Source organism: Lycium barbarum, chromosome 5 (assembly GCF_019175385.1).
Source record: "Lycium barbarum isolate Lr01 chromosome 5, ASM1917538v2, whole genome shotgun sequence".
Taxonomy (NCBI): domain Eukaryota; kingdom Viridiplantae; phylum Streptophyta; class Magnoliopsida; order Solanales; family Solanaceae; genus Lycium; species Lycium barbarum.
The window spans coordinates 4,968,025-5,040,113 of record NC_083341.1 but is presented as its reverse complement, the minus strand read 5'-3'; the positions used below and the strand labels follow the sequence as shown (position 1 = coordinate 5,040,113).

Below are 72,089 nucleotides of genomic sequence, written 5' to 3'. Positions count from 1 at the left end.
GGCTTCTCAGGTTCCTTAGGCTTCGCGGGTTGTTTGGGCTTCTCGGGCTCTTTGGGTTTCTCAGGTTGTTTGGGCTTCTCGGGCTCTTTAGGCTTCTCTACCACTTTGGGCTTCTCGGGCTCTTTAGGCTTCTCGACCACTTTTGGTTTCTCGGGCTCTTTAGGCTTCTCGGGCACTTTCGGTTTTTCGGGCTCTTTGGGCTTTTCGGGTTCCTTGGGCTTCGCAGGCTCTTTGATCTCAATGCTCTTGATTACTCCCCCACCTTTGCAACACAATTTGTCACGAATTTTTTCAGGACTGCAGCACAATACAGTGATGGTAACAGTATTGGCCTTCTCATCATACACTTGGTCTCGAATTTCTCTTGTCCAAAATATTAAACATCACAAACCAAAAAACAAAAACAAAATTAAACCAACTCAGTTCTCATCCATACATATCTTGTCCTTATAAAAGTAGTATCCCCGTTATTCATTGATTTTTTATTTTTTTTTAAATTAAAAAGTGAAAATTTGCCATAAATTTAGAGTTGCAAAGAGACTCACGAGGGAATTTGCAGAGAACTTTTTTGACCTTCTTGTAGCAGCTTGAGCATTGAAGATCAACCTTTAGCACCATTGTGGTGGTCTATTTAACGGAAGAGATATATATATATTAATAAATGTTGATCAAATAACATAATCTCACATCTCTTAACTTAATTTCTCATATACTACAATAATTCAGACACTTCTAAAAACTCTGTTGTTCGGACACTTAAAAAATATTGCCGTATTCGAGTCTAATCCTCCAAAAATATGTTGTATTCGTGGAGAATCCGACCCGCGTCGGTCGATATTTTCAAGTACCTAGCAACATAATCTAAAAATGACCTATTTTCATGTCTCTATATATAATGTATGAACTGAGGAAATAGGGAAAATTAAAGAGTAAAGATAACATACTTTTTCAGTCTTGTCACCACCCATAGTTGAGAACTAAGAATCTTGATACTTGAAAGTGATGATGGATCAGAATTCAGAGATAATTGAATTAGTTCTCTTGGTGATAACTAGTCTATGGGCATGGAGAAACTGAGAAGGGAAAAGAAAAAGGTGTAGTTTTATAGTATGAACATGAATGATGGAGAGATTGCTTAGGATAGAGAAAGTGTACAAGCTAAAATTCATGAAATCATCAAGATTGGCAGCCTCTATTGGCGGTGGGGTATGAGGAGGCTATATAAGATTAATTGTTCAATTTTTTTTGTTTTTGTTTTGTATAGTACTTTCTCTGTTTCAATTTATGTGAACTCATTTGACTGGGCACGATATTTAAAAAAGAGTGAAGACTTTTGAAACTTGTGGTTCAAAATAAGTCTTGAATATTTGTGTGGTTGTAAATCATTTCATAAAGTGAATTTGTTTTCAAATTAGAAAAGAGGTCATTCATTTTGACACAGACTAAAAAGGAAATAGGTTCACATAAATTGAAACAGATGGAGTAGTACTTTTGAATTTTTATCATTGATAAATTTTAATTTTCGCCTTTGTAATATCTGGATAAATCAAGGATTAGGCTAGAAGATTAGTAGGTAGACGAGTTCTCCTAATTAGTATTAGTTAGTAATCGCCTAGTTTCTTTCCTTCAATGCGTATTACTATGTGTTGCCTCATTTGTTGTTTATCTTGCTATTTTGTTGTCATATTTTTCTTGATACCATGCTTCACATCCTTCTCTTTTCTTTCAAGTTGAGGGTCTACTGGAAACAACCTCTATATCTAGGGGTGTACAAAGCAAACCGACAAACCGCACCAAATCGATAAACCGAGTCAAACCGAGAAAAAAACCCAACTAGTGGTTTGGTTTGACTTGGTTTGGTGTTGAAAAAAAAATCCGACCATAATTGGTTTGGTTTGATTTTAGCTAAAAAAAGTCAAATCGAACCAAACCGACCCGACATTACGTGTATTCGATCTTTAAAATATTTTATACATAAAAATATTTATTTGTAATGTAATTTGTAAATATTTCTTAAATTTTTTCATAGTTTTTTGTCTTTTATTATATTATTTTAAGCTTGAACTTAGAATTTTGAATGCCAATAAGTTTTATATCTCATGGATGTTAATAACTCAAATAAAGTCCAAATCAAAACCAACTCAACACTAATGCTAACAAAAGAAATTCAATTCTAACATTAGGAATGACATTAATGTTGGATATCTATTATTTAATTTTGCATAATTGGTTTAGAGCGTAAAAATATATAGCTTAATTTTTTCCTTTGTCATGTAATTAATACTTATTAGCCGCACTTATTTTAGCATAACTTAGTATTTAGATTAAAGTCATTTTCTTTATCCTTATTAATTAGCAATACATATTTTAACCAATTTTATTATTTTTTTTGTTGAATATTTTAATACGATGTCGTCACCCATCTCACATTTCGTGTTATCTTCTTAAGAAACATCTTAGTTTTATAATTGTATCTTACTAGGACTAAAGAAATATTTGAAGTAAAAGTCTTATGTTTTGTGTGAAGACTTTTTTGCAAAAAAAAAACCCGAACAACCCGAAAAAACCGAATAACCCGAGAAAACACGAAGTTGAAAAACCCGAATTTTATTGGTTTGGTTTGGTTTATAAATTTAAAAACCCGACGCAATTGGTTTGGTTTGATATTTAAAAAATCCGAACCAACCCAGTCCATGTACACCCCTATCTATCCCACAAAGTTAAGGATAAAGTCTGCATACATTCTACCCTTCCCAGACTCCACTTGTGGGACAACACTGGATATGTTGTTGTTCTAATATCTGGATAAATATATTTGACTTTTAAATAATTAAAATGTCATTTTTAGCCCCTTTATGCTAGAAGTATGTTATAGTTGGACTATTTTTAAAACTTATTATCATCAAATATGAAGTACTTAAGTGGTAAAACAAATAATTATGATAAATTTATGAACGCTCGTAAGAAAGGAAACCAAGAATATACATTTCAATTAACTAAAGGTTGAATGTGATTACTCAAATATCACAAGGACCGAATCAGAATTTACTAATAACTGAAGGATCCAAAGGATTATTAACTTAACGTCATTATTGGGGTCATCTTGTGCGTACTTTGACTATTTCATCTGGTATTTTCTACTTCTACAAGTCCGTATATTGAATAAAAATTGTATATCAAACATAATAAATACTAAAAAATCATCTAACATTTTTTATTTATGTTGAAATTTGAACCTCGATTGGTTGTATTAATTGTTCACAATATACTCTCCATCTGCATGTGATTTGGCATTGATAGTCTCACTTCTCCTTCCCTTTGTCTCTAAGCAAAAAAAAAAAATTTTTTATTAGGAAAAGTAATAGTACTAGTGCTAGTACTAGAAAGGTAGAGACGGGGCAAAATAAAGCTTTAGTTTGGTTAGTGAAATAATGGAATATGCACCCCACATGGTGCTATAACTAACCCTATTTTGTGGTCCTTGAGATTTGCGTAGTATGGTCAGTCCTTCAACTTGAATGCTTCGTATAAAAAAAAAAAAAAAAATCTTATCGTGCTACAGGTTTCTTCTAAAAAAATATAATTATTACATGAAAAAAATGTATAAATTAAAATGACTCATAGACGTTGATGTTGTAGAACAACTATGATAAAAGGACAATCTATCAGATCACTAGGTGAAAACTTAAGGTACCCTAGTTATAGAAGATGCCCTAGTTATTTATTGAAGTATAGAGGTGGAGGTATAGTTTTAGTTATTGATTCAATAAAATTTAATAGCTTTGGTTAAAATTTTATGTGTTAAAAATTTATTGAATATTATAAATAATTTATTCATTCAGAATCATGGAAGCTCCTTTCAGAATTCATAAATTTAAAATTTTGAATTAGCTTTTATTGAAAGATTATGATGGATGGACAGGACCCTTCCATTTTTAATGAGATATTTTCAATTCGAGCTCTAGAAATTGAGTTTTTTAGGTAGAAAGCATTTTTTTTTCTTTAACGATTACTTGCATGATCTGAATTGTCAAAATTTAAAAGCGAGTATCGGATATTGAATGAAAACAAAAGAGAGTAATATGACTAGGTATTCTAGCGGATTAATTTTATTATAGTCATATAGATGATAATTTTGACAATTTTCTTGCGTGATTAACTTGAACTTTCATTTTTCCTCAGTTCTCCGCCATCATGTATAACTTGGACTAAAGTAGGATCAAATTTTATTCCTTTATGTCCTTCCCAAATACCATGAATTAATTAAGTTATTAAAACTATCATATTTATCGCTTTTCCAAAGTACAAATAACAGAATTCAGTACTGTCCATTTAAAGGCTTGAACTCCTTGCACATGGGTAGTCTTGTTCCAAAATAGAAGTTCTCAATTATATTTTTTTTTCATTTGGTGGTATTTGATATCTGCATTGGATCCAGATTAATTTGAAGTCGTATCACATAGATTTAATTAAAAGAAGTGTTGCCTACAAAAAAAAAAAAAAAAAAAAAAAACATACACAGAGCTCGTCCGAGATTAGTAGAATTTGTTAAGTACACATGTAAACGTTAAATAAAGATACGAAAATATTGCATTTAAAGAGTTTAAGCTTTATGCTTCCATAATCACTTATAAGATAACACAAATATATATATTTATAAGAAACATTCATTGATAATCTGATAAAAGTAAGAATTAATTTATTTTTACAAATTAAACTACATCAACTAATTATTCTAGAATGATTATATCAATATGTATAACTTAAGACCTCTTTTCCAAGAGCATTTGTCTCTACTTTAGTAGAAGCTTCGAGCTCAAGTGACAAGTGTATCATTGGAACAATAAATAAAAAGTGGAAGCTCCAGTTTAAAAGAAGAAAATATTTCTTTTTTGAAAAATAAAAAATGAAAAGAAGAAGAAAAGGTTAGCATCATTGAATACAGCACATATGTGTTTTAATATATTCCAATTTTAAATATACTACTCTTTGACTCTTTGTTTTTGTTGTCGGTGCATCTACATAACACACTTCATGTTATTTTATTTTCATTTTTGTTGCAACCCTCGTTGCATCACCCTCATTTTATCTTTTTTTATTCTTAGAAAAATATGGAATTGTGATATACAAGCTTTCAAAACTTACGTTTTAAAATTACGAAATGAATTGACACAACTAAATAAGATTTGTGTATGCACTTTCGTATAGTTCAATAGCCAAAAGTCCTTGAATTTTTTTAGTACTTATCACCTAACTCCTTCGTCTATTTTTACTTGTCATGTATTGATTTGGCATGCCTACTAAAGAGTCAAAAATAGGATGATAATTTTAGCATATCACCCCTAATTATTATTAAGTCATCTAATGGTTGAAATCAATCAAGCATACTTTAAAAGTTGTGCATTCAATAACAATTCATTGAGGTTTCAACCGAATAATTAATAATAAGGGCAAAATAGGAACAAAGTGGTAAATTATCTCTTGATTTTTCAAACCAGACAAGTAAAAATGAACAACTAGATTTAGTATACATGACAAGTAAAAATAAACGGAGGGAGTATTAACTAAACAAAATGAAATTGAAGAGTCTTGAAACTATGAAATCATGGTAACTACTAGTACTCCCTCCATTCACTTTTATTTATCCAGTATTCTAAAAATAGATTTTTTATTTTACTTGTCACTTTTAGCATATCAAGACAAGATAATTTCTTTTTTTCTGTTTTACCCATTGTATTAAATACTCACTTCGAATCATTTTTCAAATCCAATAAAAATATACACCAATTAATATGGGTACATTGGTAAATTATGCACTTCATTTATTATTTCTTAAGAGGTATGCATAGTCAAAAATGGATAAATAAAAGTGAACCGAGGGAGTAGTAGACAAAATGAAATTGTAGAAATGTCTAGAATCTTCTTAATGTAAGCTCTAAATAATAGGAGTATTTAATAGGGAAAAGGACATATATGGCCGCTCGGCCAAAACTAATCCCATCCTCTAGCCCAATTTTTTCCAAACACAAAATGTAGTAATTAAATAAATTTCATCCACTAGCCAAAACTTAAATAAGACAATTTAAAAAAAAAAAAAAAAACACAAAAATGTTTGAGGCGATTTTTATATATAATATGTGTCATTTGTGTACAAAATATGTATCAGTACCTATCTGCAATGTATAGAAACTGTATAAATATAAATCACTAAGGTATGTATCATTTTTGTATATAATATGTATCATTTATGTATATAATGTGTATCAGCACAGCGCCACTGCCCTGTATAGAATAGAAAATTGTATCTTTTTGTATATAATATGTATCATTTTCTTATAAAAAGTGTATATATAATTCCAGCATGTGTATATAAACTGTATCAGTCTTGTATAGAAAGTGTACCATACGTATAAAAAATATATTGTAGAAACTGTATCATTGTGGTATATAATATGTATCACTATTGTATGTGTTAAAAATAAATATCATATCATTATTGTATAATATATGTATAATAAATGTATAATTAACGTATAATTTATGTATAATAAATATATGATTAATTTCAGCATATGTATATAAACTGTATAATTCTTGTATATAAAGTGTATATAATTCTTGTATATAAAGTGTATATATATAATTCCAACATATGTATATATGTTGTAGCAGCCCTTTAGTGGTGACTTTTTGTGGCGATAAGTCGCCACAAAAAGTCTTTTTTTTTTTTTTTTAAGCGCCTGGGCTGTTGGGCCGGCCAGCCTTGGCATTATTTTGGGCCGACCGGACACTTAATGAGATTAAACCCAAATAATGATTAAATATGGAATTAGTTTGGCTCAGTGGACACACGGTGTCTTTTTCCCTATTTACTAACACTGATGGCCCACTGGTCTTTTTCACATAGTCACAAGCCAAACAGCAAACCAAAAGTTTTTGGTACGTTCTCTTTTGTGGATCATTTTTTTGCACGGATTGCCCTTCTTTTGGGGCTGTCTTTAAATTTTGCCCCTCATATTTGTGTTCTTTAAGTTTTGCCCTTCGCTTGGATACCTGAGATTCTGGGTTTGAACCCCGCTCAGGCATAAAATAAAAAAATAATTTCGCAAGGCAGGGCTGGGAGGAGTGTATGCCGGATCCGGCATACAATCCTTAAGGAAAAACTAAAGTTATGCCAGAGGGGGCAGACTTTGCCTTGAGACATATATATATATATATATATATATATATATATATATATATATATATATATATATTTTACTTTTCAAGGTAAACTTTTAATTATGCCTTAAGGAAAAGTTCCGCCTTATGGGGCATACTTTTAGTTATGTCTTAACTAAAAGTGTGCCCCATAAAATATAACTAAAAGTATGCCCCATAAGACGGAACTTTTCCTTAAGGCATAACTAAAAGTTTGCCTTGAGGAAAAGTTCTGCCTTATGAGGCATACTTTTGGTTATGCCTTAATTAAAAGTCTGCCCCATAAAGCATAATTCCTTAAGGAAAAGTTTTGCTCCATAAGGCATAATTAAACTATGCCTTGAGGAAAAGTTATGCCCCCTCCGGCATAACTTTAGTAATTCGTTCACAAGTTTATGCCGGTGGGGGCATACTTTTAATGGGCAAACTTTTATGCCGGACCCGGCATAAACTTGTGAAGGAATTATCAAAGTTATGCCGAACCCAACATACTTATGCCAAGTCTGCCCATAAGGCATAAGTATGTCGGGTCCGGCATAACTTTGGTAATTCCTTCACAAGTGTATGCCGGTGGGGGCATAGCGAAATTTAAACTCTGTCTTGCGATTTTTTAAAAAAAAATTGACTGTGTGTGGGTTCGAACCTAGAACCCATGGGTTTTAGTCGAAGGGCAAAATTTAAAAATTTCAAATATGAGGGGCAAAATTTTAAAACCACCCCAAAAGACGGGCCAGAATTGCCCTTTGTGGATTACAACTCAGGCTCAGAAAGTCCATACCATGACATCAATTTAGTTTCTACTTATATATTTATTTATTTATTTTTCTTTTAATATTTTATCTATTTTTATATATTAAATATCATTGAATTATATCATCTTAAAAACTTAAAAAAATGTTGGAGATACTGCATTTTTAATTAATTATATCTTTAATGCACCTCCTCACATGCACATCAATTCTTTTTCCATGGAATAAATATGTGAAAATGAGTTCTTAATTTTCACTTATGTTAAAACTTCCATTGATGAAAGAACACTACAATGCTCTATTGCATAGTAAAATGAATTCTTGATCTGGTTTTCCATTGATGAATGAGCACTAAGGGCGTTTTTGGTATGGAGGAAAGTATTTTCTTATTTTTTCATATTTGGCTAGTCAAAAAGTTTTAAAAAAAATTTGTCTTAAAAATTAGGAAAATGACTTTCTTAGGAGTAGTAAGAAAAATAAATTTCATTAGTGACACACCGCATTAATTGTCTCATGCCCCAACCACCCTGCACCTACACGGCTGCTCCCATCCTCACCACCACCATCCCTACATTCACACCTATATTGTTTGTCTAAATTATATATAAATACTTTTGAAATAATATCTTTATTTATTTATCAAACATCAAAAACTAAGAAAGAAAGTCATTCTAGCTATTAGCTACTGCCAGAATAGTCCAACACCCATACATCAAGGACCATTTTGATTATTTTCTCCGAAAATAACATTAGAGAGAAAAAAATAATTATTTTTTCGAGTTGTGATGGAGTTGCTGCAATAACAGATCTGTGTCTTGATCCTACCACCAGTTAATTTCAGACTGATGATCTCTTCTTTTTTTCCAAAGAATGATAAACAAGATGAATCCAGCTATAATTTGTTTTTCTTTCATACGAGAGATCTTTGTTTTTTACACAAAAGAAAACTGAAAATAACACACGAGTTCTTTGCAGGATTATTCACTTTTGTTGAATTGTAAATGGCTATGTTTATCCATTTTTCTTGATCGTTAATGCATTAGTGCAATCAGGGCGTGCAGTACTCCCAACAAACAAATAAATTTATGTGTAAACTTCGTTAGAGTTGCAACAAATAGTATATATGAAACCATAACATTAAAAAAATAATGGGTTCAATGCAAGGAAGGCAAGAACCTTAAAGGTTGAACACATAGAGCTTAATTCTTGGATTCGCCTCCGAGAGCAATGAGCACCTCATTATTCAACTTTTTTTTTTTTTTTTCATTTTAGCCATGTAGAGCAATACTTTATGATAGAGCAAAGCCACATAAGATCTAGTTCATAACATCAAGAAGAAGAAAATTGGACTTGATCAATTGTGTGTTAAGAAAAAGGAGCAAATGAGAGATTGCAAAGCAAATGGAGGAAGTCACAGAGCTTTACTACTATATAAACTTCTAAACATTACCTCTATTACCTTTTTTTTAAACCTTTTAACTGCAGAAACCATGAGCCAACATGCTTGACTTCTAATAATTTGCTACTAGTATTCGAATTACTTAAGACACTATCATAAAGACGAGTTTATCGAACCTTCACCTCTGTATCGACTTGTAAAGAACCACTGTCACGTATTTGGACAGGAACCGGTTAGTTGAACCGAGTGCTACCACAGAAGGGGTACTCCTGTCTTTCTGCATGTAGAGATGGTTAAGCACCACGTGCTGAGGTCTTGATAGCGGAGGAGGAATTTCCATGTGAGATGGAGGAACGTTAAGTAAAGTCATTTGTAGATGGGGCGGGACAACCGGCGGCTCCTTCGCGTAGTCCTCGGATCCGAGGTGCAAGTTGTTGTAGCTGGAATCCGGGGATTGAGGAGGTTCGAAACCAGAAATGCTCTCGATGTCTTCTGGAACGTAATCCTGCACATGCATCAGCAAGGACAAACTTTGTCAAGATAATATAGCACATCAAAGCAAAGGACAAAACGTTGAAGAGTATTAGGCCCATCTGGGAAATCTAACTATCGATTCATCAAATGACGAGATTAGTCATAAAGGCAGCTAAGCAAGTAGAGTAAGACTTCCATGATCATTCGAATAAGCTTTGACTAATACTAATCAGAGAAGAATCCGTGGCATCAAACAAAGTCCTACTTTTTCTTTTGATATGGTAAAACCCAGCCCCTCAGAATCCCTCCAATCCAGGAGTGGAATTCTCTCACTTTGCTCCCTTTGACTCAAAGGTTGGGTGAACCAAACGAAAAAGACGGAATAGCCCACTCCCAACCATGAGGCTGTCACCGACGAAGCAAGTGGGAAAAGTCGCTGTCCCAGAAGAAAAGGGTTGGAGCGGATCACGCTTCACTTGCTGCATATTTTTCCGTTACTCCACAAGTGCCATCAGTTATCTAAGGGGTCGTTTGGTTGTTGGTTAGAGTTATGCAGGGTTTAGTTATGTAGTAGTTATTCCATCTTCTCCCCTACATAAAATAATATATAGATTCCCTCATAACTACATGTATTAGTTATGCGGAAATGAAAAACATGAACCAAACATTGTATTAGCAGTGTTATGTTTTATGTAGAAAAGAGAAAAAACCAACCAAACATTTTATAACTTGTGCTAGATTCTATATTTATTTTTTACTTTTTCTCTATTTTTGTAACCAAACAATGTATAAACTTATGCTAGTTTTAATACATGGATAACTCCTTTCTATCCATCAACCAAACTACCCCTAAGTGCTAGAATGCACTTTGTATCCACTTAAGAAACAAAAACAAGTTATGGACATAAAAATCAAAAAGCAAATCAAAGGATGGTGGAAGTGAAAAACAAACTAAAGGACTCGTAAACAGCCAAGACTATTGCTCTTCGCAAAGTGCGATGTTGGGTCTACTTAGGATAAGTAAGAGATTTACAAGCCTATAATTAAACAGCAGCATATTAACATCTGAAAAAAGCTGATCTTTATGTGTTAAGACCTATAAAAAATAAATAACAAACTAAATATATATACCCTGCTTGTGGCTGAAACGATCCAAGATTTGGGGGATGAGAATAAAAAAAAAAAAAAAAAAGAATAGCTTTGTAGTCATTTGCTTGCAGGCAACCAATATGATGAACCATGATGTCAATACTGAACGGAGAAGAAACAGAGAAGAAAAGAAGGATCTGGAGTGGGAAATTCTCAGTAACAACAATGATATGTCCTGGGAAATTAACCCTGAGGTTAGGCTGCATAAGGCACTAAAGAACAAATTTCACCAAAGAAAAATTCATCTCTTCACTCAGAATCTACAGAAATGGGTACCAGCAGTTCAAAGTTTTCCGCATCCAGGAGAAGGTATTCCAGTTTTACACAAAAACATAAAGTATCATTATAAAGACCTCTTGAACAGATTCTATGCAAAAGCACAAAATAAATAAAAGAAAATAAGACTAATAGTTATGGGAGAAAAAATGAATCAAAAGAATAAAAGGAGCTTGTCAAATCATTTAAGATTTATTTTCACATTTCCTCTTATTTTGCTATTTCTTAGACCAACTTTGGGCACACAAGTTTACACCAAATACAGCGACTCGACGAGAGAGAGATTGTCGGAGAACACCTACAGTGTTAGTCATACCATATGTTCATTAAAGACAGGACCTTTCCTTCAAAGGTAAATGAATTAACAACACCCTTTAAGCAACATAACTATGCACGTAAGCTAGTATCTGCCAGCATTAATTATGACCAGTGATATTGTACATGTACCCATCAGGGCTATATATTAGGGATATTTTTACTTCACCATGATTTTAACATATATAGTGGATGGGATTCAAAAACTTGCCAATGATTTTTCTTTCTGGAAACAAAAGAGATATTCAGACATTAACTTCATGATCTCTCACCATATTTTCTATCGCACAAACACGAACAAACCAGAAAATTGAGTGACAGCTAAGGTTGAGCCTAAGATAAATCGAAATTCAGCAGAGATTCGATCGACAGACACATAAAAAGAATTTCCATTCTTTTCTGCAAGCCAAATTCTTAAGACGGCCCAAAGCACAGGCATAAGCGCAACCATGGAGAGCTATGGATCTACGAAGAACAGCCACATAAAATATCAGAAACCTCTTAATTCCAATTATCTAAGGGTGCGTTTGGTATGAAGGCAAATATTTTCCATGAAAGTAAGTGGGTTTCTTGCTTATTTTCTGATGTTTGGTAAATAAGCAGAAAATATTATCTAAAAGAATTTGTATATAATTTAGGCAAAAACTATACGGCATGGGGGCTATGGGGTTGGGGTGGGTTGGAGGGCGGGTATTAGATAATTAGTGTGGAATGACACCTATGGAACTTGTTTTCCCTACTTCCACTAGGGAAATAATTTTCCTCATTTTTAAGGAACTTGTTTTCCTACAGAAAATGTTTTGCAAAAAATTTGACCACCCAAACATGAGAAAATTGGAACACATCCTCCAGAAAATGTTTTCCTCCATACCAAACACACCCTAAAACTATGTATAAGAATAAGCACTGAAGAAACAACTCCTTCAGAAATTTGACTTGGTGCATACAGTTAATTTGACTCACATATTATAGCCACTAACATGATCTAAAGGGAATTCGTTCAGTCCCTATTGGATCTCTGGATTCCAATTTTTTTTTTTTTTTTTGCCTTCGAAGAAACAGTACAACAGAAAACTAGATTTATAGCCTGTTTGGCTATCTAAAATCAACCTATTTTGAATTAGGGATATTTTTACTTCACCATGATTTTAACATACATAGTGGATGAGATTCAAAAACTTGCCAATGATTTTTCTTTGCGGAAACAAAAGAGATATTCAGACATTAACTTCATGATCTCTCACCATATTTTCTACGGAAAAGGGTCAAATATACCCCTCTACTTTGGGATATTGTTGAAATTCATCCCCCGTTATACTTTTTCGTCATTCATACCCCTACCATCTGGTAAAGTTCTAAATTTGCCCTTACTTTGACGGAGGAGACACGTGGCATCGTCTGAGTGAAAAACCCAACCCCATTAATTTGACCCATAACCCGATCCGACCCTTCCACAAATTAATTGCTCCTATTCGTTGTCTTCTCTGCCAAGCCTGGTTCCATTCCCAATTCCCTTCTTCACCATTGTTATCAAACCAGCACAACTCCACTATCATTTCCTCCTCCATTTCTCATTTTGATTTCAAAAGACAACTTCAAAAATCCCACTATAAAAAGCTGCTACAATCATAGAAGAAGCAACAGTGAAAACTGAACAACACCCTCCCATCCAGGTCTATTTTTCTATTGGTGAAGCCTCAAACTTTGATGGTAAGAAAAGCTTTTAAGGGGTGGTTCCATTGATGGTAAGAACAATTTATTTTGTTCTATGTGGTATAAACTTTCAAAAAAGCCTTGAGCTTGCTTGTCAATATTCTCTGAAACATGATGAGAACTTTTTGTAATTGAGCAACAAGAATCTTCAGTGGCTGTAAGAACAAATCTTCAGTGGCTTACTAACAACGTATTCTCTTATTCATCCATAGAAAATAGAAATTTTTAAACTGCTATATTAAAGATGAGAAAAAGTGAATTGCTGAGAAGGGTTTTGGAAGGAAGACAAGAATCGACTTATTTTCTTTTAGATTGAAAAGGTTCAGCACAAAAATTGAATTGCATATTACAAATGTTATACAACTTAAAAGGAACAAGAAATCTTTTCATCTGTGCAAAAAAGTTTGCAGCACCATGGCAGTAGCTGAATTCCCCAATTCCCTCTAATGCGTTACTTCATTTCCATATCGCTTTGAATCTCTTAGCCGTATCTGACCTCTTTTTATGTTTTTATTGAGCCGAGGGTCTCTCGGAAACAGCCGTCCTACCTTGGTAGGAGTAAGGTCTGCGTACACTCTACCCTCCCCAGACCCCACGTTGTGGGATTTCACTGGGTTGTTGTTGTTGTTGGTGTTTCCTCATTTTTGTTGGTTTATTAACGTTGAGTTGTACAGAGGTGTGCAAAATATCCGATATTCCAATTGCACTTTTAAGGGTGATTCATGGCTGTTTTAGCGGATCTCCAGCAGCATCAATGAAAAACAGAGTGTTTTTATGGCGGTTTTGTGGAGGAACACGGTGGTGACTATAAGAATGAACTAGAAGGCGGTGTGTGGCAACAAGGGATGGTGGGTAAAAAATTAAGAAGGGAATGGGTAAGTCGGGTCTTGGGTTTTGGGTCGGGTACGGATTTTTTAAGTGGTGGGTTGAGGTTTATTTAAAAGCTGCCACGTGTCCAGTCCGTTAGAATGAGGGGTATATTTAGAACTTTGATAGACGGCAGGGGTATGAATGACGAAAAAGTATAACGGGGGATGAATTTCAACAATATCCCAAAGTAGAGGGGTATATTTGGCCCTTTTCCGTATTTTCTATCGCACAAACACGAACAAACCAGACAATTGAGTGACAGCTAAGGTTGAGCCTAAGATAAATCGAAATTCAGCAGAGATTCGATCGACAGACACGTAAAAAGAATTTCCATATCTTTTCTGAAAGCCAAATTCTTAGGACAGCCCAAAGCACAGGCATAAGCGCAACCATGGAGAGCTATGGATCTACGAAGAAGAGCCACATAAAATATCAGAAACCTCTTAATTACAATTATCTAAGAGTGCGTTTGGTATGAAGGCAAACTTTTCTATGAAAGTAAGTGGGTTTCTTGCTTATTTTCTGATGTTTGGTAAATAAGCAGAAAATATTATCTAAAAGAATTTGTATAATTTAGGCAAAAACTATACGGCATGGGGGCTAACGGGTTGGAGTGGGGTTGGGGGTGTTGGAGGGTGGGTATTAGATAATTAGTGTGGAATGACACCTATGGAACTTGTTTTCCCTACTTCCACTAGGGAAATAATTTCATCTTTAAGGAACTTATTTTCCTACAGAAAATGTTTTCCAAAAATTTTGACCACCCAAACATGAGAAAATTGGAACACATCCTCCAGAAAATGTTTCCACCATACCAAACATACCCTAAAACTATATGTATAAGAATAAGCACTGAAGAAACAACTCCTTCAGAAATTTGACTTGATGCAGACAGTTAATTTGACTAACATATTATAGCCAGTCACATGATTCAGGAACATCCTCTTCAAATCGATCTAAAGGGAATTCGTTCAGTCCCTATTGGATCTCTGGATTCCAATTATTTATTTTTTATTTATTTTGCCTTCGAAGAAACAGTACAACAGAAAACTAGATTTATAGCCTGTTTGGCCATCTAAAATCAACCTATTTTGGAAGTAATTTTTTCAAAGGCAGTGAGAAGCAGTTTGTGTTGGCTAATCAATTTGAATGCACTTTTGAGCAGCAATTAGCGATTGGCCAAGCTTTAAAAAAGTACTTCTAAACGTATTTTCTCAAAAATGTTGTTCAAAAAGTGCTTTTAGGGAGAAGCTACTTTTTTCAGCTTCTCAAAAACAGCTTCTGCTTCTACCCGAAATCACTTTTACTTCCCCCAAACACCTCAACTTTGGAATAAAGAACACACTTTTGGCCTTAGAAGCTTGGCCAAACAGGCTATTAGAAATCAATGGATTACTGAAAATGTAGTAACAGCCATGAGAACAAGATGACAAATGTACCTTCATGTCTAAAAGGTTGAAAGTGTTCCCTGCTTCATCCTGAACACATGGCAAGTCGGGGGAACACCTCCATTGTCCATCAACTATAAACCTATATTGGTAGACCCCTGAAGGAAGCACTTTCAAAATGGTAAAATCCTTCCCCGATCTTTGCAGAGGCATCCTGGAAAAAGAGTGTGAAATTTCAACATTAACTTGCAGCCTTGACGCCTAAGGAGACATCGTGGATGAGAAAATAAATTTATAACCTTGACTTCCAATCATCCCATGATCCCTCCACAGCAACTTCTTTGCCATCATGGGTCCAAGATATAAGTGTTGGAACTCCTTGCTCGTCATTAGGCTCTTCATAACCTGAGCTGGTTTGCGTCCATGAAATGCTTGGGCCGTGCCCCTCATCAGGTCTCTGTAGAGGAACCACTGGCATCTGGGAAAATATTTGAAAACCAAACAATGTCGATCATACAGAGCATTTATTATCAGATAAATCCACATAAGAGACATTAATTCCATGCTAGCTGGTAACAGAAAGCTATCCAAAGTTCAAAAAGTGGGAAAACATAGATATTAGATAGACAAAGATTAAAACTTTACACCTAGACAAGCAAACCAACGACTATGCTGCCATTCCAAACCAGTTTCAACCAATTAAACATAAAAAGATTACCACTTTACACCTACATAAGCAACAACTAATACACCTCAATCCTCCTCAATATTCATTAGCTTCATTTGAATCCACTTCATTCCAAGCATGTAGATAGACAAAGATTAAGATTAAAACTTTACACATAAACAAGCACAACAATGACTACGCCGCAATCCCAAACTAGTTTCTACCAATTAAACAGATAAAGATTTGAACTTTACACCTACATGAGCAACAACAACTAATATGCCTCAAATGCTAACAAGTTGGAGTCTGCTACATGAATCCTCGATATTTATTTGACCCACTTCATCCGAAGCAATTAGATAGACAAAGATTAAAAAAAAAAAAAAAAAAAACTACACCTAAACAAGCACAACAACGATTACGCCGCGATCTCAAGCCAATTTCAACCAATTAAACAGATTTTTTTTTTAAATAATTACACCTACGTAACCAACAACTAATATGCCTCAAATCCCACTAATCAGTTGAGGTCGGCTATATGAATCCCCAAAATTCATTCGCTTCATTTGAACCCACTTCATTCCAAGCAATTAGATAGACAAAGATTAAAACTTTACACCTAAACAAGCTTAAGAACAACTACATCGAGATCCCAAACTAGTATCAACCTATGTTGCTAGGACCCTTCACTTTTGCTACCGCACTCGTGTCCGACACGACACGACACCGACACCGACACCGGATTCGTGTCGGATCTAGTCAAACGACATTGGATACTTTGACCGAATCCATGGGCCAATCTGAGAAAAAATTTGAGGCTAAATTGAAAGAAACGGAGAGCTCTTGAAGAGTGGACACTTATTGTATCTAGAAGAGTTTCAAGTTAATTAAAAATTAATATTTAATTATAAATGAAACATAACTATTAAAAAATTATTTTTGTTTTTTATTTCTAGGCATGGATTTAGTTATTTTTCTTATAATTTCGAATTATTTTAGCCGAATCCCCGAACCCGTATCCGCACCCGGATCTGTACCCCCGAATCTTAAAATTTAGATTATGCCGAATCCGACCTCTAGATAAGTACCCGTATCCGACACTCGACACCGAGTCAAAGCAACATAGGTATCAACTAGTCAAACAGGAAAAGATTGAACTTTACACCTATATAAGCAGCTACAACTAATATGCCTCAAATCCTAACTAGTTGAGGTATGCTAATGAATCCTAAATATTCATTCGCTTCATTTGAACCTGTTTCATCCCAAGCCATTAGATAGACAAAGGTTAAAACTTTACATCCTAAACAAGCACAACAACAACTACGCTGCGATCCCAAACCAGTTTCAACTAATTAAACAGAAAAGGATTTGAGCTTTACACCTACACAAGCAACAACAACTAATAGGCCTCAAATCCTAACTAGTTGAGGTCTGTTACACGAATCCTCAGTATTCATTCGCTTCATTTGAACCCTCCATTAAAACTTTACGCCTAAACAAGCATAAGAACAACTACACGATCGAAACCAACAACAACAACAACAACATACCCAGTGAAATCCGACAATGTGGGGTCTGGGGAGGGTAAAGTGTACGCAGACCTTACCCCTATCTCAGAAGATAGGGAGGCTGTTTCCGAGATCGAAACCAGTTTCAACAAATTAAAAAGGAAAAAGATTTGAACTTTACACCTACATAAGCAACAACAATTAATATGCCTCAAATCATAACTAGTTGAAGTATGCTACATGAAACCTCAATAGTCATTCCCTTCATTTGAACCCACTTCATTCCAATACAAAACATATGTGAGAAAAATAAGATAAAACAAAAAATAAAGAACCCCTCCACCCCAAACAAGCACAACAATGACTATGTCGCGATCCCAAACCAGTATCAACTAATTAAATAGAAAAAGATTTGAACTTTACACCTACATAAGCAACAACAATTAATATGCCTCAAATCCTAACTAGTTGAGTCAGCTATATGAATCCTCAATATTCATTCGCTTCATTTGAATCCACAATTAAAAGTTACACCTAAACAAGCATAACAACGACTACCCTGCAATCCCAAACCAGTTTCAACCAATTAAAAAGGAAAGGATTTGAACTTTACACCTACTTAAGCAACAACAATTAATATGCCTCAAATCATAACTAGTTGATGTGAACTACATGAATCCTCAATATTCATTCGCTTCATTTGAACCCACTTCATTCCAAAACAAATAAATATGAGAAAAATAAGATAAAACAAAACGTAAGATACCCCCTCCACCCACAACAACTAATATGCCTCAAATCCTAACTAGTTGAATCCGCTATATGAATCCTCAATATTCATTAGCTTCATTTGTACCCACAATTAAAACTTTACACCTATATAGGCAACAACAACTAATAGGCCTCAAATCCTAACTAGTTGACGTCTGTTACACGAATCCTCAGTATTCATTCGCTTCATTTGAAGCCACCGTTAAACCTTTACACCTAAACAAGCATAAGAACGACTACGCGATCCAAACCAGTTTCAACAATTAAAAAGGAAAAAGATTTGAACTTTACACCTACATAAGCAACAACAATTAATATGCCTCAAATCATAAATAGTTGAGGTCTGCTACATGAATCCTCAATATTCATTTGCTTCATTTGAACCCACTTCATTCCAAAACAAATAAATATGAGAACAATAAGATAAAACCAAAAATAGAAAAAACCCTCCACCTCAAACAAGCACAAGAATGACTACGCCGTGATCCCAAACCAGAATCGACTTCAATTTTACATCTACATAAGCAACAACAATTAATATACCTCAAATCCCAATCAATTGAGGTTGGCTATATGAGTCCTCAATATTCATTCGCTTCATTTGAACCAACTTCATTCCAATACAAATAAATATGAGAACAATAAGATAAAACAAAAAGTAAAACACCCCCTCCACCCCAACAACAACTAATATGCCTGAAATCCTAACTAGTTCAGTTCTACTATATGAATCCCTAAGTTACTCGGACTCTTCACTTTTGGTGCCGCACCCGTATCGATACGACATGGGTGTGGGTGTGGGTTTGGGATCCGTACCCGATCTGGTCAATTGATTTTGGGTACTTTGACCAAAAGCGACGGAGAAATTCCAAACGGATTCAATGCTTTATGTAATCAAAACAAAGCTAAGGTGAAATTGAAGAAAATGGAATACCTTGTACATAGAAATTTCTATGTCACTCATTTCCTTTTATCTCCTTCCAGGGTTTCTTTCTTGATCAATATTTTCTCCTCAAGTTTTCCACATTATATGTCATAATTTAGGTTTTATAGCTCTATTTTTAGATATTTGAATTATTTTTAGCTGAATCCCCGCACCCGTATCCATACCTGGATCCGTATCCCCGATTCTTAAAATTTAGATCATGAAGGATCCGACCTCTAGATCCGCACCCGTATCAGACACCCGCACCCAAGTCCGAGCAAATTGAATCCTCAATATTCATTCACTTCGTTTAAACCCCCTTCATTCCAACACAAACAAACAAAAAAATGAGAACAATAAGATAAAACCAAAAATAGAAAAACCCCTCCACCTCAAACAAGCACAAGAATGACTACGCCGTGATCCCAAACCAGTATCGACTAATTAAACAGAAAAAAAATTGAACTTTACACTACATAATCAACAACAACTAATATGCATCAAATCCTACCTAGTTGAGGTCTACTACGAGAATCCTTAATATTCATTCGCTTCATTGGAACCCACTTCATTCCAATACAAAAAATACGAGAAGAATAAGACAAGTAAAAACAAGAAAAAGAACCCCTCCACCCCCAAACAAGCACAACAACTACGCCGCGATCCCAAACCAGTATCAACTAATTAAACAGAAAAAAGATTTGAACTTTGTACCTACATAATCAGCAACAAATAATATGCATCAAATCCTAACTATTTGAGATCTGCTACACGAATCCTCAATATTCATTTGCCAATTTCAACCAAATAAACAGAAAAAAGATTACTTTACACCTATATAAGCAGCAACAACAACTAATATGCCTCAAATCCTAACAAGTTGAGCTCTGCTACATGAATCCTCAATCTCCATTTTAACACACTTCATTCCAATACAAAAAAAAATCAAGAACAATAACATATAAAAAAAAAAAAAACCCTCCACCCCAAACAAGCACAACAACGACTATGCTACGATCCCAAACCAGTATCAACCAATTAAACAGAAAAAAAAAAGATTTGAACTTTACACCTACATAATCAACAACAATCAATATGCAACAAATCCTAACTAGTTGAAATCTGCTACATGAATCCTCAATATTCATTTGAACCCACTTAATTCCAATACAAAAGATACAAGAACAATAACATAAAACAAAAAAATATGCAACAACAACTAATATGCCTTAAATCTAATTAAACATAAAGAGTTCTGAACTTTACACCTACATAATCAAGTAATCAACAACAATTAATATGCAACAAATCCTAACTAGTTAAAATCTGCTACATGAATCCTCAATATTCATTTAAACATACTTCATTTAAATACAAAAAAAAAAAAAAAAAAAAACAACAACAACAACAACATAAAACGAAAAAATAAAACACCCCCACCCCCTCCCCCCCCCCCAAACAACCCCACATTTCCAAGAAAGGCTAAAAAGGTTATAACAAAACTAACCTCAGGTCTAAACATCAAAGGTGAACGAGATGCCCTAGGACTGGACGGTGGAGATTGTCCCATAAACTCACCATCAACTTGATGAACGGTCATGATATCTTGGACCCCACCAGAATCAACCCCAGATGGGATATTACCATCACTTTCTTCTCTTCCATTAACATTCCCCATTTTCTTCAAATCTTGAAAAAAAAAAAACGCTTTGAATCTACAAAAAATAAAAAGATTCCTTTTTTTTGTGTGTGTGTGAAGTTTTTTTATAAATACATTTCACCCACCAACACTATTATTAATGACATGAAAGAATATATAGTACTGTGTGGATTAATTATGGAGGATCTAAGGATAAAGAGTGATTAGATTAGAAAAAAAATTTGTGGGGTTTAATTGGTTTTATGTTTGTGTTTTGTCTATGATTATTATTGGATTAGATGATATTGAGTTTTGTTGCTGATGAGTGAAGTGAGGAACACACATGATAGTGGGAAAAAAACTTAGCCAAATTATATTATTTATCAAAATTAAGCATTTAATAAAGTAAGAATATTAATTAATGAATTATTATTAAGTGAAAGAAATTTTTATGCGAATACATTTAATACGGCGTATTGATTTGACGTAAATATCTGCTGTGAAATAGTATTGATAGAGGTTAATTTCACTTGTTGTAAGTAAACTTTACCCTTCTTTCTAAAAGTGTTTTTAATATTTTAAAAAACCCATTTTGAATCTAAGAAAAAAAAAAGATTCTTCCTTTTGAGAAGTTTTTCTATAAATACATTTCACCCACCACCACTATATATATATGATTATTAATGACATGAAAGAATATATAGTACTGTGTGGATTTATTATGGAGGATCGAAGGACAAGAAGTGATTATATTAGAAATAAATTGTGGGGTTTGATTGATTTTGTATTTGTGTTGTTTTTTATATGATTATTATGGGATTAGATCAGATAATATTGAGTTTTGTTGCAGACGAGTGAAGTGAGGAACACACGGGATAGCCAGTAAATATTTAGTCAAATTATATTAATTTACCAAAATTAAGCAATTAATACAACAAAAATAAATATTAATGAAGTATGATTAACAACAACATACCCAGTGAAATCCCACAATGTGAGGTCTGGGGAGGGTAAAGTGTACGTAGACCATACCCCTATCTTGGAAGACAGGGAGGTTGTTTCCGAAAGACCCTCGGCTCAAGAGAAATCACAACGAGAAAAGTTAGATAAGCAACAGCAATTCAAAGCAGAATGCAAATGAAACTAAAGAAAGCGAATAAGTCAAAATAAAGCAGTCTGAAAAGAAGGAAACAGTAGCTACTACAGATAAATAGGATAATCGAAGTACAAGAAACCAAGGGCAATAGACTATAGATCGAAACAACGATTACCTACTAGCCTTCTACTCTAATCTGAGTCCTCCAAATCCTCCTATCTAGGGTCATGTCCTCGGTAAGCTGAACCTGCGCCATGTCATGTCTCAGCACCTCTCCCCAATACTTTTTCGACCTACCCCGACCTCTTCTGAAACTATCCATTGCTAACCTCTCACACCTCCGCACTGGAACATTTGTGCCTCTCCTCCTCACATACCCAAACCATCTCAGCCTCGCTTCCCTCATCTTGTCCTCCACTGGTGCTACTCCAACATTATCCCGGATATCTTCATTCCTAATCCTATCTTGCCTGAGGTGCCCACACATCCATTGCAACATTCTCATTTCCGCAACTTTCATCTTTTAGACGTGAGAGCTCTTGACTGCCCAACACTCTGCCCCGTACAACAAGGTCGGTCTCACAACCACTTTGTAGAACTTGCCTTTAAGTTTTAGTGGCACATTCTTATCACACAACACTCCTGAAGTAAGCCTCCATTTCATCCACCCTGCACCAATACGATGTGAGACATCATCGTCAATATCCCCATTTTCTTGTATAATAGAAACTTCTTTTCTTTATCATTAAGTGGGGGGGGGGGGGGGGGGGGGGGGGGGATTATACGAACACATTTAATACAATGTATTGATTTGATGTATATATCTACTATATATAAGTTAATTTTATGTGTTATTAGTAAATTGTACCCTTCTTTCTATAAAATCGTAAAAGTATTTTTAATATTTTTAAAAAATCCACTTTTGAATCTACAAAAAAAAGTCTTTTTTTTTTTGGTGAAGTTTATTTTATAAATACATTCCGCCCACCACCACTATATATGACAGTTATTAATGACATCAAAGAATATAGTACTGTGTGAATTAATTATGGAGGACCTGAGGACAAGAAGTGATTAGATCATAAATAAATTGTGGGATTTGATTGATTTTGTATTTGTGTTGATTTTTCTATGATTATTATGGGATTGGATTAGATAATAATATTGAGTTTTGCATATGAGTGAAGTGAGGAACACACAGGATAGCCAGTAAAAATTTACTCAAATTATATTAATTTATCAAAATTAAGTATCTAATAAAGGCAAAAGTATATATATTAATAAATCATGATTAAGTGAAAAAGAAAATAATAAAAACACATTTAATACAATGTATTGATTTGACGTAAATATCTAGTGTGAAATATTAATACTAGGTAAATTTTACGTGTTGTAAGTAAACGTCCCTTATGTATAAAATCGTAAAAGTATTTCAAACATTTTTTAAAAACCCACTTCGAATCTACAAAAAAAAAAGATTCTTTTTTTTTTCTATGAAGTTTTTTATAAATACATTTCACCCACAACCACTATTATTAATGACATGAAAGAACATATAGTACTGTGTGAATTAATTATGGAGAATCCAAGGACAAAGAAGTGATTAGATTAGAGATAAATTGTGGGATTTGATTGGTTTTGTATTTGTGTTGATTTTTTCTATGATGATTATGGGATTAGATTAGATAATATTGAGTTTTGTAGCAGATGAGTGAAGTGAGGAACACACAGGATAGCCAGTAGAATCTTAGCTAAATTATATTAATTTATCAAAATTAAGCATTTAATAAAGCAAAAATATTTATATTAATGAAGCGTGATTAAGTGGAAAAAAAATTATACTAACATTTAATAAAGGTTAATTTCATGTGTTATAAGTAAACCTTACCATTCGTTCGATAAAACCACACAATATTTTTAGTATTATTAAAGTTTGCTAAACTTTACATGTTATATTAGTAAATGATTAGATTAGAAAATTTTGGGACTTGATTGGTTTTATATTTGTGTTTTCTCTATAATTATTATGGGATTATTAAATTAGATATTGAGTTTTGTAGATGAGTGAAGTGAGGAACACAAAGGGATATACCGTAGAATAAAAGGCAGAGGTGAAAGAAAATATGTTAAGTGTATGAATTTGGAACAAATTGGTTGTGTTATATGCATAATGATTCCACTATAACAAGTTAATCAACAACACGTAAAACCTTACTTGCACCAAAATTTATGCCAAATTATATTAATTTATCGAAATTAAGCATTTAATAAAGCAAAAATAGATATTAATGAATTACGATTAAGTGATTTTTTTTTATACGAACCACATTTATTACATGTATTGATTTGATGTAAATATTATGATTAAGTAATTTTTTATACGACCACATTTATTACATATGTTAATTTGACGTAAATATCTTATCAAATATAATTATTTTTCTTCCTAAGTGCTCGAATCTGAATCATTTGATTAAGGACGGAGAACCCAACAATCACTCCACAATCCATGTTGGTTAGTGTGTCTTTCTCAAATAGTTAAGATCCAACTTTGATTTGCCAAAAGGCTAGTTTTAGATCAAGTCCTCATTTTTTTAATTTTAAAAAACTATTTAACTCTTAAAATTTTTTAATTACTTATAAATGAATTTGAACGAAATATGTGTTTGAGGTGAATCAAATTCTGAAGGTAAAACACCCAGTGTATGGTAAATTGGTCATCGAAACACTATAATTTGGGCAAGTTGCTATAAATTTATTTTGAAATTTCGGCATCACGTTTTGTTTCAAAATTAATTCTAATTATTCCAAATCAACTCCAAAAGTCCAAATGGTTTCAAATTTAACATCCAACCTTTAATAGCAATCCCAATAATTTTCAATTGTTTGATTCAACTCATCAAATCTTCAAAAATCAATAAATTCATCTTGTCTTCTTCAACAATGAAGCTCAATCAAATTCAACAATTTCATTCTTCAAGTTTCTTCAACCAAACTAATCCAAAATAACTAGAAATATGTTGGACTTATTGGGAGAAAGATGACGAAGGTGAAAGCAGAAGAAAATGGAGAAAGAGGACATCCGGCTGGAATCTAAAATCGTTAAGATTTTGTTAACATGAGTGTAAATAATTAAGTAATAAGTGCACGTATCTAGTTCTTTACGTAATATTTATCACTTAACCATAATAATTAATACGCAATTTTACTTTGAATCATCATTTAATCATAATTAAGTAATATGATTTGATATATGCAATGTATTTGATAAATTATTTCCATAATGGATCTTTGATTACTCAAGTTGTTGTTAACTTGTCACACGTATTTTTCAAAATTTGAGTATTTTTGGGTAATGAAAATGGCCTATTTGGAGAAGTCGTTGTCAAAAGATAGCCACAAATGAGCAAAATTCTGTCCACCATTTGCCACATAACAACTAACAACTTATTATGGTGGCCATATTGTGGATTACAATCAATTTGGGCCCTTAGTCGTACTAAGTTAATAGGTGCATGGTTCCTTTCTTGTTTGTGTCCATTCTATTGATGTGTGGATCTTGTATGAGTTGTAGTCGTGTTAGAATCGATTACTTTATAATTATGGTACTATGTGAATTGTAATTCTATTAGAATAGGATTACTTTAGGCGGTGACTTAGGAGGAGTAGGGCTAGACATAAATACTGAAAATCGAAAAATCGGATCGAACCGAATCGAACTTCAAGAAACCGGACCGAACCAAACTAGTTGGGTTCGGTGTTCAATGTCCACCTTCAAAAAATCGAAATCGAAATAGCCGAACCGAAATTTGATAAAACCGAACCGAAGAACCGAACGCCTATCGAAATTTAATACTTTACCCAAGAAAATTAAAATAGTCCAGACGCATTAACTTTAAGCAAAAAAAAAAAAACAATTATAACAAGTCCTCTTTTGCTTTTGTATCCCTAATTTTTTACTTCAGTTGAAAAAAAATCAAATATCCTTAATAAAGGAAAGTGACTAGCATGTGTCTTTAGAATTAATGTATGTTCTTTATGTGTTTTCTTAGTTATTCTTACTGTATGTATATAACACCTAGTAATTCTATATCATGGTTATGGTTTTCTGTTCTTGTGTATCCTGTTATTTGATTTTGATTTCAATTTATTAGTTTTATGTTTTATTGCTTTTGAAAATATGAATTAGTGTAAATGGAATCACTTCTAATATCATATTAAAAAAATCGAATTGAAAAAATTGAAACCGAACCGAACTTCAAAAAACCGAAACCGAAAGAATCGAACCGAACTAATTTGGTTCGGTGTACACCTTCAAAAAATTGAAACCGAAATAGTTGAACTGAAGTTTGAAAAAACCGAACCGAAGAACCGAACGCCCACCCCTACTTAGGAGGTCATATTGTGAATGAAAAGGCACAGAGAAAACTCTCCCAAAATATTCTTGTCTCTTTGTCGCTTTCATGTTTCTTTAGATTTTAACATGGTATCAGAGCCAAGCCCAGACCCGATATGTGGGCCCCTGAAAAAAGAGAGGGGGGGAGGGGGGGTGTAGAATGCCCCCGGACCAATGACCGGTCTCGGAGATTGATGGGGGGTGAAAATGAGTGTGCACGATTCAGACTAGACAATGGACGCGACGAACGAGAGCCCTGTGCTCCTTATAAGGCTCGGGCTATCCTTCTCTCTTTGAGCTAGCGTTTGTGGTGTAAGTTAGGCTCAAGCCCTAATTTGACAGTTGATGAGACAAAGATACCACGTAGCTATTTTTTTATTTTTAGAATTTCTAATTGAAATATAATCCGTGTTTCTAAAGTGATTGAAATCACAGCCTAAACTTACAGTTAGGTAATTGAAAAATAGAGTCATGGAAACTTATACGAGCGAAATCACAGCCTAATTTTTTTCGAAGTGCTGGAAGTGAAACTCTAATACGATATCCTAGAGTTCGAAACTTATACGAGCGAAATCATAGGAAATGTTCTGAACTTTGAAACATATATAGTGGAACTCTAACTCTAGGACAGTCCTAAAGTTCAGTTCTTACGGGGCAAAATTTGTGCAAAACGTCAGATATTATCTAGAGCAACTATTTGCCACTCTATTAAGTTTTGACTATTTTTCAGTTACATTGCAACGTTGATTATATTCCAATTAGTAGATGCACTAGACGATAAAAAGTGAGATCATCCTTACGCACAATGTATTCTAGAAATAATTGAGGCAAAATGGTTTTACTACAGGAATTTGAGAGACAAAAACAAGGGCTGTTCACAAATGTTAAAGCAGTTCAATCTCCAATTTTGCATCTTAGATGTGGTTTTAATTTGATTAGATTTGATTTTTACTTGATAAGTTGTTCTTTTCGTATATTCAGAATTTAATACTAGAGGAAGTACAATAAGTAGAGAGTTCCAAAGGTCAATCAAAGAAACTTAAATATACAAATAATTCTCGATGTACGCTTCATGCATCATGTATCACCTACAAAATGTAAACCTGAAACCCAATTCTCCCATCAGAGGACACTTCTCGTCCCGTGTTATTCCATCATACTAAAAAAGAATTGCACCTTTATAAACTTCACATGAATATCAATATTTCTCCCTTTTCAACCTACGGGGGAGAGAAGAATCAATTTTTTAGCTTCCTGTCACATTAGAGGTCGTCATGACCAGTTGTTCTGACATTGTTATTCATGTACATGTGAGTATTCTTCTTAGAAAAACTCGTCACCATAGGAACCGATGAGAATCCAGTATACCTTCCCTGCATCTTTGCTGAGTTTATGTCAGAAATGTATCTGAGAAGATCATGTCCTTGGACGAATGGCTGAGCTGCATACTGTTCAAATGGCATCCACTGCGAGTAAACGAAAAATATGAAGTATAAGAAAAACACGAGCTTGCAGCGTGAAACCTGCTGCTGGGAACTGCTTGTTTAATGCAATTTTAATTGTGCCTATATACAAACTCACATTATTCTCTAAAGAGTAAGTTAAATGGATCCAAGTTAATTTCCTCACTTCCTAGCCTGTTTGGCAAAGCTTCAGCAACGGCAGAAGTGCTTATGTTAGAGAATTGAGGTGTTAAGCCTAGCTTTTAGGGGGAAAACAAAAACTTCTGAGTAATAGCAAAAGTTGTTTTTCATAAGGTAAAAAGTGTAGTTTTTCCCCGGAAGCACTTTTGAAACCTTGACCAAGCACAAACTATTGTTAAGTGTTTTTCAAATTGATTAGCCAAATACAAACTACTACTCTCCAAAAGTACTTTTTTGAAAAGCATTATAACACAAAAAAACACTTTTCGAAATAAACAGATTTTTGAAAGCTTGGCCAAACAGTCCATAAAGCTCACGTCAACTGTTTCTCTACCTGATTACTTTGTCAGACACCAAAACCACATGGGTCCAGCTAAAAACACTTCAAAAAGAGTTCAAGATTTGACCAGATGAGGGAAAATGTTGTTTGTTAAGGAAAAAAAAAAGGGAAATGGTAGTCTCAAAGCATAATTTTTTTTTAAACTAGTTCGATTGGGTTATTTTAGTGGGTAAAAAATTATTTGAGGGGAAAATAATTTTGAAGGTCTGGGATGATGCCACGTGGCAGCTATTAAACATAAGGGTATAATTGACCCCACAGTATAACGGTAAGGGTATAATTGACCCTAAAGTATAACGAAGGGTATGGATGAACTATTTCCCAAAGTTCAGGGGTAATTTTGGCCCTTTTCCGATATATATATGATTATTAATGACATGAAAGAATATATAGTACTGTGTGGATTAATTATGGAGGATCGAAGGACAAGAAGTGATTATATTAGAAATAAATTGTGGGATTTGATTGATTTTGTATTTGTGTTGTTTTTTCTATGATTATTATGGGATTAGATCAGATAATATTGAGTTTCGTTGCAGACGAGTGAAGTGAGGAACACACAGGATAGCCAATAAATATTTAGTCAAATTATATTAATTTACCAAAATTAAGCATTTAATACAACAAAAAAAAATATTAATGATGTATGATTAAGTGGGGGAAAAATTATACGAACACATTTAATACAATGTATTGATTTGACGTAAATATCTATTATATGTATAAGTTAATTTTACGTGTTATTAGTAAACTGTACCCTTCTTTCTATAAAATCGTAAAAGTGTTTTTAATATTTTTAAAAAAATCCACTTTTGAATCTACAAAAAAAAGAAAGTCTTTTTTTTTTTGTGAAGTTTATTTTATAAATACATTCCACCCACCACCACTATATATGATGGTTATTAATGACATCAAAGAATATAGTACTGTATGAATTAATTATGACATCAAAGAATATAGTACTGTGTGAATTAATTATGGAGGACCTGAGGACAAGAAGTGATTAGATCATAAATAAATTGTGGGATTTGATTGGTTTTGTATTTGTGTTGATTTTTCTATGATTATGGATTAGATAATAATTTTTAGTTTTGCATATGAGTGAAGTGAGGAACACACAGGATAGCAGTAAAAATCGAAAAATCGGATCGAACCGAATTGAACTTCAAGAAACCGAACCGAACTAGTTGGGTTCGGCATTCAGTGTCCACCTTCAAAAAACCGAAACCGAAATAGCCGAACCGAAATTTGATAAAACCGAACCGAAGAACCGAACGCCCATCGAAATTTAATACATTACCCAAGAAAATTAAAATAATCCAGACCCATTAAGTATAAGCCAAAAAAAAAAAACAATTATAACAAGTCCTCTTTTGCTTTTGTATCCCTAATTTTTTACTTCAGTTGAAAAAAAATCAAATATCCTTAATAAAGGAAAGTGACTAGCATGTGTCTTTAGGATTAATGTATGTCCTTTATGTGTTTTCTTAGTTATTCTTACTGTATGTATATAACACCTAGTAATTCTATATCATGGTTATGGTTTTCTGTTCTTGTGTATCCTGTTATTTGATTTTGATTTCAATTTATTAGTTTTATGTTTTATTGCTTTTGAAAATATGAATTAGTGTAAATGGAATCACTTCTAATATCATATTAAAAAAATCGAATTGAAAAAATTGAAACCGAACCGAACTTCAAAAAACCGAAACCGAAAGAATCGAACCGAACTAATTTGGTTCGGTGTACACCTTCAAAAAATTGAAACCGAAATAGTTGAACTGAAGTTTGAAAAAACCGAACCGAAGAACCGAACGCCCACCCCTACTTAGGAGGTCATATTGTGAATGAAAAGGCACAGAGAAAACTCTCCCAAAATATTCTTGTCTCTTTGTCGCTTTCATGTTTCTTTAGATTTTAACATGGTATCAGAGCCAAGCCCAGACCCGATATGTGGGCCCCTGAAAAAAGAGAGGGGGGGAGGGGGGGTGTAGAATGCCCCCGGACCAATGACCGGTCTCGGAGATTGATGGGGGGTGAAAATGAGTGTGCACGATTCAGACTAGACAATGGACGCGACGAACGAGAGCCCTGTGCTCCTTATAAGGCTCGGGCTATCCTTCTCTCTTTGAGCTAGCGTTTGTGGTGTAAGTTAGGCTCAAGCCCTAATTTGACAGTTGATGAGACAAAGATACCACGTAGCTATTTTTTTATTTTTAGAATTTCTAATTGAAATATAATCCGTGTTTCTAAAGTGATTGAAATCACAGCCTAAACTTATAGTTAGGTAATTGAAAAATAGAGTCATGGAAAATTATACGAGCGAAATCACAACCTCATTTTTTTCGAAGTGCTGGAAGTGAAACTCTAATACGATATCCTAGAGTTCGAAACTTATACGAGCGAAATCATAGGAAATGTTCTGAACTTTGAAACATATATAGTGGAACTCTAACTCTAAGACAGCCTAAAGTTCAGTTCTTACAGTGCAAAATTTGCGCAAAACGTCAGATATTATCTAGAGCAACTATTTGCCACTCTATTAAGTTTTGACTATTTTTCAGTTACATTGCAACGTTGATTATATGCCAATTAGTAGATGCACTAGACGATAAAAAGTGAGATCATCCTTACGCACAATGTATTCTAGAAATAATTGAGGCAAAATGGTTTTACTACAGGAATTTGAGAGACAAAAAACAAGGGCTGTTCACAAATGTTAAAAGCAGTTCAATCTCCAATTTTGCATCTTAGATGTGGTTTTAATTTGATTAGATTTGATTTTTACTTGATAAGTTGTTCTTTTCGTATATTCAGAATTTAATACTAGAGGAAGTACAATAAGTAGAGAGTTCCAAAGGTCAATCAAAGAAACTTAAATATACAAATAATTCTCGATGTACGCTTCATGCATCATGTATCACCTACAAAATGTAAACCTGAAACCCAATTCTCCCATCAGAGGACACTTCTCGTCCCGTGTTATTCCATCATACTAAAAAAGAATTGCACCTTTATAAACTTCACATGAATATCAATATTTCTCCCTTTTCAACCTACGGGGGAGAGAAGAATCAATTTTTTAGCTTCCTGTCACATTAGAGGTCGTCATGACCAGTTGTTCTGACATTGTTATTCATGTACAGGTGAGTATTCTTCTTAGAAAAACTCGTCACCATAGGAACCGACGAGAATCCAGTATACCTTCCCTGCATCTTTGCTGAGCATATGTCAGAAATGTATCTGAGAAGATCATGTCCTTGGACGAATGGCTGAGCTGCGTACTGTTCAAATGGCATCCACTGCAAGTAAACGAAAAATATGAAGTATAAGAAAAACACGAGCTTGCAGCGTGAAGCCTGCTGCTGGGAACTGCTTGTTTAATGCAATTTTAATTGTGCCTATATACAAACTCACATTATTCTCTAAGAGTAAGTTAAAGGGATGCAAGTTAATTTCCTCACTTCCTAGCCTGTTAGGCAAAGCTTCAGCAACGGCAGAAGTGCTTATGTTAGAGAATTGAGGTGTTAAGCCTAGCTTTTAGGGGGAAAACAAAAACTTCTGAGTAATAGCAAAAGTTGTTTTTCATAAGGTAAAAAGTGTAGTTTTTCCCCGGAAGCACTTTTGAAACCTTGACCAAGCACAAACTATTGTTAAGTGTTTTTCAAATTGATTAGCCAAATACAAACTACTACTCTCCAAAAGTACTTTTTTGAAAAGCATTATAACACAAAAAAACACTTTTCGAAATAAACAGATTTTTGAAAGCTTGGCCAAACAGTCCATAAAGCTCACGTCAACTGTTTCTCTACCTGATTACTTTGTCAGACACCAAAACCACACGGATCCAGCTAAAAACACTTCAAAAAGAGTTCAAGATTTGACCAGATGAGGGAAAATGCTGTTTGTTAAGGAAAAAAAGGGAAATGGTAGTCTCAAAGCATAATTTTTTTTTAACTAGTTCTGATACCTCGGCTGCCTCTATTTCTGTGTCCTGCTTCTGGATATCAAAGGAGAGAGGTTGTAGCATGCAGACGAAGAACAAATCTGACTTGTCAAAAAATGACTTGTGACTTTGCCTGCAATTTAATGAAGTAATCTTTCATGCACAACTAAGCAAGTAAGCATCTTAATGTTAAATGCAGTGAGGGTAAGCAGACCGAACATGTAAGGACAACAAAAAGTTTCCATACTCGTATCATATGTAATAAAAGATGATTGAAGCATTTACTAACATAACGATCCTCTCAATGACTATGTCGTTGGTATCTCAACCAGAAGGGAACAAGAGCATAGCCACCACGATATACATACACATTATCAAGAATGCAGTACACAATTAAGGCATATGGAGATTAAATAACTTTAAGCGAAAGAGAACCTGAATGCCAGTATTTCTACAAACTTCGCATCAACCTGTATCAATGTATACCAATTAAGTGACTGTTGTTACTAAATCCCAAACTAATAGTTGGAATAACTATATCTAAAAAAGGAAAAAATGACATCTGAATTCTCACTCACTCCTGTCTCTTCTTTCACTTCTCTGACAGCTGCATCACATATATCTTCACCCTGTGGATGAAAAATTCAACATAAGAGCAAATATTCTTGCAGCGCATTTGCTTCATATTTCCTCTATTTCACTTAATTTGATTTTCTCATATGGCATAGAAGTTATCATTGACACATACCTCATCAACAACTCCTGTGGGGAACTTCCACACACCGGTTCCACGAAATTTTCCACTCTTTTCTTGGACAACTAGCACCTGAGATTTTAACAAATATTTTACTATAAAAATTGTTACTGTGAGTACTCGAACAATTAAGTACTATTTACATACACATGGCCAGGTAATACATAGAAGTGCAGGAATAAATGTAAGCTAAATACAATCAGAATGATGTACATGGAGAAAGAAAAAACCTTTTCCATCGCCTTCTAACCAAGGTCAAAACTCATTAATCAGTATGTACAGGTAAATTCTGTGATGTTATATATTCGATTTCACTAGATAAGTACCATTAGTTTCATTAATAGTCCATGAATATAGATCCTAATATTTATCACCTGACCCATTCTTTTCTTTTCTTTTTTTTTGGATAAGAAAGTTTCTGTGATAGCAAAAGGAAAGGAGTATCCCTATTAGAAGGGTATATGAATCGGATAAAGCTTATAGAAAAAGAGATAATCTCCACAAAGTTTACCGAATTTCTATGCTAGTATAAATTAATTGTGAGCTCCACTCAAAAAATAGCAAAAAAACTTTGGATATCGAATATAATTTTTCATTCCTCCAGAAGCTCCAGTTCGTTTTCCTCCCAGTCCTTTGTTCTATCAGTTAATCCCTAAAACCGATTGTCCTTCCCTTCTGGCAACCGCGACTACAGAACATCAGTTTGCAGAACTGGAGTAAAGCTGTTGAAATCCCAGCTTACGAGGTTATTATAGTCACATAACCAGAATTTGGTTAATTAGCCTCCAATCTGCCACATATACCTAATTTTTCCTTCGAAATTAATGGATCAAAATGGTGTAGAGAGTAGAGACTATTGGTTTGGCCAGTCAACCCTCCAGTTTGCAATATTTATCAGGGCATCAGCCTCATATATTACTGTTTTTCTCCACCAAACACCACAACCATTTCCATGGCAGAGGCTTTATGAAACACCTTCGCGTACCTAACTCCTAAACTATTTCACCTCTATAAGGTTATTCTGCCCAAACAATTCTACAAAATCCATGATATTTTAAAGCTGGACAGAAATCTTGATCAATCATGAATATCTTGTAGACTTTCCAATAACAATGAAACCATGCTAAACTTTCCTGCTGCAGGTATATTAAGAGTTAGGCCAAAGAAAAGAAGCCATTCTTTTTTTCTAAATAAGTAGAAAAGAAGTCATGCGATTATCTTTTATCTGATTTCTGGACTATAATTTCATAAATTTCATTGTTGCCTCGTTTAATTGTCCATTACAAGAAGGAAACCGTCAAGATAAAGAAAATATTTTGTTGATTCCATTTGTGCTCTCTTTTAAAAAATAGTAACATTATTTATGTATTTAATGAACTAACACATACAATACTGCACTTTGAGGTGCTTAATGACCAAAATGGCCCATCAATCTCACCCCCACCAAAGTTGATAAGTACTACATTTCATGCGCCCTTCCGCAGCCTTCAGTGAAGAAGCAGCTTGTAATTGTTCTTTACTCAAAGTATTACTATAATGATTGGTCTCTTTTTCCAGCTTTTCCAACAAACTGAGACCGTTAGGCAGAATGAGTAACACCAGAATATACCTCATTCTTTTCATTCACGACAAAAGCACCAATGCCCACTCTATGTGTAGCATTTGCTGGAATAGTGTTAGCAGTTCCAGGCAGCCAACTCACGAGCATCAAGTATTTTGGTTCCGCATGGTGGTAATAAAATCCTTCCTGCAGAGCAGTAGGATAATTTTTTATCAGGAATTGAGAAGGAACCAATATACTTTTTAATTACCATGAGTAAGAAACAAACTTACCTTAACAGCAGGTTCTATAAGCGTTACAAGCTCAATAGGCAATTTGATCCAAACACCTTTTTTACCCTGCAAGTATGTCCACCTATTATCAAGGATGAAATATGAATCAAAATCTTGCCATAGAAATTCAAAAGTCCAATCTAAAGGTAATCTAAGGTATAAGATCAGCATCAAATTAATAATCTCATGGCAACACACAAAGTCCTACTTCTTCTGCTTCTACTTTTTACTCAGGCAAACATGGCGCATTGCTAACATCTCAAGCACTCAAATATACCTCCCCCCAATCGCAGACCCCAAACAAAATTGGTACATCTTAAGGGTGTGTTTGGTATGAAGGAAAATGTCATTTGGTAAGCAACCAAAAAAATATTATCCCAAAAACATTTTTATGTAATATAGCAAAACACGGTGTGATGGCATGGGGAACGGGGGGTCAAGGGTGGCGGGGGTGGGGGTTGGGGACGTTAGATGGGTGGGAGGAGACAATGAGCTTGGAATGTCATTTATGAACTTGTTTTCCCTTCTTACTTTAGGGAAATCATTTTTCTTATTTTTAAGTAACTTCTTTTCAACCAAACATGAGAAGAGTGAAAATATTTTCCGGTTTTCCTCCATACCAATCACACCCTACATGTCTATGCAATTCAACATTTCAAGGAACATGAAACAGTATAATAATCCTAAATTTGTGAAACTAAGATGTTCAGGAGCAAGAAACAAAAGATTTAGATGTTTAGGAGCAAATAAAAGAAAACAAACAAACATGTGCATACAGGGATTTTTTTTTTTTTGGGGCTGTCACATAGGACAGACCTACCAGATTTATCAAAAGATGTAGCAATTCAAGAGCAGCGCCACCCCCCCCCCCCCCTCCCCAACCACCCCACAGTCCCACTGCCCAAATAAAAGGGGAAAAAAGGAAAAAAGAATCATCTACAGTATTATATGATTTTTTTTAATAATTATTTGGTCCTGGCCAACTTTCACACACCTCAACTATTTCATCAGGTACCCGTTATCTCGCACTAGCACACGTCTCAAAAGCTCTGTCCATCAAAACTTAGATAAATGGAAAGAAGTCTTTGTTGGAATTTGAACACTGGTCTCCAAGGTTTGTCTCACCTTTAGGTGTTACTACATGATAAGAGAAAAGAACCTTTTGCCAACTTTATTGTTACTTTTGGGTGCCACCACTCAAGATCCTGCAAAAACTTAGGATAAAGTAGGCCAGGCACACAGAAAAAAGTTCTTTCTTTTTTTTACAATCAGGATAACTCCGGCTACCTTCCGCACATCTCAATTATCTTATGCAATACTTATTACATCCCATCAGCACAATTTCAGAGAACTCTGTCCATCAAGACTTGAAGGATAGCATTTTTTTAAAAAAAAAAATCTACCTTTTGCAACTTATTCGCGACCTTGATTTTGGATTTAAAAAAAAATAAGGAATATTTTCTACAGGATTGACTTTATGATCAAGAACTACAGTGAAATTTTAAAACATAGTAGTATATACTGGTACCACCTGTTGTCTCCAATGAGAAAGTGAGGCTCTAAGCAAAGATGCAAAGACAGAAGGGTCCAAGGGCTCATTAGTCATTTCCACTATCACCCCACCATGGTCATCCTCTTTTGCAGCTAATATTCTATCCATTTGTTCCATTTCTTTCTCCCTTGCCATTGCTGGAGTTGCAGAATAACTCATTGATGACCTTGTATTTAGGTAAATTCCGTACCTAATCTTGGTCAATTTGCCTTAAAAATATTCACACAAAAAATGGTTATATTCACAAAAAAGAATTGTTTAGACTTGTTCAAAGCTGTAGAATAACAAAAGGGTCTATCAAAGAAATTAAAATAGAGTTTAAATATGGAAAATTTGCCTAAAAAATTCACAAAGAACCCTTAAAACAATGAAATTAATTGGTTAAACTTTAGCAAGATTAATTTTTTCACAAAATGGTATTACTAAAAATAGAAAAATAGAAAAAGGGTCACCTTGATTTTGGCATAAACTGAGTTTCACTGAAGGGCAAGCCAAGAAATGACTTTTTGAGCAAAAAAATAAAGTTGTTGGATAGGTGGCATAGGAAAGAAAACGAGTGCGATACAAAAATTTAATTATTTTCATTTTAGCAATTATATTTGTTTTGATTGAGTCGGTTAGCAGATTGGATAATTGAGTAACGTGGAGGGCAGAATGTGATCAGAGCATGAGATTTGTGTTGGAACTTGACGTGGAAGAGGGGGTAGAAGGAATAAATTTATTATTTAAAAAATGGTGGAATGGTAGTGGTACCAAACTAAATGACAAGTACAAGTAAATCACACTTTTTCTTTCTATTTATTATGGACATATAAACACATATAATAATACTCCTTTGGTCCATTTTATTGGAAAGAAACAAGTAATAACCAAATTGTACGACGAGATAACAACGAAAGAAATACTCAAGTCAAAACTTCTCACACTATTTGAACCAAGAGAAGACAATAAACACTAGCACAAATGGAATCCGGGCAGCAGCTATACCAACAATAAAATAGCAAAGCAAGCAAAAATAAATCGAATGGAAGAGACACCAAATTTACGTGGTAAAACCCTTTCAAAGTGAAGAGGAAACATCCACGGGACCTCTAGCCCACAAAAGCTCCACTATAAACAACAAGAGTTACAACAATGTTCTCCAAATGACTACAACAACAAAACCAAGCACGGAGCAACAATACATAAAAGATAGCACCAAAACTAGTGAAGAAAGAAGAGAAATCACCCCAAAAAATGAGCTACTGTTCGTACTCGAAAACTGGAGCTACAGGCCACAAAATCCGATCTCCACCGTTGAAATCGAAGAACCAGATGTTGAGAACCCCCAGTTCAAATTTCAGCACGATCCAACGGTTAACAGATCGGGAAACATTAAAGTGGACTGCTGTAGCAGAAAATTTCTGGACGAAAAACTGCTTTCTCTCTATATGGTTGTTATGAATTCACTCTTGTTGTCAAAATAAGACCTAAATTGATCCTATATATAGAGAAAATTTTGGGCAAAATTGGTCTGGTCCAAATTGGATTGAGTTTTATTAATTCAATTCCACATAGGAAGGGAAAACCCAAAAACCTAATTGGATTGAGTTTTATTAATCAAATTCCACATAGGAAGGAAAAACCCAAAAACTTAATTGGATTGAGTTTTATTAATCCAATTCCACATAGGAAGGGAAAACCCAAAAACCTAACACATTTTTAGTTGTTGATTGTACAGAAAATAAATGTTCACTACCTTTCTAGATTGAAAAATAAAGAAGATAATTTATTATTTCATACTTATTTATTCTTATAATTAATTATTAGGTTAGAAATTTTAAGTAATTTGTTTGATTGATTTTAACTATTAGATGATATAATAATAACTAAAAGTGATATAATAAAATTGTCATTCTAATTATGATTCTTTGATCACAAGTCAATACAATATAAGTAAAAAATAGACGGAGGGTGTAATTAATAAGCTAAATACCAAGTTCTTTCTTTTTCTAAGAAGGAGGAGAGGAGGATTAAGTAGTAATAAATAATTAAGTTTAAGCAGCGTTGATTATTTGATTAAATACAACGAAAAAGTGTCAAAAATGCCTTGAAATTTACCATATTTGTCTTCTATTAGTAGTTTGGTCCAATTATGTCGCATCACTTAATTGGGCCCAAAATATCCTTATTTCATAATCTTTTTGTTTCAATTTATGTGGCACACTTTTCTTTTTAATATATCTAGAAAATAATTTCACAATTCTATATTTAGAAATAGGAAAAAGGATCAAATATATATACCCCTCTACTTTATTAGTCAACTTTACCCTCCGTATAGTAAACAAAAATAATGACGAGTTATACAGACTATGTAATAATGGAAAATTTAATTGTGCTATCTCTAAGAGATATTTATTGATAACAACTACTATTTAATTTATTTATATTTCATAGCTACGGTAATTTTCTAATTTACATATCGTAGCTATACCAAATATAAAATTATTCCACTTTATCAAGTTTCTTCCTCACCACCCTCTCCTCTCTCGCCAATCTCTATGTAAAAGCCGTCATAAGCATCAGCATAGTTGTTCATCCAAAAAGTGTCATAGCAGTGATCTGAACGAGGAAAGCAAACACAATGCATAGAACATAAAGATGAAGTTAAAATATTCCCTCTCTCTTCTCCGCCGTCTCTCACCCCTCTCTCTTTATTGCATCGCCGCAGCTAACGCGGCAGTCGTAGCCGCCGATAATGCCAAAATTCATGGCTTTTTCTCAGATTTGAATTTGGTGTATTTTCTGAAGATCTTAAATCTAGATTTGGTGTATTTTTTGATGATCTCAGATCATGGTTTAGCCGCAGGTAATGCCGGAATCCATGACTTTTTCTCATATCTAAGATTTGGTGTATTTTCCGACGATCTCATATCATAGTTTCTGGATGTGGTATTTTCCGCGATCTAGAATTGGTGTAAAACCAAAAATGTCTCGTCAATACTTTTGTATTTCTCTGAAAATTAGATCTCTATTTGTATTTTCACCGGATTTGGTGTATTTCTGACTATCTCAAGGCCCAACTCGAGTGCATGTGAGTGTATTCTGCATTTTTTAATGTAGTATTTATGTATTACGAATGAGATTCTTTTGGGACACTAGTTGTATTTGATTGTATTTTTGGACACAACTAGATGTATTTCACTAATTTTTATTCGATTATTAAATGTATTTGATTGTTTTTCCTCAGATCTGATTGTATTTGAGTGTATTCGTTTAGCCGGATACATTCAAATACAATATAGAAAATTAAAATACACAACTCTGTCGTGTATTTAAATGCACTGGAATACAATCATTTTTCAATGCACATGTATTCAAAGAAATTAAGGTCGTATGTATTAAAATACGTTCAAATACACGTGACATTAATAAGTTTGGATACACCTGAACAGTATATTCAAATACAGTAAATTACCCTAAACTAGCTACAAATGTAAAAACATAGCTACAGATTATTAAAAGCTCTTAAAAGGGAGTGGTTTATGTAACTTACGTATAATAATTATGAAGAAGATTAAATAATCATCGAATTGATTGTGGTTTCATATTGTAGGTTAGGTTCATTGGATATTCTACGTGGTAGAATCTGAAACACGCGTTTGATTTTAAGTTGAATGATATCTTTTGTTTATTATTCTTGAATGAATTGGAGGAGTACATGTTGATTCATTACAGAGTCAATTTTTGTGTATTTAAAACGTCATCCAAGTATTAACTAAACTAGTGAATTTGCGCGGTCATAAAAGACCCAAATTTACTAAATGTAATATAGCTAAAAGAAGCATATTATATACTAGTGGTATTGGCCTGCGGGCCCGGGTTCAAAACTAAAATTAAAAGTTAAATTAATAATTATTTTTTATTTTTTTCTCGGTTTTTTGTGACATTAAGTTATTCAAAGATTAGTTTGATTTTTTTTGCAAACTTTAGCACGGGCCGAAAATTAAGATTAAAAGTTACAATTGTAATTATTTTTTATTATTTTCGCACTCTTTATGACATTAAATTATTAAAAGATTAGTTTGATATTTTCTGCAAACTCTTAAAAACTAAAGGCTTCCCATATATTTAAATTGCATAAAAATATTTGAAAATTGAACAATTTTTTTTTTTTTGTCCTTACTTTAGACCCTTTTTTTTTTTACCTTCAAACAAATACATGACATAAATTCTCTTAATTTTAACAACACATATCCAATATGAACTATAACATTTTCTTTCAAAAAAAAAAAATAGTTTGGTTCTAGAGACATCAATTAGATATGCGATATTTGTTCTTTTGTTGAGATTTAATGAAGTTACTTATAAAAAAAATAGCTTTCAAATAAATAAAAATAAAATTTTATACTTTACAAATGTTTGTAGATGTTAATTCAATTAAATTATACAAAGTATATTGAAAAATTACTTTTCTTAATATAATTAGACCTTATTTTTACTTTCTAAAAATTTACGTGATGAGAAAATGACATTTTTTTCCTTTTGCTAGTTTAAATGGTACATTATTTTATAAAATGTATATTTTAATTATTTTCTCAAACACAAATGAAGATTCAATGCTTCACGATTCATTTAATCATGTTTTCCTATGCTAACAAACACTGCCTAACATATTTTTACCCGCATAAAAAAAAATGATACTCAAAAAAACATAAGTTACTCCCTTTTATCATAAGATGTTTGACATTACTATTGCTGGAAAACTAAAAATTGTTTCATTAACTACATATTATTCAAAGATGTTCTCAACATTTAAACTACTCCATCAAGTTCATATTATAATTTCTTTTTATGTAACTTTTAAGTGTAAATATATATTAAAGAAATATATTTATGAATTCATGCCAAAAATTGAACTGACTAACCACGTAGTACGTCTTGCATTATTTTTTTAGATGAATGCAGTATAAACTACAACTTACATTGTTCGTTATGCATAGAAAATATAATTAAGTATGCATGCATCATATAAAAAATAAAATATTATAATACACAAAATAATATCCAAAAAAGAAAGTTAATTTTGCTAAGCATGAACGATATGGGTAATCAACATACAAACCAACAAAAATGCCGATGAAAAGATTCAAATTTTAATATTGTTAACAAATGATTAGATTTAAAAAAAAAAAATAGGTAACAATATCTAATCCAAATTAAGACCAATTTATCTATTAAATTTTCGAAGTTTCACACTGAACAATTAAAGAGTTAATAATTAGAGAAATTTCAATTTTTTTGTGCAATACATGTTTTAATTAAGGTAACTGCAAATGTGGTGTATTCTCTCATTCAAATTATGCACAGTGACGTGTTTTTTTTTAATTGACATAATCACAATTCACAATTTCTTAAGCATTTTAAGAGGACCTTATTTTCTAAATTTATCAAAATTGGGTGTGGCACCTTAAATAATAAAGAAATAAAGTAGGAGTACAAATAAGCAATATGAAGAAGTTATAGTACATGTTATCACCTTCAAAAAGTTAGTCTAGGGGATTTTCTGTAATAAAAAAAGGCTTAAAAGTGCCTTAATATTTCTAAAACATCCTATAGTTGAGAAAAGAATAAAAGATAAATATAGAGGTAAATTTGAAAAAGGAAACCTTTAGTTGGCAACCTTAATTGTAATGTAACCAAGGACTCTAACTAAGTACTACAAAAAAAAGTTAGATCGACCCTTATGATATATAGGAATATTTACACCTATTCCGGCATAACTACAAAAAATGTAGCAAACTTTTGTTAACGTCGCATCTGTTCTGAATTACTATCATTGCTTCCCCAAAGAATTGCTATGTTCAGTTTCGTTCTCTTCTAGCACTCAATCGACAGACAATTATTCTCTCTTTTTTTTTTTTCTTTTTTTTTTGGTGCCGATTGCCCTTCATACGGATTGGTTTTTAATTTTTACCCCTACTTATCATTTAATGAAAATTTGTGGACCAAAGTACACCTTTTCACGTCAAAGATTCTGGGTTTGATCTCTAGTAGAGTCGAAAATATTAATAATTTTGCACACCTATGCCTTTTCGGGCACAGTTGCATAAAACTTATGCCTTGTCCGACAAAGGTTTGTGGAAATGAAGTTATGTCTTAATTTGTATAGAACTATGCTATAGACATAGTTTTTATGTAACTACGTAGCGAATAGACATAGTTTCTGTGAAACCTTTGTCGTGCGATTTTTTTATTTTGTTTTTACTCTGCTGGGGTTCAAACTCAAAATCCGAATGTCAGAAATATTTTCGATCACTTTTTTTATTACTAAAAGTACTTAGGGGCAAAAATTAAAAATGAGGAACAAAAGTTAAAGACCACCTTGAATTAAGGACATTCCTGCGAATTGCTCACAATTATTTTATTCTCTCACTTCTTCCGTGCCTGAATCCTTGGCGCTCTCTTATCTTATAAATATATTTGTCCAGCTAGAAGGATAATTTAGTCTTTTGCATTAGTTTTACATACTATAAATACCTCTTGTAATCGAACAATGTATATCAATAGCTATTGTTTCATGGTATCAGATATCCAGGTGGTCTCCAAGTCTTTTTCCTACGTATCACCATGGTTTCATCTTCTTCCTCTTCCATGGCTACTCTTTCATCTACAATCCTCGGTTCTCAAACCTCCTCTTCCTCGGCTACTCTTTCCGTTACACCTCCTATTACAAATTCCGTTGTCTCTGTTTCCAACATCAAAAACTTGATTCCTACCACTCTTGATTATGCAAACTACATGCTATGGAGAGAGTTATTTCTTCCCCTGTTTAAAGGACATGGCATCTATGGCTTCATCGATGGAAGTTTTTCATGTCCAGAACCTACTCTTACCATCGACGACGGAACTTCAGTTGTCAATCCAGCTTTTCAACAATGGGTCCAACTTGACTCCATTGTTTTGTCATGGATACAAGCCACAATTTCTCAAGAGATACTTCAGGTAATTATTCGTCCTAACAAAACTCTTACTGCTCGCGAGGCGTGGTTACAAATTGAATGTCTTTTCCGTGATCATGTTAGTTCCCGAACTCTCCAACTTAAGGTCCAATTTCATAACCTTAAGAAAGGTTCCCTTTCATTTTTGATTATGTGCACCGCCTCAAGTCCATTGCGGATGCCTTGATATCAATTAGTAATCCTATCTCGATTCTGATCTTGTTCTCCAAATTCTTTCTGGCATACCTTCCGAATCTCTCTGTTAGCACTTCAATATCTACCAGAATTCCACTTCCTACTTTTCTTGAGACTAGATCTCTTCTATTTCTCCATGAAACTCAATTAAATGGTCTCTCCTCTGCCACATCAGATTCTTCAACTGCTTTATTGGCTAAACAAAATTCGTCTTCTCAAGGACGTGGACGTGGGAGAAATTCTAATGGTGGTCGATATGCCAATGGTGGTCGTGGCAGAGGCCGCAACAACAACAACAGCGCCGATCTTTAAAGCTGTAGAGCCTTAAGTTGTATTTGCAGTCGTTGTGCACTATCTGAGGTTTCCAAATCTGCACAACCAGAATCACAATATTACATATACACACATAGGGCTGTAGGGAATATATGTAGTAAGGCAAAATTTTATTTTGGCTCAATGAATGTGCGGCCCCTAAATTTGTCCCTTTTTTCCATTTTGACACCTCAACTAAGTGTTGCTCTTATTGAACCCCTGAACTCGTTCTCAAGTGTGTCTATCAAACCCCCTAAATCTGATTTTTATTAGAAGCAAAAATTAAATTGGAAAAATGAAGGTGGAGTAATATTTTAGACATGTGGTAAGCTATTCTTTAGGTCATAGATGTATCGATTTCTGCTGGTTCTACTCTTTCATGTTCGAACTACTCTTTTTTTTTTCCTCTCAATTGTTGTTAATCTTAGCTAAAAGATGACATAATTAAATTAGACTATATTAGCATGTTGCTACATTGAAGATGAAATACTATGTAAGTCGGATTGTATTTGATAGACACACTTGATGACGAGTTCAGGTGTTCAATAGAAACAATACTTAGTTGAGATGCCAAAATGAAAAAAAAAAAAAAAAAAAGACAAGTTTAGGGAGCCGCATATGCATTAAGCCTTTTATTTTTCAAGTCGAAAATCTAAATAAAGTGAATTCATTTTATTAATTACCACCAGAACTTGATGCATCAAATATGTACTCTGTTTAGCTTGGAGAGGTTTTTATGTGATGGTCCAAATATGGCTTTGGTATACAAAGGTGCATACTATTTGGCACTGGAGGAAGAAAACATCACCAAATCAATTATACTTGAAATGAGAAATGGAAAGACATTTCAATAGCTAGAGTGTTTACCTCATCACATGAATACTGCAGGATGACATTTGCATCGAGCCTGCACGAAATCAGGATATTCAATCCAGACCGAATATGAATACCTTCTAGCCGTAATCATTTAAATTGCACAAGTTAAGTTCTAGAATGATGAGGAGACAATCATGTGGCCATTCTATTGGAATCTGCCAACTCTAACTAAACAGAAGTTGGTAAAATGATACTATGATCTATAGAGTAATTGATATCTCCATAAATTATGAATGACAAGTCAAAGTTGTTTTGCTCGGAAAGAAGCTCGTAACAGTGCACATGCCCAAAAAAAAACAAAAAAAACTATGCTTCTGTGTATGTATTAGACTCATTGTAAACCCATTGACTATAAATCCTAAATTCTGATTGCAAGTACAGGAAATTATTCTGCATTTCTGATTTCATTATGTAAGTTTAGTTTATTTTCGTGCAATTTCACGGGAAGTTATTTATTAGTGGTAGGATCATCTTCTTTAGGAAGTTTCTTGAAGATGAGGGGATTTGGTTAATCGGTAAAGGTCCAGTGAGAGAGAAGTACACCTGTTTTCACAATTACACTACAAACGTGTCCCGAAATGAATAAACATTGGACACATGTACATGCCTGGGAATCCCTACATGTGAATTATTTACTCAGAAGAATAATCTGCATTCGTACATTACTTATTGTACAATTCTGTGATGCAGCACCCTTGTTCCCTTATATAAATAAGGAGTAATAGATAATAGATATATGATAATAGTAATATTATTTTTAGGGAAAAGGGTAAAAAATGTTTCTCTACTTTGGGAAAAGGGCTAAAAATATTCGTCATTATAAATTTGGATAAAAAATACCCCTTTCGTCACTAAAATTTCAAATATATGTCTTAACGGAAATCACCAAATCTCCCAAAGTAACCTGATTTTTATTTTTAAATACGATCCATTTAAACCCAACTACATAAAAAATTCATATGCGACCAACTTGTTCCCTAGGCCTACATCTGGAGCCACTAGGCACAGGAGTGGTAACCCATATGGATTTTTATTTAATCGAGTCGGGTTTTAATGGAGCAGGTTTAAAAATAAAATCAGGTTATTTTGGGAATTACCGTTAAGATAGGAGTATATTTGAAAACTTTAATGACGAAAGGAATAGTTTTTACCCAAATTTATAATGAAGGATATTTTTAGCTCTTTTCCCAAAATAAAGGAGTATTTTTAATCCTTTTCCCTTATATTATTATTATTATTATTATTATTATTATTATTATTATTATTATTATTATTATTATTATTATGTGGACCTCACTCGCCCCTTCGTCCGAAGCCCATTTTCTTGATACCCCTAGACCTAAAGAGCAGGTTTCTCAATTGGCATGGTACATAAATAAGCTCTCAAATTTAGCTGATAAATATGTCCTTCAATTTTTGATGTACACAAATAGACACCTCAACTTATATACAATTGAACAAGTAAATACAAATGCTGATGTGGCACTGACATGACACATAAATTTTGAAGGTGCCAGGTCAGTGCCACACAACATTCATGTTTAGGTGTTCAACTATACAAGTTGAGGTGCTTGCTTGTGCACACCCAAAGTTGAAAGACATACTTGTGAGCTAAGGCTTTGAGGGTCTGTATTATGTCTTTTCAATTTGTTTGCAATTCCAAAACACTAGAGAGTAAGCTTGACTTCAATGGCGACACAACCGCTGGGGATGAAAGTATATGTCCACGGTAACAATGGTGAAGAGGACTTGTGGTATTGCATTGATTTGGATGATAAGATTATTTCTGTTTCTCTTGTTGCCAAAATTGGGTGCGAAGGGGATGGAGGCTGGGCCCTTATGGGTGACCACATCTACTGGGCTGGCGGAACCAACATGAAGGCTTTAGATCAGCAAGGCAGAAGAAGCATCACCAGTATGAATCTGCTACGCCACAATATCTCCGACCATGACGACCTCTCTTCATGGGAAACCGTGTCTTCTTCCAAGAAACTTCCACGGGAAAATCCACGTATCTTTGTCCTGAATAATAAGATATATGTTATGGGCGGCACTAACAATATTTATATTCCTGAAGATGATGATGATGACAATGAGTATGATGATGAGAGAGTGAGACACTGCGGCGAGGTTTATAACATTGACACCCACACCTGGGATCTCCTCGCCTTTAATGTTAAGGATTATGCTGGTTTTTCTTTTAATCAAACCACTGCCCTTTTTATGGACCATAATAAGGAAGTAGTAGCACTATCCTACTCATTACAAATGGGGCGTTTTCTATTTTACTATGTGGGTACGGATGATTTCATCGTTGAAGATCATAAAACCAGCTTTCCTTTAGGACCACAATCCCTAAAACGAGAAGATTATTATCAACATTGTCGTCGTGATATACTAATCAAAACGATGATGAGTGTAAGGCCGGTGTGATAGCAGAATTATAGCAGTTAGAAGTGAAGTCCAGGAATCAGTTAGCATTTAAAAGTTAGTTGGCCATGTCAGCAGTTGGTTAGTGAAGTCCAGGAATCAGTTAGCATTTAAAAGTTAGTTGGCCATGTCAGCAGTTGGTTAGAAGAAGTTAGTTAAGCAGTTTCAAGTTAGTTCAGTAGCTGATTCATTAGCTGTCAATTAGCTGTAATTAGTCAAGTAGTTAGTAGATATTTTCATTGTATTCAACAACTATAAAGCATTGTAATTGAAGGATTCCAATCATCAATATACAGATTCATAAATTCTCTCTCTAAACTTCTATTCTCTTCTATTCTATTCCAATTCTTCTGGTTACATTGAACTGTCAAATTCAAGTACTCAAACCTAGAATTCTTGTTGAATTTTTGTATTTGAGTAACATTGGTATCAGAGCTTTCGAATCCTTGGATCAAAATGACAAAATCAACTCGTGCAACTGAGAACTCTAACAGTGAAGTGGGTGAACTTCGTGAGATGATGCAGAAAATGTTAGCAGAAATGAGCACCTTAGCTGGTGAAGTTTCAACACTAAAGAAACTTGATCAGGTAGTGCTAGAGATGAAGGAGAAATTGACAAATCCAGTGGTCAATTTGAGGGATAAATCTCCTATGGCAAGAGAGGAAATTCCAGAAGGGGTAAGGCAGTTTGAAGGAACCTCGAGGCAAGCTGAAGGTGGAAGACAATTTGAAGGACCTACTAGACAGTTTGAGGAAAGATTCCAAAGAGAAAGGAGTGTTAGCAGCTACACAAACCACAGTTCTCAGTTTTCAAGGTGGTCAAAATTGGAGTTTCTGAGATTTTCTGGGGAGGATCTTAGATCTTGGTTGTTCAGAATTGAACAATTTTTCCACATGGATAATATCTCTAGGGAAGATAAAGTGCAAATTGCATCAATGCAGTTTGAAGGAGAAGCAGTGCAGTGGCACATTTCTTACATGAAGTATAGACAGTACTTACAACCTCCAACATGGACGGAGTATGTAATGGCTTTGGTAGAAAGATTTGGGATAGATTATGATGATCCAATGGAGGAGATTAAGAAGGTTAAACAAACTGGAAATGTGAAGGATTATCAGGCTGTTTTTGAGAAAAATTTGACAAGGGTCAATTTATCTCAAGAAAATGCTATCAGTTGTTTCCTTGGAGGGTTGAAACATGAACTTAACATGGCTGTAAAGATGCAGGGACCACAGACCTTGTCTCAGGCTTACAAGACAGCAAGGATGCAAGAAGCTTATCTTGCAGCCATAAGTCAAGGAGGTGGCACTGGAGTTCAGACTCAAACTAACACAAGAAGGTATGGAGATCAGAAGTTTCAATCCAAACCCCCATTATTACCAACTCCAACTTATGGAAATACAATGCCATATAAAGGGGTTAATAGAAGAACTCTAAGTGTGGAAGAGATGAATGACAAAAGGGCTAAGGGACTCTGTTATTTTTGTGATGAAAAATATGTTCCTGGTCATAAATGTAAAAATTTGAAGCAGTTGTATCTGCTAGAAGTGGAAGAAGTGGTACCAGTAGTGGAAGAACCAAGTGAAGATGAGGTAATGGAGTTAGAGGAACAACAATTACAATTACCACACACATTGGAGCAAATGGAGATTTCAACTCATGCTTTGAATGGAACATTGGGATATAGGACTATGAGGGTAACTGGTTATCATTCAAAGAAACCACTCCACATTTTGATTGATACTGGAAGTTCTCATAATTTCATTGACCCTAATGTAGTTATGAAGCTAGGGTGTCAAATCAAACCTACTCTACCAAATGTGGTGTCAGCAGCTAATGGTAATGCAATGAAGGTGGATCAGATGTGCACCATTTCTTGGTTGCTGCAAGGAGTGGAATTCTCAGCTGAATTCTTACTCTTACCTTTAGGCTCTTGCAGTATAGTATTGGGGGTCCAATGGCTATTGACATTAGGAGATATCAAGATGAACTTTAAGAACCTTACTATGGAGTTTTGGTATGAAGGGAAGAAGCACTGTCTTAGAGGATCTGGAAACCAAATCACTTCTCCAGGAGCTGGAAAAATAGCCAAAATATCAGGTAATCAATCTGAGTTATGCATGATACAAGTTGTCCCATCTATGAACACTGAATTTCAATGGTATGCCTTAGAGTCTACAACTGATCCAACTACTGATACTAGATTATTAGACTTAGTACATGAGTTTAAACAACTGTTTGAAGAACCAAAACAACTACCCCCATTTAGAGGTGTTTTTGACCACAGAATTGTGTTGAAAAGTGGTACTGAACCTGTCAATAAGAGACCATATAGATATCCTTCTGTTAAGAAAGACATCATTGAAGAAATGGTTCAGCAGATGTTGGATCAGGGAATTATTCAGCCCAGTTGCAGTCCCTTTGCTTCCCCAGTTGTGTTAGTAGGAAAAAAGGATGGGTCTTGGAGAATGTGTGTAGATTATAGAGACCTCAATAAGTTCACAGTAAAGAACAAATTTCCTATCCCTATTGTTGAAGACTTACTTGATGAGTTGGGAGGTTCAAAAATCTTTTCTAAGATTGATCTTAGATCAGGTTACCATCAATTAAGAATGGCAGTAGAAGATGTACCAAAAACAGCTTTCAGAACTCATTCAGGACATTTTGAATACTTGGTCATGCCCTTTGGCCTTTCAAATGCCCCTGCCACATTTCAAGGCCTCATGAATGTTGTTTTTCACAATTTTCTTAGGAAATTTGTATTAGTGTTCTTTGATGATATATTGATATATAGTCAATCAATGGATGATCACTTAGTCCATCTTAAGGCGGTATTTGGAGAAATGCAGAAACATCAACTTTTTGCAAAGGAAAGTAAGTGTTTCTTTGGAGTACAAAGGATAGAATATTTGGGTCACTTCATCACTCAAGAGGGAGTATCCACTGACCCTCAAAAGATTGAAGCAGTTAGGAAATGGCCACTTCCTACAACCATCAAACAGTTAAGGGGTTTTCTGGGGTTAGCTGGTTATTACAGAAGATTCATACAAGGATTTGGAGTCATTAGCAAGCCATTAACTGACTTGTTAAAGAAGGATAAATTCAAATGGGTAGATGCTGCAACTGTTGCATTTGAGAGATTGAAGGTGATGCTTACTCAAGCTCCTGTTCTAGCTTTACCAGATGCAAAAAAGACTTTCATTGTGGAAACTGATGCAAGTGGCTATGGGATAGGAGCTGTTTTGATGCAGGAAGGTCATCCTATTGCATTTATCAGCAAGGCCTTATCACCAAGACATGCTGCTATGTCTGTCTATGACAGGGAATTATTGGCTATTGTCCAAGCTGTGACTAAATGGTCTCAATATTTGCTTGGTCAAAAGTTCATTATCAGAACTGACCAAAAGGCTTTGAAGTTTTTAATGGAACAAAAGTTACACACAAACTCTCAATTGTCTTGGCTCACTAAGTTGATGCCATTTGACTATACAATTGAGTACAGGCAAGGGGTGGAAAATAAGGTTGCTGATGCACTTTCTAGAGTAACTGGTGCTGAATTGATGTCATTGGTTCTTTCTGCCAATAATACTGATCTGTTGCAGGCTATATCTGATAGTTGGGACTCAGATACTGAGTTAAAATCCTTGATTCACCAGTTGCAAACACAGGCTGGTTCTCATAAACAGTACACTTGGCAACACCAACAACTCAGGAGGAAAGGCAAACTGGTGGTGGGAAGAAATTTAGGCTTGAGAAGGGAGATCATTACTCTTTGGCATTCATCTCCTCAAGGTGGGCATTCTGGCATTGAAGCAACTCTGAAGAGATTATTGACCTTGTTTTACTGGAAAGGCATCAGATATGATGTCAAGGACTTTGTGTTGAAGTGTGACATTTGTTAGAAGAACAAGTCTGATTTGGCAGCTTACCCTGGGCTTCTACAACCCTTGCCAATACCAGATGTTGTTTGGTCACAAATAAGCATGGATTTTGTTGATGGTTTGCCCAAGTCCAAAGGCTTTGAAGTCATTTTGGTGGTAGTTGATAGATTGAGTAAGTATGGACATTTCATTCCATTGAAACATCCTTACACTGCTCAATCTGTAGCCAAGGAATTCATGGATGTTATTGTAAGGTTGCATGGATTCCCTGATACCATAACTAGTGACAGAGATGCTGTATTTTTGAGCTCTTTTTGGCAAGAATTGTTCAGTTTACAAGGAGTTCAACTAAACACTTCTTCTGCATATCATCCTCAGTCTGATGGTCAGACTGAGGTGCTGAACAGATGTCTTGAGACTTATTTGAGGTGTTTTTGTAATGAAGATGCTACTGATTGGTTCTCTTGTCTAGCTATGGCTGAGTATTGGTATAACACATCACATCATTCAGCCATTCACACTACACCTTATGAGGCTCTATATGGCAGACCACCTCCCTTACATTTGCCATACTTACCGGGGGAGTCTGCTTCTGCAGAAGTGGATCACACACTACTCAACAGGGAATTGAAGTTACAATTACTCAAACACCATTTGTTAAGAGCTCAGTTGAGGATGAAACAACAGGCTGATGCTCATAGAAGTGACAGGAGTTTTGAGGTTGGTGATTGGGTGTATTTCAAAATTCAACCTTACAGGCAGAGGACTGTTACAAATCAGTCTTTCCACAAGCTATCTGCCAAGTACTATGGTCCATTCCAAGTCATCAAGAGGGTGGGTCCTGTAGCCTATACTCTCCTATTTCCAGATTCTGTGAAGATTCATCCTACTGTGCATGTGTCCTTGCTCAAGAGATGTCATGAGGTGCCTAGTTTGATCACTTATCCTCCTTCTATTGACATTGCTCATCCACATTGTCCTGAACCTGAAGCTATTCTTCAGAGGAGGATGGTTAAGAAAGGTAATAAAGCTGTTGCACAAATGCTGGTTCATTGGAAAGGGTTACCATCAGATGAGGCTACATGGGAATACTACAATGCTCTAAAGATCAGATTTCCACAGTTTGACTCAGTTGATCCTTGAGGTCAAGGATCTCTTTTGGGATGGGAGTATTGATAGCAGAATTATAGCAGTTAGAAGTGAAGTCCAGGAATCAGTTAGCATTTAAAAGTTAGTTGGCCATGTCAGCAGTTGGTTAGTGAAGTCCAGGAATCAGTTAGCATTTAAAAGTTAGTTGGCCATGTCAGCAGTTGGTTAGAAGAAGTTAGTTAAGCAGTTTCAAGTTAGTTCAGTAGCTGATTCATTAGCTGTCAATTAGCTGTAATTAGTCAAGTAGTTAGTAGATATTTTCATTGTATTCAACAACTATAAAGCATTGTAATTGAAGGATTCCAATCATCAATATACAGATTCATAAATTCTCTCTCTAAACTTCTATTCTCTTCTATTCTATTCCAATTCTTCTGGTTACATTGAACTGTCAAATTCAAGTACTCAAACCTAGAATTCTTGTTGAATTTTTGTATTTGAGTAACACGGTGGTAAGGGACTCAACACTCTATTGGTTCACCTATGACCTCTACATGTATGGATATGATTTTGTACAGAAGCAATGGTTTTCTTCTGAAGAACCTCTTAAGGAAGAGAAAGAGAAAGAGAAAGAGGAGTTATGGAGTCTCACTCAGCCTATGGATAATTTTTTCCATTGTCCTGCATCACCAATTTTGGTTGACCTTTATGATGACGATGCAAGTTTCCTGGTGATTGTCCCTGCAACAGTAGAAAAATTAGGAGTGGCATTCCTTGCTGTCTCCAAATGCACACGCACTTACTCTTTAACTGTGTCCCTGAAGTCATCCCACGCTTTATCTCCTACACCTACTCCTACTCCTGATGATCCTCCTTATTTCTTTCCCACCGATGCCATGGCAATGTGAGTGCACTCTATCCTTTTAATTAGCATAAATTATTCAAGTGAAATTAGTCCCCATCTTGTTGATGTGTCCTTCATACTAGTTCTTAGGGCTGCAGGATAGGTGCGGGTAGGGTAGTTTACTATTCTCAGAGAGATGAACCGTGTTTTCTCTGACCAATATATGATCTGATTCATTTGGTGGTGATCTCTTTCTTATAGGGTACCAATTTTATTGATAGTACATCACCAAGTGAGTCCTGACATTAAGCAGAAAGCACTGGACTAACTTCTCTTGTATGTGTAAGGAGTTTAACTAGGTTCAACATATCATCTTATATTGTTTACAACATTCACCCTACTCCAGAAATGTGCAAGTCCAGTGGTGCACAAGTCTTACAAAAGATCCAAAACATCTGTGGTTCTTCACTCTCTGAGCTGTCCTCTCAAGATTGTCTCTGATTCGTCTCCCTTCTTGTCCCTGCAAACTTTATGTTTGATATGGTTCTTTTAATTTGCTTCTTTGGTGACTTGAACTACAACCTTAAGGTTGAAGGTGGAGTGTGCTTTCCGCTTGAGCTACCAGTAGTTTTATCATGACATGTTTAGGCTTCCTGGTATTTCCTATTAGGGATGACCAATATATCTTGTTGCTTTAATTAGTTAATTAGCTTGCTTGAGATAGGTTTGTTACCGATAGTAATATCTTCGAAACCTTAAGATGTTGCGATAATCTTGCTGAACTATTTGCAAAGAGATCAAATCGAGTCACCAGCAAATTGGTACTAACCATAGGCGAATCCAGGATTTCAAGAGGATGGATGCACCATTACTTCTAAGATAAGATATAAAATTTTATAGCGATAACAACTTGGCGAGCAAAAGATAATTAATTACTTTTGTCACAAAAATCATCATCAGTTTACAATTGTTGATACACATATTTCTAGTTAGTAGTCGAATGCCACATCAACAATAGTTAGTTAGGGTAGTTAGTCCACTTGGAATGCCAACAATTGTTGATACACATATTTCCATTGTTGAATCCAAGCTCATTTAGTCAACTCTGAACTTCCATTTCTACTAAAATGCAACTCAAGTGTCTGAATCACTCTCGAACCCCTAGGGATTCATCTAAACCATCCAACTAAGTCTTAAATCATGCCCGGACCTCATGGAACTGATGAAGTTCTTAAGTTACCCAAAATATGAGAGATATTCCTCAAATTCAATACCAAAATTGCCGGCTCTTTGAAAGAAGCTTTATTATCTAACACAGGATACAAAATCGACAAGCGGAGGTGTGCGTAGTTCCATCTTGCTCTCTGTGGGTGTTTCCGAATACAATATTGTATTAGGAAATGAAAAAATTCCGGTGTATCTTTTAGCTTGGTGGAGCAAGATGGTAAATATATATGGCATTGACATAGTTGACTTTCTTAGCTCCCTTGAAGACCTTCATAATAATGTTGACAGGAAGAGAAGTGAAGTTAAAATGGAACACAGGTTAAAAGAGAGGTAGGCGTTTGGCCATACGTAGTCTGCACCTACTTGGTTAAAAGCACAATGTAATATGTTATTAGCATATTGATGTGAAGAATTTGGATGTACTTGGGATATACAGTGATAGAATTCAATGTTCATTTGATATTACACATAAAAACTTGATCATTAAAAAGTTGTAACATCATGCTCAGAAAAGAAGACATCAGTTTTCCCATCTAGTTGTTTTCCTCGAGAGAATAACAATTGTTTCTTGTGGCCTAGATGTTAGAACAATTTTTTTGTTGTTGCCCGTCAATCATTTCATGTAAAAGTTACAAATTTAGTTGTTTAAATTTAATTTGCAATATGTGTTTTGATTGGGTTGATGAACGTCTAATAGTACACATGATTAATTTATGCTTTTTGTCTTCTGGACATAGTATGTTCAGATGTTACTCTTTAGCTTTCCCTCTAATCCATTTTTTATATCTACTAGTGAACTTCAGTATCCGATATACTTGTCAAAAAAGGCTATAATCTTAGTTCTGATATTTGTTCCTGCCTGACTTTCCATGAGTTTTGACATGCTAATGCTTTTTTACATGTGTGTTAAAAGATTAAAGAATATTGGGCCAAGTACTTTGCGTGGACAAAGCAGTTCTGCAATGGAGATCTAAGGGTTGAGGTGCTATTTCGATTATCAATTTTAGCCGCTTATTTTGAAAATAACTTCTTGTTGCTTCTCCCCCCCCCCCCCCCCCCCCCCCTTTTTTTTTTGTTTGTTTGGATCAAGTTAAATATGAAGCAATTTTAAAGAGCATGTATTTGAAAACAAAAGGTTCTATATATGCCTGCTATTGCTATTTAGCATTGTTTGGTTATCTGGTTATTTCATTTGAACCAGCTGTCAAGATGCTTTTTGTTGTCTGGCTTTTCATCCCGAAGAGGGGGGGAGGGGGGGGGGGGGGTTGGGGTGTTTCTACTTGCGGGGAGTTGACATTGTGTTTTTTTTTTTTTTCTTTTTTGTAAATTGCAGTGAACTTGTAAAAACTTTATAGCCTAATTTTCCTTAGCAAAGTTGTTTACTACTGCTATTTGTTGTGCGCTGCATGAGGTATAGGATTGTTGTTGGAAATTTCCTCATGATATTTTTTTCTGACTTATCTTTTGTGTTTGTGTTGTAGGTGTTCCGTTCAGGCCAATGCTGTGCAACTTTAAATTTTTGAGTTTTGTACTTCAGCTGGATGCATGTGTGGTACTAAGTGATAGACCTGCAGATGTTGTATTAAACTATATATTACTGGGTTCCCTTCACTAGATACTACTCTTTAAAGTGTTCCAACAATTTATCCTTCTTTGTATTGGTTTATGCTTTAGGGTATTTAGTAGAAAGTTTTTACGTTTCTTGTGCTATTACTAGGCAGGAAAGTAGACTTATATTCAGTGTCCAGGAATGAACAAAGATTGCCAATCTTGATTTTATTCAGTTGTCCACACATTTAGGGGCCATTTGGTTCAATGACTGAGTTATATTTACTATATAATAATGAAAAATTTACTTGTCAAAACTATCTCTAAGAGGTATTTATTGATAATAACTATTATTTAATTTATTTATATTTCATAGCTATATTTTCTAATTTACATATCGTAGCTATATCAAATACAAAGTTATTCCACTGTATCAAGCTTCTCCCTCGCCAATCTCTATGTAAAACCATCATAAGGATCGATATAGATGTTCATCCCCATCCAAATAAAGCAATTAAATAGACAAAAGAAGTAAAAAATTGCAGGAATTTTCCCACATGAAACATTCTCTCGAATGATTAAAAAAACATAGCAGTGATCTGAACAAGGAAAGCAAACAGAAGGCATATAACACAAAGATGAAATTAAAATATTCCCTCTCCCGTTCCCTCTCTCTTCTCCGCCGTCTCTGACCCCTCTCTCCGTTGCATCGTCGTAGCTAACGCGGCAATCGTAGCCGCCGGTAATGCCAGAATTCATGGCTTTTTTTCAGATCTGGATTTGGTATATTTTCCGACGATCTCATATCAGAGTTTAGCCGCCGGTAATGCCGGAATCCATGGATTTTCCTCAAATCTAGATTTGGTGTATTTTCTGTGGAACTCAGATCTGGATTTGGTGTTTTTTTTGACAATCTCAGATCATAGTTTCTGGATGTGGTGTATTTTCCGGCGATCTGAATTTGGTGTAAAACCAAAAATATCTCTTCAACACTTCTGTATTTCTCTGAAAACTAGATCTCTATATGTATTTGCGCCGGATTTGGTGTATTTTCCAACGATCTCGAAGCCCGACTTGAGTGTATGTGAGTGTATTCTACATTTTTGTAATTTAGTATTTATGTATTGCGAATGAGATTTTTTTGGGAAACTAGATGTATTTGATTATTTTTTCTGACAAAACTAGATGTATTTGACTAATTTTCATTCTATTCTTAAATGTATTTGATTGTTTTTTCCTCGGATTTGAGTGTATTCGTCTGGCCAGATACATTCAAATACAATATATAAATACACTAAAATACACAGCTCTGTCATGTATTTAAATGCACTGGAATACAATCATTTTGTAATGCACATGCATTCAAAGAAATTAAGGTCGCATGTATTAAAATACATTCAAATACACGTGACATCAAATAAGGTTGGATACACTTGAACAGTGTGTTCAAATACACTTAAATTGCTCCTAAACTAGCTTCGAAATGTAAATACATAAAATGTAGCTACAGATTGTTAAAAGCTCTTAAAATGTAGTGGTTTATGTAAGTTTTGAATCTGGGCCTAAAGTGTTATATTTGGGTAATTATATTGCTATGTATATTTACGGGTTTTATTATGATGAAATTATCTCATTTATTTATCATAGATAATAGGATACTCCCTCCATTTCAAAATAAGTGAATCTTTGAGATTTTTTCTTTGTTCCAAAATCAGGGGCGGCTCAAGAGAGCCGGTGGCCTAAAGCCGGAATTTAAAAGGAGGCCTTATATTTATTTAGTAAAATTTTAATATATTTTATTTGTTATTTATTCTTATAGCTTTTTTAAAGTGTATTTATTTTCAATTGACGATATAGTCAATTCGTGTAATTTTTCATGAGACATTAATTGAATCACGAGTCTTATATTATGTGTTGTTATACCCCATTTTAACCGGGTTGAAATTAGAGTACAACATATTGGAGATTCCTATTGGTTTATTTTAAGGAGTCGCCACCTAATTGATTTTAAGGTGAATTAGGGCACCTAATTTTAACTAAGGTAAAGTTAACTAAACATCCGTTAATAGTCTGCTTAATAAGTGTGATTCTAGGTAAGAGCTCTATATTATCCTAAAGGGAAGGGGTTAGGCATCCTTTAGAATCCGTTAACTACGGTTATCCGGCCAAACTTAGGTTAATTAATTAATGCTAAATAAGATGCTTGAAATTTTAAGAAAAAGGGCTAAGGAATATTTCTAAGGTTTTTAAGAAAATATAAGAATGTTGCTTAAGATAAAATTTAGAGAAAATATAATAATTTGCATAAAAGAAGATTTTAAATGCCATTTAAAATAAAACTTATAACAGTTGCTAAGGCTTTAAATAAAAATGCTATTTAGAATGAGATTTGTAGAAAATATAATAATTTGCATAAAAGGAAACTTCAAATGCCATTTAAAATAAACTTATAAATGTTGCAAAGACTTTAAATAATAATGCTATTTAAAATAAGATTTGCATAAAATATATAAGTAGAAGAAAACGCGGATTTGTGCAGTGTTTTAATAAATATTTGAAACAAACTCAAATGGTGAGGTATTAATTGATTTTGCGATTTAAGAGCATTAACAAAATATATAAAAAAAAAACAACTTATGTGAGCTTTCTTTATCCTTTTATTAACTATGCTTAAAAAATATGCTCAAAACTTAAGAGTTATTTATAAAATATATTTGAGCTTATATTTGCGTACTAGTGAAATTCTGAAATTCCTAAGATAGTAAGAATAAAAATGATTCCTTTAACCCAAAATATGTAGGCATGCTATTTTGCAAATCAATTATTCCAATAAACTTCCTTGATGACAGTTGTAGAGCATTGAAATACCTTTCCAACGGTATCTTACGGGGGTCAAACGGACATCTGTGCAAAGAGTTATGGCCATTTTACTGAAGAGATACAGTGCAGTCCATATGGCAGAATACGGACCGTATTGCAGTTTACGGCCCGTAAACTTAAAATACGGCCAGCACAGTGCTGGACGTAAACTGCATTTTCCAGAACATTATATGTTCGTTTATATCAGTTCAAGTCATTATTTTTCATTCCCTCAAACCCTAGAACGACCTCCTACTCTCCTCCAACATCAAGAACACCAAGGTAAGTCCATTCCAATTATTCCAACTCAATTCTAACATATATCCTTGTAATCTAAACAAGAAATAATCATTCCTAATCTAGGGTTTTCAAGAAAACCCATCTCAAGATTCAAGAATCAAGATTTAGGAAATCTTCTTCAAAATCCAAGTCTTTAATTCAAGTTTTGGAACAACTAAGGTATGTAGAACTTCCATCCACATGAGGGAATCTCTATGTTCTTCCCCATGCTTCGTTTCCTTGATATCCATGAAGTTCAAATCTTAGGGCACTAAATCCAACATATTGGTAGCCCGTATTTAAGTATTTATGTACATGAATTTTGTATCTATAGTCGTTGTTGTATTCCTAATCTTCCATTACGGTTATTAGGAACCCTAGCGGAATCCATGAATCATGAATTCTTCCTCATGTGTTCTCATTATGTTCATATGAAACTTAATGACTTTAGTTTGCAAGTTACAAGCATGTTTTCAAGTCAATTACAAATATATGATTATGAACTATTGTATTATTCATAAATCAAGAATATGTTTACAAGCTATTTCATGAAACCATACTTACAAGCTATTTCATGAAACCATATTTACAAGCTATTTCATGAAACCATGTTTACAAGTTATTTCGTGAAATCATGATCATAAGACAAGTACAAGTTAATTCACGAAAGTCATGGGCTTCTTAGCCAACTATATTATTTTCATGTTCGGGAGTTGTATTAATACCGAGAAGGCTCAGATAGCCTGAAACTACGTATACCAACGTAGGATAAGAATCGCTCCGCCCAGTTAGGACGATTCCTTCATATTTTCCCCATTGAGGGATTTGGATCCATTCATGTCAGATTCATGTCTCGTGCCCCGGCAAGGTACGAGATAGCTTAGCTGATCGGGCAGAGATCAGACTCCACGTTTCTCCCCGTGGTGGTTCATGTCGGTATTACAGATTATTACAGATTATTACAGATTATTACAGATTATTACAGATTATCTCATGCTTACAGTACTCATGTTTATGTTCAGTTCCAGTACTCAGTTTCAGTTTCAATTTCATGTTTATGTACTCATGCTCATGTTCATGTCCAAGTTTTCAGTTTCAGTTCTTATCATGTTATCCTATGTCCCATGTTGTTTCTTCTGGTTGCTTTACATACCAGTACATTCAATGTGCTGACGTCCCCTTTTATTGCCCGGGGGCCTGTATTTCACGATGCAGGTACGGATTTACAGAACGACGTTTCTGATCAGTAGGATTTGCTCGTACCAGTTTATTGGTGAGCCCCACCTCATTCGGGGTTTAAACATTGTATCTCTCTATTTAGTTTTGCATGTAAAGGTATGCTGGGGGCTTTGTCCCAGTAATTATGTTTTCCAGTCAGACTCATGATAGAGGTTTCATAGACTAGACAAGTCAGTTATGTCATGCCAAACATTTGGAGTCGTATAGCCATTTTGGCTCACTCATGTTTAACAAGTATTTTATTAAGTATTATGACTCATTACATTTTATAAAGGCTCATCATGCATTCACATTATATTTCCGCTCATGTATGCCTCATGATAGTTCAGCAAGCCATGTGGTTCGCTCGGTCACATGCAGTCAGGCACCGAGTGCCGTGTTACGTCCAGGCCATGGTTCGGGGCGTGACAGCTATATATCGAAGAAAAGAGAGAGGGAGGAGCGTGAGAGAGAGGAGAGCGGGAGACAAAGGGAAGTGGAGGTGGCAGAAGCGTGGGGAACAGGGAGAAATGGAAGAGAGAGAGAGAGGAGCGGGGAAAGAGGAAGAGAAGAGAGAGACGAGCGTAAGAGAGAAAAAAGAAGAAAGGAGGCGGCGGATGAGAAAAAAATGGTGTATAAGGAATTAGGTTTTGGGGATAAAAGAAAGATGTGGGCCGGGTCATGACAAGGGTAGTGGGCTGGTATTAAAATGGATTGATGAATTAAAATATGGTTAGGTAAATTGAAAATGTAGGCTGATTTTATGAATTAAGCCTTAGCCCAAATAGTTTTGGGATTTAATTATGGACTAAATTAATACGGACTAAAATAGTACCTACTATAAAATATGTAACTATTAGTGCTCAGATAATAAAATTATATGACATGGTAATAGCCGTGCAATAATATTTTAAAAATAAATAAACGCTATCATTTAATTGTGCGCAATAAATGCGGTGCGTATGCATAAGGTGGTAAGAATGCTGAAACGCAAATTATGATAATACTGGTAATAATAATAATAATAATAATAATAATAATAACAACTAGTAACTATAATAGAATAATGAAACGCCGGTATTGATAAGAAGCTAATAATAATAATAATTATTATTATTATTATTTTAAGTTGTCAAAATACTAGAGGCGTAAATAGATATTTCGGAGGAAAGGTGGGACAAAATTGGGTGTCAACATGTGTTACGATCATTTCATCGATTTAGTTTTTTATTATTTTTTATATTTTCGTTCAAGCGGTTGTCACAAAAAACTTTTCAAAATTATTTTATAAGCAATGGAAACATTAAAAAATAGAAGTAAGACTTCAGGCCAATAAGAGTATCATCTTCTACATATAAATATTTTCGTATCATTTTAACTATAAAAATAGATTTAAACCGTCAGTGACTATTATGCCTTAAAAAATATTTAAGGGCTTAATAATGTCTTTTCTATTTTAATTGTTTAATAATCTACTTAGCTTGAACTTGAAAAATATCTAAAAAGGCACTCAAAGAGTTATAGAAGATCTTACAAAGTCAAAATTATAAACTAGATTAATTTAAGTTGAAGTGAATTAAACCATATTACAAAGTAGGAAGCAATTATAAATTTAATTGACTACAACTTTTAACTGTAATTACATCAATCATATTTCTAAAAAGTAGCATAAACTTTGAAATATATATATATATATATATGTGATAATTGATAAATAATTGGCAGTAAAATGATCCAAAAAAATATTTATCACTAATAATAAATATATAATTTTTTAAATCATATATATAATACAAATTATTTTAGGGCCCTAATATATTTGGGGCCTAAAGCCACTGCTTTGGTGGCTTTAGGCTTTAGCCGACCCTGTCCAAAATAAGTGAAATTTTGAGACTTTTTCTTTGGTAAAAAATAATTGTTCAAAGTACAAGAGGTTATTAATTAAAATTTTCCAAAGTTACCCTTCTTTTCAATACTTTTTCCATATCTTAATACTCACTGCTATTTCAATCTTTAAGAAAAGTTTGGGAAAAGGTTTAGTCAAATGACCATATCATTAATGTTATTAATTAGATTTCTCAAAAATTCAGGGAGTAATATTTGGACCCCCGGGGGGTGGGGGTGGGGGGGGGGGTTGTTAGAGTTGAGCATTTATTTAAGGGAAAAGGGTCAAAAGTTTCCGTATACTTTGGTAAAAGGGCTGAAAACATCCAATCTTACAAATTTGGATAAAAAATACCCAATCTTACATATGCGATCAACTTGTTCCCGAGTCCTACATCTAGAGCCACTAGGCGAGCCACTAGGCACATGAGTGGGTAAACCATATGGACTTTTTTATTTAGTTGGTGTCGGATTTAAATACAACGGATTTAAAAATATAATCAAGTTATTTTGGAGATTTTCGCTAAAAAATTTAATGACGGGAGAGGTATTTTTTATCTTAATTTGTAATGAAGGATATTTTTAACCCCCCCCCCCCCCCCCAACCCCAAAATAGAGGGGATATTTTTTATCCTTTTCCTGTCACGACCCAACCCCGTAGGCCGTGACTAAGTACCCGAACTGGGCACTCGTATACACATCCGTTAGCTACATGTTCAATCCACAACAAACACCATATGGAATTCATAACGACCAAACCATGGTCTCAGATTTGTCGCATAATTATACATATAAAAGCAAGCCGACAAGGCTGCCATCACATATCAATATCATTTGCAAGCCGACAAGGCTGCCATCACATATCAATATCATTTGCAAGCCGACAAGGCTGTCATCACATATCAATATCATTTGCAAGCCGACGAGGCTACCACTATAGACGAACATCATACCACAGCACATCGTATAGACACAGCTGAACAAAACCCATACACAACCCACACATATGTCCACAGACCTCTAAGAGTTTTAACCATGAAATATAACGGGACAGGGCCCCATCGTACCCTTAAACAACATATGCATATATTTAGATCAAACAAGATCTATACCAAAGTCTGGGCTCCGGAACAACGGAACTCTCCAAGATAGCAGAAGGGAAGTCTTAAGCTGGCGGTTCACCAAAACACGTATCTGTACCTGCGGGCATGAAACGTAGCCCCCCGAAGAAAGGGGGTCAGTACGAAATATGTACTGAGCATGTAAAGAGTGAAATACAGTAAAAGGATCATAACTGAAATAAGGAGTACAGGGAACAAGTACAATGTTCAGAATACCAAAATACTTTGCCTTTGAAACATAATTCGTGTATGTCAATATTATATATCATACTCAACCCATTATGGGACGTAGTGACATAATTGGGTAATCATCTTGTACATATGTATATATATAACATGTCCCGGCCCTATAGTGACGAACTCGGTAAATAAAATCTTATCATCATCATGCATATATATATAACGTGTCCCGGCCCTCTAGTGAGGGACTCGGTGGATAAAGTCATCATATGCCATCCTGGCCGCCATCACCGTATTATCATATCATCATGTCATCATATCATCATATACATATACATATAACGTGTCCCGGCCCTCTAGTGAGGGACTCGGTGAACAATGCAATGAAGCTGTGCACGAAAACATATCCTGGCCCGGGACTCAGTGAAAGACATATTGAGGTATGCACGAGCAGAGTAGTGAGAAACTATATGCAATTTAAAAACATTTTCAAAGACTTAATAGAATAGTCAACACGAGTTACCATTTGAACATCAGGACAATAGTCGTATCAAATCCCTTTCGAATATCACTCGGAACATATCAGACATCCCTTGAATGTCATTATAAGTATATCACAAAGCCTTAAAGATCATAATCATATTAAATACCTTTCGGGTGTCCCTGTGGATTATATCAAAATGGAACTTTGAAATCATATGTACATATCAAAACCATAATAAATCAAATTCTGAGAATCAAGAACATTAGCCATCCTAGTGGCTCTAAGAATAGGAATTCCTTTGGAATCGTATATATATATATATATATATATATATATATCGTATATTCATTTCACAACGATCATGCCAAAAAGAAAGAAGGGTTAGCTTCACATACCTTTAGCGCTTATTTGTCACACAATATGTATACGCTGCCCAATAATACTTCAACCTATATTAAGACGCCAACAACTACGGTTAAGCTACGGGGAGATTCAAAACGTATTCTAACGTTAGTAACTCCTTTCTAGATGTTTAGACGACGTTTTCTCTTGTAGTCAAACCAACTACATACAACCAATCCCACATCAATAATTATACATTCAATACCAATCCGGACAGCCCACACGACATTCCAAACAGTCCGCATTCACAACATTCAATAGCGATTCTCATACGACTACTACATTCTCAAGTTATTCGTAATAGTTTGTAGCCTTAACGTTTGCATGTAACAACTTTATAACAGCCCATCCAACATACAACACAATGCATAATATTAATTATCATTATTCTTCCAAGTTCAATAAGAACAACAACAACGTGTCAAAACAGCCCGTATACGATTTCAAATCAATCCATACCTTACAACAATCGATAATAGTTTACATGCGGTTATGGCACCTCTATTTTATTCTCATTAGTCTATAGTCGTAATACTTCATCAAAATGATTCTATAACAGCCCAATTACTATGACAACATGATGTAAATTCTTAATTATAATTAGTTTTTCCAACTTAACAAAAACAACAACACGTCCAAAACAATCCTTAACCAACAACATAAAGATGCTCGGAATTCTTGCAAACGTTTACGAACATATTAAGCGAACTACATATAATTTCAGTAAGTTACGACCAGCAACCACACGACATGTACATCATCACTTCATACGCAACTAAGCTACCTTGTCCTCACTATAATCCTTACAACAACCCACAAACGATTTTAGTTCCAACTCCAACCATTAAACACCTTCATTTCCATCATAAAATTCATGACAACAACAATCAAAATATCAAGTAAAATCAGTTCATTATCTTCCACACAAAACAGTCCCTACACGGTTTCAACATGCTTCAACATCACACACAAGATTTCATGGATTCAATTTATATTCATACTAACACAACTTCACCTTTAACCTTCCAATTCTTTTCATTCTTTTTACCATGCAATCTATGATAACATCAACCATAATTACTAAAGAAAATCAGTCCACCATGGCCACTAAAACAGTCCCTACGGCCACATTAACATTCCAACACCAACATTCATGATCTTATGCATGCAATTCATGTTCATCAAGTTACAACCATACTTCAACATCAACATATATAAGTTCATGTCTACTATCATGTTCCAACATCAACACCCATCATTTCATGCATGAAACTTATATTCACACATCTACGTCACCCTTAACACATGTAAAAGAAAGTTAGATCTTACCTTGACAATCCGACTTCTCAACTTGGCTAGAGTTTGTGAATTGAAATGATAATGGTTCTTGTTGCTCCAATGACTATCTTCACGTTTCTAGGGACCTTCTAAAGGGTTGAAATGCTTGAAGAAATATTTTTTTGATCAACACACAAAGAGCTCAAAATCAGCCCTTTGGCCGGGCCGAGAGCTCCCCTCTCTCCCTCTCTAAGTTTTCTATTTTTGTGTTGTGAAGTTGGAATGAAAAGATGAGCTCTCTTAGTCATCCATTTGATTAAACTAAGATGACTACAAGTTGGACACAACACATGCTCCACTCATGACATTGAACACTCAATTAACTTTACACTAAAATTCAATTCTTTTTCTCTATACTTTCGGCCAACCTCACTCTTTGTTTCCTTTCTTCTTCTTTCCATTTAATTGTTTACAAGACAATTGCATGTGTAGTAGATGATTCATACACTGACCTTTGTCCATTGCAATCATACAAAGATGAATGGTCAATATTTAAATGTGCAATGACTCACCCAACTTGTATGCCTTCATAAAATAATGCATGCTTTCATAAAGTAATAGATGCCTTCAATATTCAAATGCATGCCTCACATGGATGCCTTATTTTCAGCCACCTTGGCCGAAATTCACACCTTTATTCCTTTCAATTTGGTTGTCCACAATACCATGAAAGTGTAGTGGATGAATCAACATTAAATGCATATTTATATATCTTCCATAATAGCCTTATTTTAGATGACTTTGAGTCATCTTTTGGACATGGCACGTTAATGTTCATATTGGCTCATTGTTGCCACTAATTTTACTTAACACCACAATTAAGTAGTTCCTAATCTCCAACAACATTCTTATACTAAGTAAAATTTATAACCGATTAATTCTAGTTTAGAAATTAAAAATCCGAGGTTTCTATCTCACGTCGATTCCTTCGCGAATAACTCGACGTATAAAATACGGGGTCTAAATCCTCCCCCCTATATATAATCTTTATTTTTGACCCTTTTCCCTTTATTTTCTCCGTCTCTTATTTTTTCTTTCGGTTTTAACAATTCCTAGTTCAATCAGGAAAGTGAAAACTCTAATGCTCTATAAAATAAATCAATTAGCCCTTGACGAAATTAAAACATATTGAAAAATTAATTCAAAGTTGTAGGAAATCAAAAATAATTAGAATTTTAATATTTTAATTCATGTCTAATTAGGATTTATAGTCAAATTTATATAGAAATGAGTTTTTCCTTTTGAGCTGAAGTAGATTTCCTACCATTATAAATAAAGGTGTTGCTGTAACTTTTCATATCGTGGAGATTTCAGATAACATTGAGATTCATAAAAATTTCAAATAAATATTTATCCTTCAAAGCACGTAGGTTTATTCGATTTTACTTGTGTTGGTTGGTTCCATGGCTATTCATCGTGAACATCCAAAAATGTGGTTGAAGAAGTGTGTAGGTGATCTTGGAGAAGGAGATCTCAAGGGGAAGAGAGTATTGACTCGAGTTCATCTGAACGTCCCAATGGATGATGATGACAAGTGCAACATCCGAGACGCTCTTCCTACCATTAACCATTTGATTCAACACGGCGCCCGAGTTATTCTTGCCTCTCATCTTGTAAGCCTAACTTACGATTGTATTGTTTGTTTCTGTGTCACGTTGTTGATTAGTGGAGTAATCTTTTCTATCTTTCGGTTCTCCATCCATGCATGTATCTGTTTTCTGAATTGCTGGTTTCAGGGTCGTCCAAAAGGTCCGAGACACGACTGGAAGGGCGAGCCACCTGAGCCAAGGCTATCAGTGTTATGGGGAGTTGAGGTCTGTTTCCTACTCTGATACACACACTATTATTCTTTTTAGATGTTTCGATGATCCAGCTTATTCACATGGTTCAGATAGTTGCGTAGTTCGAAAACCAACTTCATTCTGTGACTTTGTGATAATTATCTACTTTCTGTTTTGAATAATTTTGAACCACATTGCTGAAAGAGGCTCTTCTATCTTTGTATCTGTTTTCTGATTATTCGCATTGCGGGTCAGGGTGTCACTCCGGAATACAGCTTGCAGCCACTTGTGCCAAGGCTGTCAGAGTTATTGGGAGTTGAGGTCTGTTTACTATTCTAATATATCCTTCTTTCTTCAAAGAGGCTAGTGTAACTCCAATTTGGCAAAGGACGTCTTTGGTCAAGACGTTGACAAGTTAGTGAAGAAACTCCAGAAGGGGGAGTTGTGCTGCTGGAAAATTTGAGATTCTATCTCGAAGAGGACCAGTTTGATGATGAGTTTGCAGAGAAGCTAGCTTCTTGTGCAGATTTGTTTGTCAATGAGGCCTTTCGGATTTCACACAGATTACAAGCTTCCACAGCTATGCTTCCTTATTCCTGGAAGGAGAAGGCCTACAGAAGTCGCTTTATGAGGGAAAAGGTTCCTATTATCTCCAAACCAGCAGTTGCTGGATTGCTCATGCGAAAGGTAGAAATTATGAATTTTCAAGTGTCAAGTGTAACAAGACATTTGGTAGGTTGTGAGAAAGCATGCACTGAAAATTAGCTCAACTGTCTGCCACACACTTGAATGCTCTATTTGGTGGTTTAAGCACTTTATGTATTTTGCTGGACACTGTTCCTACTGCCTTGTAGGTTAGGTTAATTTTGTTGTATCTTTTTTGCTTACCCTGAATCTTGATGGTATTAGGAACTTGACTATCTTATTGGAGCTGTAAAAAATCCAACGACGCCATTTGCTGCCATCGTTGGTGGTTCAAAACTATCAACTAAGATTCATCTGATAGAGTCGCTTTGGAGAATGTTGGGTTGTTATTGCTTGGTGGAGGTATTATCTTTACTTTCTACAAGGGCAATGGTTAGTCTGTTGGATCATCACGTGTGGAGGAGATCAATCTGGCGGAATCACTCATCAAGAAGGCTAAGGAAAAAGGTGTACGTCTAGTGCCAGGGGCGGAGCCAGCATACGGCTTGCGGGTTCGGCCGAACCCAGTAACTTTGGCTCAAATCCTGTATTTGTCTTAAAAAATTCATTGAATAGGTATAAATTGTTACTTTCGAACCCAGTAACTTAAACGAATTAGCATCCCGAACCCACAAGCTTCAAATGCTGGCTCCACCTCTGTCTAGTGCTTCCTGTTGATGTAGTGATAGCAGATAGGTATGGTGATAAAGCCAAGGGGAAGGTAAATGTCGTTTTGGAAATGCTATCTTGTTCTTCTTCTAGCCATTGTCCTGAATCTTGCTCACTGGTTCTATTAGTTCTATTTTTTTTCCTTTCAGGTCGTTCCAGTAGATGATTACCACCATGATATACCTGATGGCTGGATGGGATTAGATATTGGACCTGAAACTATAAAGTCTTTTGGCGAAGAGTTGGATACCGCCAAAACTATCTTGTGGAATGGACCTATGGGAGTGTTCGAGAAAAACTTTGCTGCTGGAACAAAGGTGGGCTTTATGTTCCAATCGAATTATTTTTCTGGTCTAATATATGTCATCAGATTGTTTCCTTCTTTTAATTGATTTTGACTGCATCTGTTATCTATTGGCGTATATAATCCAGGCTATCGCAAATAAACTGGCAGAGCTTACCGATAAAGGTGTAACAACAATCATAGCTGGTGGCGATACTGTTGTGGCTGTGACGATGGTGAGCCTTGCGGACAAGATGAGTCACATTTCAAAAGGGGACGGTGCCAGTTTAGAGCTTCTGGAGGAGAAAGAGCTTCCTGGGGTGCTCTACCTTGATGATGCTTGAGCATTATTTATGCTTGTGCGCTGGGGGAACTTTTGACAACTAGTGCTGCCTGTCAATGTGGTTTTGGGTTCATGCATTAAACTGGTATTGGGTCCAGGACTGTAGGTTCATGCTTCTGAAGTCTGAACAATGCTCCTCCAACATTTCCATGTCAATCCATTCCCCAAATGTGACTCTCTTTTGTACCACAGACTAGTGGCTTGCATGTGAATACGATTTATTTCTTCCTGGAGTTGCTTGAAAGCCAGCTGGTACGGTGTTGGTTATTACCGTTGTTTAAGGGGAGAAAGGAAGGATGAAAGTGGAATGCGACTGATACTTCTTCATTTTTGTTGTACAAAATAGCCAGCCAAGTCACCCTGATAGACCTTCTGTATACATTTGGAAAGCTAAATTAATATAGCAGCGCGCTCACCCTTATTTTGAAAAAGGGTGATCTATTAACTGATAAGAGAATGAATGTTAAACACTTGAACGAGTTCCTGACCAAAGTTTTGGCCATGCAGTGGCTGAACTCTATGTCTGGAATTTCCCTTCCTCCAGTCCACCATTATACACTAGTACACTACTAGTAGTAGTACGATCAAGTACAGCCATAGGCCATCACTAGATAAACTTAAAATCCTGATGGACAAATCCAAAAACATGATTCATGCATTTCTTATTGGACATGGCCTGGAGAATTACGAGATCTTGGATTTTAAGCTCCAAAAATCGTACTCTTCCCTTGGACAAGTCCGCATTCTGTTTCAGTCTTTAATTAGCGCACTAACACAAAATATTGTGCCTAATGCATTTAGATTTTCTTACATCTTAAAAGCCTGCCACTACTACCACAGTACCACTATTACTTTTATATTAAAAACTAGATGGCTTATGGCCCGCCCAATGTCGCATGCCATAGTCATTTTTTTGTGCGGATTGCCCTTCAAAGGCACTAGCCTTTAATTTTTGCCTCTCAAATTAGTGGTCTTTAATTTTTGCTCTTCGCCTAATATGCCGAGATTTTGGGTTCAAATTCCAACTCAGTAAAAAAAAGAAATTTCGCAAGACAGATATTTGTAGCAAAGTTAGGCCTTGGCAGAGGTTTGCCTTAAGACAAACTTTTACCCAAAATTAGGCCTTAAGGCAAATTTGTCTTAAGGGTTAACTTTTGTCCAAAATTAGGCCTATTCGGTCAAAAGTTAGGCCTTAAGACATAGATTTGTAAAATTCCAACTAAGTTAAAAAAAAAATGCCTGAAAGGCAGAGGTTTGCCTTATGCCTGAAGGCAAAACTCTACCTGAAACTCTATCCGAGGTAGAGTTTTGCATGCAAAACTTTCCCTTGCGATTCCAATTTCTACCTTGCAATTTTTTTAAAAAAACTTTTGAGTGAGCGAGGGTTCGAACCTGAAACCAAGAAATTTTTAGGGAAGACCAAAAACTAAAGACCACCAATTTGAGAGGGAAAAACTAGATACCAATACATTTGAAGGGCAATCGTGCAAATGATTAGTCAACTTTTTGTGCGGAGTGGCCTTCACTGGTCTTTAATTTTTGCCCCTCAAATTGCTGGTCTTTTATTTTTGCCCTTCACTTAAAAAGGTGACCAAAAATACTCCGAGGTTCTGGGTTCGAACCCCCAATCAGTAAAAAAAAAAATCCTTTGTAAAAAGTCTGCCTTATGCGATAGAGTTTACTTTAAGGCATAACTAAAGTCAGTCTTATGCGGAAGACTTTGCTTTAAGGCATAACTAAAAGTCTGCCTTATAAGGCAAAGTGTGTCATATCTGGCAGACTTTTAGTTATGTCTTAAGACAAAGTCTGCAACATAAGAGGTAGACTTTTAGCGAAGCCTTGCGTTGCAATTTTTTAGTTATTTTTATGACTAAGGCGGGGTTCGAACCCAGAACCTCGGGGTATTTTAGGCGAAGGGCGAAAGTTAAAGACCAGCAATTTGAGGGACAAAAATTAAAGACCATCTCCAAAGAAGGGCAATCGTGCAAATTGCCCATAATTAGTTGCTTTGACATGAAAACGTGCAAAGAAGAGAATAATCCATATGTATATAGATCATTCAAACAACACATATAGTCAAATACATATATTTTGCCAAAAAATACAATCAGCCAAATACATTGAACTTATATTTAAATTCAAAAAATGACGAATACACTCAAATCTAAGATACAAGAAGAAGAAGAAGAAGAAGAAGAAGAAGAAGAAGAAGAAGAAGAAGAAGAAGAAGAAGAAGAAGAAGAAGAAGAAGAAGAAGAAGAAGAAGAAGAAGAAGAAGAAGAAGAAGAAGAAGAAGAAGAAGAAGCCATGGAATACACTTAAATATACTCAGATTTGATATACATGAGGAGAATGACGAGCAGGTGTATTTGCTCAATTTTTCGGTGACGAGCAGGTATATTTGATCATGTATTTGATTATGATGAGCAGTTGTATTTGCTCAATTTTCTGATAATGAGCAGGTGTATTTGCTCAATTTACCGGTGATGAGCAGGTGTATTTGGTCATGTAAAAATTTATCCGTTTGTATCATCGGTTCGTCCCCAATCAAATCGTCATCAAGCCTGAGATTGTC

The 72,089-nt window shown here is 34.8% G+C and overlaps 4 protein-coding genes and 1 pseudogene across 4 annotated transcripts in view; 2 read left to right on the top strand and 3 right to left on the bottom strand.

Moving 5' to 3' along the window:
- LOC132640225 (pollen-specific leucine-rich repeat extensin-like protein 1) overlaps positions 1–1,203 on the bottom strand; it is a 1,914-nt gene extending 711 nt beyond the window's left edge. The window contains exons 1-3 of the mRNA XM_060356732.1: positions 945–1,203; positions 546–627; positions 1–361 (exon numbers count right to left, since the gene is read on the bottom strand). The exon at positions 1–361 is cut by the window's left edge and continues 711 nt beyond it. Coding sequence (XP_060212715.1) covers positions 1–361; positions 546–627; positions 945–968 — 467 coding nt within the window. The 5' untranslated portion in view covers positions 969–1,203. The remainder of the gene's footprint in view (positions 362–545; positions 628–944) is intronic.
- An 8,081-nt stretch (positions 1,204–9,284) lies between these two features.
- On the bottom strand, positions 9,285–21,405 carry LOC132640226 (SNF1-related protein kinase regulatory subunit beta-2-like). The gene is made up of 4 exons (XM_060356733.1): positions 20,915–21,405; positions 15,833–16,011; positions 15,585–15,747; positions 9,285–9,853 (listed from the first exon to the last, which is right to left on the bottom strand). The coding sequence occupies exons 1-4, from the start codon at positions 21,083–21,085 to the stop codon at positions 9,527–9,529; spliced, it is 840 nt and encodes a 279-aa protein (XP_060212716.1). The 5' UTR covers positions 21,086–21,405; the 3' UTR covers positions 9,285–9,526.
- Positions 21,406–31,366: 9,961 nt separating this feature from the next.
- On the bottom strand, positions 31,367–37,327 carry LOC132640224 (nudix hydrolase 2-like). The gene is made up of 9 exons (XM_060356731.1): positions 37,059–37,327; positions 36,586–36,815; positions 35,055–35,120; positions 34,831–34,968; positions 33,216–33,293; positions 33,046–33,096; positions 32,903–32,937; positions 32,492–32,600; positions 31,367–31,823 (listed from the first exon to the last, which is right to left on the bottom strand). Exons 1-9 carry the CDS (start codon positions 37,189–37,191, stop codon positions 31,620–31,622), a joined length of 1,044 nt encoding a protein of 347 aa, XP_060212714.1. The 5' UTR covers positions 37,192–37,327; the 3' UTR covers positions 31,367–31,619.
- Positions 37,328–52,883: 15,556 nt separating this feature from the next.
- On the top strand, positions 52,884–56,220 carry LOC132640223 (uncharacterized). The gene is made up of 3 exons (XM_060356730.1): positions 52,884–53,274; positions 55,355–55,423; positions 55,923–56,220. Exons 1-2 carry the CDS (start codon positions 52,925–52,927, stop codon positions 55,413–55,415), a joined length of 411 nt encoding a protein of 136 aa, XP_060212713.1. The 5' UTR covers positions 52,884–52,924; the 3' UTR covers positions 55,416–55,423; positions 55,923–56,220.
- Positions 56,221–67,184: 10,964 nt separating this feature from the next.
- On the top strand, positions 67,185–69,588 carry LOC132642218 (phosphoglycerate kinase, cytosolic-like; annotated as a pseudogene).
- The last annotated feature ends 2,501 nt before the right edge of the window (positions 69,589–72,089 follow it).

Coding starts and splice junctions, on each gene's coding strand:
- LOC132640226 (XM_060356733.1), bottom strand. CDS start 21,085: ATGGGGAATGTTAATGGAAGAGAAGAAAGTGATGGTAATATCCCATCT. Junction 15,748..15,832: donor TGGGATGATTGGAAGTCAAG/GTTATAAATTTA, acceptor CTCTTTTTCCAG/GATGCCTCTGCAAAGATCGG. Junction 9,854..15,584: donor TCAACCTTTTAGACATGAAG/GTACATTTGTCA, acceptor ATGCATGTGCAG/GATTACGTTCCAGAAGACAT.
- LOC132640223 (XM_060356730.1), top strand. CDS start 52,925: ATGTATGGATATGATTTTGTACAGAAGCAATGGTTTTCTTCTGAAGAA. Junction 53,275..55,354: donor CCCACCGATGCCATGGCAAT/GTGAGTGCACTC, acceptor GTGTGTTAAAAG/ATTAAAGAATATTGGGCCAA.
- LOC132640224 (XM_060356731.1), bottom strand. CDS start 37,191: ATGAAAATAATTAAATTTTTGTATCGCACTCGTTTTCTTTCCTATGCC. Junction 32,601..32,902: donor GTAGAAATACTGGCATTCAG/GTTCTCTTTCGC, acceptor ATTAAATTGCAG/GCAAAGTCACAAGTCATTTT. Junction 31,824..32,491: donor CAGAAATAGAGGCAGCCGAG/GTATCAGAACTA, acceptor GTTTACTTGCAG/TGGATGCCATTTGAACAGTA.